This window comes from Ruditapes philippinarum, unplaced genomic scaffold (genome assembly GCF_026571515.1).
Source record: "Ruditapes philippinarum isolate M1 unplaced genomic scaffold, ASM2657151v2 ctg6048_1_1_1_1, whole genome shotgun sequence".
NCBI classification, from domain to species: Eukaryota; Metazoa; Mollusca; class Bivalvia; order Venerida; family Veneridae; genus Ruditapes; species Ruditapes philippinarum.
The window spans coordinates 1-55,210 of NW_026856374.1; the positions used below are offsets into that span (position 1 = coordinate 1).

Genomic DNA, 55,210 nt, shown 5'->3' on the forward strand with positions numbered 1-55,210 from the left:
GGGGTGGACTTTACATGATACATGTATTGCGGGTGGGTGAGATTGGCAAAGGGTTTGGGGTGAACTTTACATGATACATGTATTGTGAGAAGTGAGTTTGACTTGGGAAGAGGGGTGTTAATACACGATATGTGAACCATTAGCAGAGCTGCATTACTGGTACTGGTACTGGTACTGCAGTATGTACTGCAGCGATTTTGAAAGTACTGGTACTGATACTGAATTACTCTTACAAAATTTTGCTACTACTGGTACTGGTGCTGCATTACTGTCTTAAGAAGTGGTACTGCTACTGCATTACTAGGCAGTACTTTTGGTTTTTGTGAAAATAGCATCAATTTTTCTCATAAAATAAAGCTGTGAATTACATTAACTATATTTTATTTTTGTGAAAAAGTAAGTTATCAAATTTAAAGATAATTTGCTGCAATATTCCTTCAAATGGTTACATAGTATTCATCATAAAAAAGCACCAAAGACTTTAAGTAAAAATTAAATTAAGATAAACAGACTCAATAACTCTTTACCCTAAAACACTTTTTAAAATATTTTATTACTTTGTATTTACTAGTAAAAGAGCAAAATAAACACAAATTAATTTCTTCCATTCTAAATAACCCCATTTCAAGTGAAAAAAGTGATATTGTTAGCACCATAAAAAATTTACTTTGGTATAAATTGAACAGAGGTGTGAAGGTGTGAAAGGCAACAAAAGACTGTTGTGTTTTAAATGAAAGATGTTTGCATTGTATTTATACAGTCGACTGGTTACTAAACAATTAGATATGACATGAATATATGTTGTAAATATTGTTTGTAAAAAGTATGTTAAAACTATAAAGTTGTAAAAATGTTATGTTAACTTTAAAGTAAATTATGATTTTATTTCTTTGCCGAATAATATTTGCAATTATTTGTTTGACACTGTATTGATTCTAACTTTGATGAATATATGAAAGTAATGGTACTGATACTTAATTACTTCACCAAAAAAGTACTGGTACTGCAGTACCGAGCTAAAATCTAGTACTGGTACTGCATAATTTGGCAAGTACTGGTACTTAAGTACTACACCCTTAGTACTGATGCAGCTCTGACCGTTAGTGGGTGTGTTCAACATCAGGGGCGGAGTTTATATGACATTTGCATTGTGAGTGGGTGTGTTCACAACTAGGTGTGGAGCTTACAACAGATCGTGGGATAAAGTATATTAAATTATATGTTAATATACTTAGTCATGATCTGAATGTATAATTAATGTTAGAATTTTTTGGACTGTTCATTTCAAAATGAGATTCTTCAGTAATTGTTATATTTACTTATTTTTTTGTCATTAAGTTTGATATTTATTGTTAATGTTTTTTTTTTGTGCCCCCACTATGGGGGGGGGGGACATTTAGATTTACCCTAGTCCGTCCATCCGTCTGTCCGCACTCACAGGACAGTAATTGTGTGGCTAGAAGGATAATAGGTAACTGTTCTTTCTCTTTGATGTCATTCATTCCGTAATGCTTTTATGTGGCTATTTTCTTTTGTGTGAGTAAAAAGAACAAAAGAGAGAACAATAGAGTAGCCACATTATTACTCTCCTGTTAGAACTTCCGGCTGTCCGTCCGTTCTCTTTTTGTGTCACACATAGCTAAAAAAATAATTGACCTAGAGTTATGAAACCTTACAGGAATGTTGATCAGCATGTGAAGTTGTGCACCTGGGTATTTTCATGTGGATGTATTTAGTAGAGTTATTGCCCTTGACTTAGTAAAAATTTCCAATTTTCAACTTGTGTCGCAGGTAACTAAACAAGTATTTGACCTAGAGTCATGAAACCTTACAACAATGTTGCTCAGCATGTGTAGTTGTGCACCTGGTATTTTCGTGTGAATATTTTTTGTAGTTTTAGAGTTATTGCCCTTGACTTAGTAAAAATTTACATTATTCAACTTGTGTTCAACTCAAAAAGTATTTGACCTGTGGGCCTGAAAGTTTACAAGAATGTTGATCAGCATGTGTACTTATGCACCCTTGGGTTTTCTTGTGGATTTATTCAGTATTTGTAGTATTTGCCCTTTACTTAATAAAATATTTTCAGTTTTCAATTTGGGCACATGTAGCCAAAAAAAATTTGACCTAGAGACATAAGATTGACAAATCAGTGGAGTGTAGGGGCACCCCTATCCTATGGACACATTTTTAGTTTGTTTTTGTATTATTTTATATACATATGTATAGTGCAATTTAACTGGGATTGTGATGATTGTTATTATAAGATGATTTGTCTATAAGTTAACCCATATCATGCTAATAATTTTAAATGGACTTGCCCATCTTACAATATGGACTAGTCTATTCTTCATTTTTAGGTAAAATTTCAAAATATTTACTGACTGAAAAGTACAGACCATGATTAGATGGCATGAATATGCCAGCTCATCCTGGGATGTGTAAAATATGTTGCCACTTGCAAGCAAAGGATCAGTGATGTTATTTTTATGTATTTTTGTTAAACATATTTTATTCTCATAAGTATACATATATTTATAACATACATTTTTACATATGTGCATTCAACAATTAAATATTTTTACATACAAGTAAGGAAAATATGAGAACTATTATAATGACTGTGTTGAAATTAACATATGGGTAATGCTCAAACTTTCCTCATCTCATTTCTTGTATCTGAGTATTTCTTGTATGGAGGTAAGTCGTGGTGTTGCTTCATAAATTTGCTCTTAGTCATCCTATTATCTTGTTATATGAACTCCTTTTTACTATGCCTTTCACTCAATAGTGACCAGTGCAAACCATGATCAGATAGAACAGATGTGCTGGCTGATCATCATGTCTGATCCATTGGTAGAATCTGTTGCTGCCTGCAAGGTTAGGGTAGAGTAAATGTCAGGACCTATTTGATTCTTGCATGATTGTTAATCGAAATCAGATGTTTTGCACATGAGATTTTAGTTTTATTTAGAAACAACAGATTAATAGCCTTTGACTTGATCAAATTTAAGGCCCTGTACCAGAAGTAAATATCAGAATATACTGGCTTTGCACCAATGTTAACTAAGATACTAAGACGGTGAGGGAGTTGTGTTCAGTGGATACTGTTGTTATTCTTTGCCTTGTTACGTTTATAAGTTATACCATATGAAATATAAAAAAATGAGTTTTAACCAATAGTCTTTTCAGTCTCTGCAGTTTATTTATTAGCTCACCTGTCACAAAGTGACAGGGTGAGCTTTTGTGATCGCTTTTCGTCCGGCGTCCGTCCGTCCGTCGTCCGTCCGTCGTCCGTCCGTCCGTAAACTTTTGCTTTACATGACATCTCCTCATAAACCACTGAGCCAATTTCATCCAAACTTCACAGGAATGTTCCTTTGGTGGTCACCTTTAAAAATTGTTCAAAGAATTTAATTCCATGCAGAACTCTGGTTGCCATGGCAACCGAAAGAAAAATCTTTAAATATCTTCTTTTAAACAACCCTAAGAGCTAGAGCTTAGATATTTGGCATGAAACATCTTCTAGTGAGTGTCTACCAAGTTTGTTCAAATAAAAGCCCTGGGGTCAAAATTGGCCCCGCCCCAGGGGGTCATTGATTTTCCCTATATGCATATAGTAAAAACTTAAAAAATCTTCTTTTAAAGAACCCAAAGAGCTAGAGCTAAGATATTTGGCATGAAACATCTTCTAGTGAGTGTCTACCAAGTTTGTTCAAATAAAAGCCCTAGGGTCAAAATTGGCCCCGCCCCGGGGGGTCATTGATTTTCCCTATATGCATATAGTAAAAACTTAAAAAATCTTCTTTTAAAGAACCGTAAGAGCTAGAGCTTTGATATTTGGCATGAAACATCTTCTAGTGAATGTCTACCAAGTTTGTTCAAATAAAAGCCCTGGGGTCAAAATTGGCCCCGCCCCAGGGGGTCATTGATTTTCCCTATATGCATATAGTAAAAACTTAAAAAATCTTCTTTTAAAGAACCATAAGAGCTAGAGCTTAGATATTTGGCATGAAACATCTTCTAGTGAATGTCTACCAAGTTTGTTCAAATAAAAGCCCTGGGGTCAAAATTGACCCCGCCCAAGGGGGTCATAGATTTTCCCTATATGCATATAGTAAAAACTTAAAAAATCTTCTTTTAAAGAACCCAAAGAGCTAGAGCTAAGATATTTAGCATGAAACATCTTCTAATGAGTGTCTACCAAGTTTGTTCAAATAAAAGCCCTGGGGTCAAAATTGGCCCCGCCCCGGGGGGTCATTGATTTTCCCTATATGCATATAGTAAAAACTTAAAAAATCTTCTTTTAAAGAACTCAAAGAGCTAGAGCTAAGATATTTAGCATGAAACATGTTCTAATGGGTGTCTACCAAGTATGTTCAAATAAAAGCCCTGGGGTCAAAACTGGCCCCGCCCGGGGGGGGGGGTCATTGATTTTCCTTATAAGTGTATAGCAAAAACTTAAAAATCTTCTTTGAAAAAACCCAAATAGCTAGAGTTTAGATATTAAGCATGAAACATCTTTAAGTAAATATCTACAAAGTTTGTTCAAATAAAAGCCCGGGGTCAAAACTGGCCCTGCCCCAGGGGTGTCATTGTTTTTTACTATATGTGTATAGTAAAAACTTTAAAAATCTTCTTTTAAAAAACCCAATGAGCTAGAACTTAGATGTTTAGCATGAAACATCTTCTTATGGGTGTCTACCAAGTCTGTTCAAATAAACAAATATAAACCCTTGGGTAAAAATTGGCCCGGGGGTGGGGGGGGGGCTATATACAGGTGAGCGACCTCAGGGCCATCATGGCCCTCTTGTTTATTTTCATTAAGCTTTTTATTGTTGATATTCTACAATGTTTTAATTTCAAGTTTGTGATATTTTAGGATAACAAATATAAAAAAGTTAAATGTTCACTTATCTTTGTGTTTATTTTTTCATCTCTATAGAGGAAATACGTAGTCTATAGAATTTGAAAACTTTTTTAATGCCATACCTGTTGGTATTGTTTTCTAATTTACTAAAGAGACTAGTGTCAGCTATGGAATATCGAGTTCATAGATTTTGAATACATGTTGATCAGAATAATGGAACCTCTAAACTACAAACAGAGAACAATTATTTATCACTTATTAGACTTCTTGTGTGAAAATACAATTCCCAGAGCTGAGGTTTTTGGCATGTAGGATTGCCTTGTGGACCTCTGCAAAAATTATGAAAATTAAAGCCCTTGGTTTAAAATTGGCTCCAACCACTGTGCTTATATAGACTTAGATACATGTAGTTAAACACATTAAGATTTTAGTTTATACAGAATTTAATTTACTTTGATTCTATAGGAAGCTTTAAGCTAAATATAGGCACACTTTCGAATCTGTTTCTGTAACCAAACAGTACTTAGCAATGAGTGTAAAGTTTCTTGCTCAAGGAAACAACGACTTGCCCCTGATGGGGTTTGAACTCACAATTAAAGTTCCAGAGATCCTTAGATTACAAGTCTAACATATTTACCACTTGGCAACTCCACCTTTTACCCACACGGCCATTTAGGTTTTGTGTAAAGAACATAGATATTTGGCATGCCTAGCAGACATCTACAAAATTATAAAATATGCAGATCTATTCAGGGTAAAAAAAAGGCACACCATATGTGACTTTATTACTTACTGTTATGATATCAAGATTAGATAACTCTTTACATGTTTAGTTGTACAGTTAATGGGATTACTTCCCTTTACTTGATATTCATTAATGCTATGTTATATATATGATCATGCCTCTCTGATACCTGGGCAATTCACACTTGAGCTCTGGCCCGGCTTTCACTAACGTTCTCAAACTGAGATAAATCTCAACTTACGATTGTCTTAATATGGTTATAATAAATAGTAGAATAGTTTGAATCTAAATGTTATCATCCATACAACATAACACTTACTTCCTCATTGTGACTTTGTCTAGCAATGTTTTTCAGTTAAGCAATTCATGGCCATCACGTCCTTAGCATGTAAGTAATAATTAGATTTATTTATCATCAAATAATCTCAAATGTAATTTTTAACAGAAAAAAAGATTAGGATAAAGACACATGGCCACTTCACCTGCATGATATTTCCAAAGAAAATTAAATTGAAATAATGACAGCATGATAATAAACTCTAAGCTATCATAGAATATTTTCCAAACTACCTGTTTTGATAAGCTTACATGGATAAGCTTACATGTACAGACTCAATCAAATCAAGCAATTTTCATGTAATTTTGTAGTGATTAATGCTTCAGAAGGATCACCCTTCATGATGTTTTTAAAATGCAACATTTGACTCTTAATATGAATTGTGTTCAATGAATTTAAGGTGTCTGGTTTTTTTCCAGTTTGTGTATTTTGGGATCTTAAATATCGTGCATGTTATATGTAGTACGTCGACGATAAAAACATTGATATTGAGCATTTAAGCTTTCTGTCTGTAGTATCTTAGAGCCTCAAATATAGTGGCGTGACACCCAAACATTTAGGCGGTCTTAACCTATGCAGAAGTAGTTATTCTAATTATTTCCGAAATAATGTCAAATTCTACGAATATATTTGATGATGACGATGTTATGATAATCGAGGATGATTCAGACGATGAAGCTTCTAATGACTACACAGCTGGCTCAACATCTGCTGACCAAAAGGTAAAAGAAAAACCGAAAATATAGAATTGTAATATATTTTCGCGACATAAACAAACATCTATTTTAAACAAAGATATAAACATTCTTTGAAATATCATTATTTATAGTAATAAGATAAAAGTTAATTGAAATGAAGCAAACATTGTATCAGTTATTCAAAGGAAAGTAGTGCGGGGCTGATAATTAATTAGAAATAACGGACTGATAAGTGCTCTACAGTTCTAGAAGTCTAGATCTAGACAATACAGTGTGTCTCGGCTAGCCGTATGTGACTCATATACGGCTAGGACTTTTGGCTAGCCATAAGGGCCCGTACGGCTTTCCGATATTTTTATCTTATGTTGACACCAGAAAAAATCACTTAAGGTTTTATGCTGCAGCACGGATTTATATTACAAGGATCGGACACTTTCGTTTAGCTTAAAGTCCCGTCGCGTGCATGCGCGGAATCGGGTAAAGGTTGACAGAATGAGATGGCGGAACGTGCGGAGTACGAAATATGACAGATTTTCACCGGAGTATGTGGTGTTATTGCAGCTTTATGAAAAATTATACACATATGAATGTATTGATACAGTATTATTTTGTGTCGCTAAAGTATTATAATATGAAAATATGCTGATAGAACGCTGCAACGCTTAGTTAAAAAGTACCTAATTTAAAAAATATTCGCCTATTGTTTAGGCATACTCTCTACACTTCGCCGCCCTTTTACTTCAAGCACGAATTATTACCGCGATTCAGAATAAGATAATTATTTTTTACATGGTTTCATGATGGCATTGCAAAAAAAAGTTTCTTGATTGCTAAAAAACTTTTAAAGAAATTCATGTTTGAAATGTGTCTTTATTTCTGTGAATTATTTCCAAATGATTTGTACATTTTTTATTTGATTACCTGTATAATTTATTAGTATAAATAGTAAATATTCTACTAATAAGTGTATTAAATATATTTTCAGATCATTCTAGACAAGCATTCCTATATAGATGAATTCATTAGATTGGCAAGGAAGAAACTTTTATTGGCATAGAGAACACCTGTTTTATAATATTATTTTTTATTTTGAAAAATAATTTTTTCATAGATATCCTAAACAATTCACGTCAAATGATTTATTTATCACATGTTTATTTTCATTATTTTTCAGAGAAATTTAGTTGTATATTTTCAATTTCATTTATAAATGTTAATAAAGAAAATAGATTTACATTGTATTTATATATATCCTCTTCAGAATCATTTTCTTACCACATATGCCATGGACTGTAGTTAAAGACCGCGCATATACAAAATATACATTCAAATTATATTTGTTTTTGAAGATTGAGTGTTGCAATTATCACATGTAACCTTGTAATGAAAGTTTGGAAATAAAGTTTTTTAATTATCACTTACCCCCCTTCAAACGTAATTAAACTTGAAAGAAATTTAAGCGATGTGTAAAAAATAATCAACAGTTACTTTTATTTCGCAAAATACTGACTCAAACTGTAAAGATTTTTATTGTTTTTCTACCGTTACATTAAAAAGTATAATAAATATCTTTCTACAGGCATTCAAATAAAAAGAATAATTAAAATATACGGATTAAAATATACGAGTGACATTAAAAAGGCCGGATTCGAGACAGCCACATGAGAGAACTTAACTGTTACGATGATTGTCTACTTCACTGCACCGACATTTGAAAACAGATTTACAAAAAATAATAATGATACAAATGATGAATGAAATTTAAATATTCTATGAATATGGCAATATTGACAATCTCGGCAATATTTACAACTAAAAAATGAATAAATTTTCTTCACGTGTAAAGGCCGCAATACATAATTACCCGTAAAACAATTGTGCGTTAATAAATTTGACTACATAACCCAATAAATCTTAAATATTTTGCATCTTTGATCATCTTACATCGGCTTCTTTTTTGTTTTGAAACTGAAAATATAATGGTACCGTAATAATAAATTTCAAATACCTGCTTTTTATATAAAAAATGTAAATTTACCGCGGATTTCGTCAAGTTAATTTTTTAACCGTCGTTGCGGACAGATAAGCTGTACCTTTAAAAAATAAATTAGATATTTGAATTAACCAAGTATTTTTCTTCAAAATAAACTTTAAATTTCCAAAATCGGATAATAAATGAAAAAGCTATATGGTATTTTGTAAAGTAGGTATCCGTTGCGAACGGGCAGTTACGCTTCGCGCCGGTAAATTATCGATCGATGTACCTTTATCGGGTGCACGACAAGATATTTAAGCATTTATATAGGGTTAACTGGGAGTGTCCGATCCCTGTAATATAAATCCGTGGCTGCAGAACTAATAATTTGGGGCCATTGGCGTGTGAAAGCAGGAACCCTTGGCAAACCGATTATGTGTTAAAGCATATTATAAGTATTAAGGTCACAATCTTTAGAAGTACCAAACCAAAGGTTATAAAAGCCCTGTTATAAATAGTAAACATGTAGCTTATCTCACCCCCTTGGGGGGTGCATTTAAGAGAAGGCACTGTAGGGCATGAAGAACTTGGTTCATGGATCAGACTTCCCGAAATACGTCGGTCCGACGGACATGTCCGATAAATTTTGAACAGGTCCGACAATTTTTTATTCCGGATCGGTCCGACTGTCCGGCTTTTATCCAAGCCGCATGTATACAAAATGGCGTTGCTAAAGGTGCCAAACCTTGGAAAAAACGAAAATCTACGTAGAGTGCGCAGAACAGCAATAAAAGGATGAAAAGAATAGACCTGAGACAAATTTTAATGAAAAATGGAAGAAGAACCATGAATCATTGGTGTATGACAGGGAGGAAATGAAAATGCGCTGTACGGATTGTGCCGATTTTTACGGCGAAAAAATAAAAAACAAAAAGTGTCTTAGAAATACAACCGCAACCACAAGTTTTTCATTGATTTTGATCAATTTTATTTGGTCCGACAGATTTTGTTTCGGTCCGACAGATTTTCATGGTTTGTCAGACCGAATGTCTGACAGTTTTTTTCAACTTTCGGGAAGTCTGATGGATGACGAAAAATAAAGACCAGGCGAAAAATAAGGACCAGAACTTGGACCTACAGACTGGTCAGGTGTAAAAGCCCGGCCCTTTGCTTGGCACCAAGAGCTCTTTTCAGGGCTACTTTCTTTTTATATATGTCTCAGGTTACTGTATATTAAGGCTCTCATTCGCGGCTGTACAGTGACCTACTATTTGCTCAAATTTCATACCGGTGAATACTCTTTGGAAATTGAATGGAGGCAAATTATAACCACATTGTGGTTCAAAATTAACTCTTTAAGGGCAAGACTAGTGACATGTTCGGGGTCTGTACGCAGCGAAAACTGTTTTTTTTACAGGCGGATCGACCCTCATTAAACTAATAAGAATACATACCTATATACATACATGCAAACATTTAGTTTCAAAATTTTGTTATTGTCTTTGAGACCTCTGTGAATTTTAACATTAATATTACAAGGAAATTTGCGAGTATTAGATACCACAGTCATTCCTATGTTTTCCTTTTAATCTTTTTTGTTTCAGGTTGAGTCAGAAGATGGCATTCAATGTAGAAATCCATGGCATGATAAATGGGGTGGATGTGATTCACAGTTGAAATATCCTTCTCAGATACCAAAAATGGCACAGTTTATATTTCAACTTCTCGGATATGAACCGGCTTCTAGCAAGAATAAGAAACGGGCAAAGTTTTGCGGGACATGTATATCAAGAGCCAATAACCTTACTGTGGATGAATTTAAAGATTTAGAAGCCCAAGCCAAACAGAAATGGGTAAATTTGACAATGTTTCAGAAGTAGTTTTACTGATTTCTTTTTCCTATGATAACTTGCATTTTCTGGCTTTTCTACTTTGGCATCAATTCTAAATTAGACTTTATTATAGTTTATAGAAACATTTGTAACTTTTTTTTGTTATTTTGACAACAGGATTTGTGAATGTTAGCATTGTGTCTTGCATGACCTGTGTTCATAAACCAATAAAAAAGTGCATGTTACATCATGTGTACTTAATTGAATAAGTTATTTTGTAATAATTTGTCAAAGGTGCCATTTTTTTCCGTCCATTTTTATGCATATCAAGGTATCATAGGCTATTTTGCACATCAAGGTGCCCTAGGCTAATTTTGCACATCAAGGTATCATAGGCTAATTTTGCACATCAAGGTGCCATAGGCTATTTTTCATAGGCTAATTTTGCACATCAAGGTGCCATAGGCTACTTTGCACAACAAGGTGCCATAGGCTTATTTTGCACATCAAGGTGCCATAGGCTATTTTGCACAACAAGGTGCCTTATGCTTTGTCTTTTTGAGCATCAAGGGTTGATAGGCTAATTTTGCCAGTCAAGGTGCAATAGGCTTTATTTTCTTTTGTGACTCAAGCCTTTCAAGGTGCTGAGGCTAGATTTGTGCATTGAGGTGCCATAGGCTACTTTCACACGTGAAGGTGCCATGGGTAATTTTTGAAGCTGGCATTCAAGGTGTTAAGTGATTTCTATATCAGAACAATAATGCTTATCATTAAAAGCAAGTGTTGTTAGACTGCATGGAATTGTAAGTTGGTCTTAATTTATCATTCAGGTGGCATGGATAAATGACTTAACATTATCATCTTTATAATAATGCATGGAAGAGCACCTGAGGTCTTCCTCCACCAGTAAAGCTGGAACATCACCATATGACCTATAATGTGTCCGTGTGACGTAAAACCTAAACAAACAAACAAACAAAAATCATCTTTATAATCTGTTAAACAGTAAACTGAATACATAAATATAACAGCTATTCAGCTGTCTCCATTGCTTACGCTTATCTTTTCAAATTTGTATCAATTAAAGTTTCAGTAAAAGAGAGTTTAAAGGTTATTATGTACAGTACTAAAAATTCTCAATATGGTATCTACTGTCAGCTTACCATTATAATGGGCTGGAAAAAACTTTTACAATATAACACACCTGCATCTGAACTGTGCTAGATTTTAAAATGCCTGCTTATTTTATTAGATCATGAAAATCAGGTGTTCCCAATGTAAGGACACTTGTTATAACCAAGTCAGCTATAAATGGTCTTTACTGAAATTACTGTTATATGTCCATATCTTTTGATATAATATTCACGATGAAGTGGGACTTTAAGTAACATATTAATGATAATGTTACACTAATTTACTAACTTTTGCTCTATGTTTTGATTTGGAAGGCATGCTGCTTTAAACTACTGAAGATTTATTTGGAATATTAATATTTTTTTTGTTTTAATGCAAATTAATGGAAGTTTTCTCAAATTGAAGAGAAGACATACAGTGTTTAAAAATTAGGGTATGAAACCAAATTGTTTTTTCTTCTAAATGACAGGTGGAAAGACATGTTTGTCATATTTATTACTTACAAAAATAAATGAAAATATAATTATATGATTTGATAAAAACTTACATAAACATTTACTTGTAGTCATGATCAAGATGTAATTATTATAAATTAATTTTGGACACAGGGCTATGGTGGTATATTTTATGTGTGTTACAGGGGAACCAGTACAATACAGATGCAAATAAAGATTCTGGAAACCAGCAGAAATCTACTGTAGTAATAACTTTTTTTCTTTGATTTATATCTTTTCTTGTTAAAATATGATTTCAAATTGATTTGCTGTTTCTTCATAAGATTAAGAAATCTTGAAAATTTATCATCTGTAATTAGGGATGTCATGTTTAAACTGGTATGGTCGGTTTTAGCTAAAATTTCGGTTCAGAAACTCAATAACCAAGGTTAGTATAAGAAAGATACTGAACATGTTTTGAGTGCAAGACTGGTCAAGTCTTTATATTAATATAAAGGTTTTCTTCAAAACGTTGATAAGCCCTCACACTCTTATGTTACCTTCAAGATTATTTATTGATGTGTTGAAAAATCACTTCAAAGGGAAGGAATCCTCTAAAGAGCATTATTCTAAATACAAGTATATATGTTTTGATTATCTCCCTTTATCTACAATAATATTTGAAGTGACAGGTTAAATCCATGGTACAAATTGAACATCTGTTATCATGTAGATCTATATTTCTAAAACCAATTTTACAATAAACTAATAATAGCAAGAGCTGTAACTTACAGCCTGTAAAAGAATAATAAATACTATCTGCAAGACCTAAGTATAAGTCATATTGCTTAAGTCATGAGTTTCTTTCACCAAATTTATATAGTTGATGGAATTCAGGTACCTGATTAACAGTGAACTTGCATTTTGATTTGACTGTTATTTTATAGCTTTTGATAAATTCTTGCCCTTTGTAAGTGCTTTTAATGTCCCTTTAATTTACTGCATTTAATTTATAACTAGCCTGCATGGCCTTTTAAAGCTTTGCTTAAAATATCTATGGGCTTACACTGCTTAAGCTTTAGATTTGACACAATTATTACTGTATATCAATCTGTGCTAGAGAACTGTGTAGTCAACAGAACAAGTTGTATTGTAAGACGACCAAGTAAATAATCACATGTATCACATATAGGAATTGAAATCTTATTTTTGAAAGCTTTCAAAACTAGCTTAAGGCAGGTCTAACATTTTGCTGGCTAGAGGAAGAGCCTTAATATAATTGTGTATATTTGGTGGCCAGTAAAGAATGATGCGATATATATGATTAAAACAATGTTTTTAAGTGTCTATAGAACTTGAAAATTTAGTTGAATAATTACTATATTAGAACTGATCTTTTTTAGTTTGATATTAAATTGATATGAAAAAAAAGAAAAGAAAAAGAACAAAAAATATTTCATAAAATTTGATGTATATATGAATGTTCAGATGCTTATGTTTGACTTCAAGTCTTGTTGTTGTTAAATCAAATTGAAACCCCTCATACTAATGTCAGGAAAGTGATGTACAAACTTAATAAATATGTCGCCATAAAATACTGTACACTTCAGTGATTTCCGCTGCAACTCAAAATATATTTTTGTAGGTAATCAGAAAAGGAAAAGCAAATTTGTTCTGAATTCTAATAATTATTTCAATATATTATACATATTTGAAACATTGAGATTATAATAAACTAAGTGCCCAATCACAAACTTCACCCTCTGATTGGTTTATTAGACTGAAGATATCTGACTTCAAAATTGAAAATGGCCAATAATTGTTGAAATATATTTTAAAAATGATCAATATGGCTGTTAGTCAGAATTTATATGAAGACTTTAGCCAAAAATTTGAATCAGATTCAATCTTAAATGAAAAAATACAATCATTTCAAACATTGTTTCATATTACTCAGTTGATATTGTAGGACATAGAACTTTGTGTTTATATTGTTGCATGGAATAGAAACTATGTAGATTGGTACTATGTTTTCATGTCCTGTGATTTCATGTAGCTAATTCTTCCCAGTGTTAGATGTAGCCATTGTATTTTTCAGTCTCGTAGGCAGTCCGAAAATTCTCACATTCAGGCACAACTTGAAAAACTGGATAAAATGGACATAAGCGATGATGAGAAGGTATACTATACTAAGTTAATTTAATGTGTTTTTATCCTTTTATAGCCAAGTGGCTGAGTGGTAAAAGGCTTATGTTCGGTTAACTCGCGGTCTTGTTCACCAAAGCTTTCAAGTCACCTAATGACCTTTAAAGTACCATTATAACTTGTGATACAAGTCATGCAAAATCTTATTTGGATTTATTGCTAATATTACATTTAAAATTGTATCCACTAAAATGACAAAACAAGAAAAAAAACCCAAAGAAAGCCAACATACAAATTAAAATATCTTGTGCTTGGTCCAGTATAATTGTAGTACTCTAACACCACCTGACTCCCCCTTCCATGTATATATCATATATTATATTTTCTATATTGTGCAGTGCACTATATAACTTAATTAGTTGCATCGTATAAAGTTAAGCTTATTGTGCATTGGAATTGCATGCCATGTTAGAGTTAAATTTTCTGTTCTTGGATTAATTGTCCCCCGCCTTTTCGAAGAAAAAAGGGGGATATAGAAATAGGCTCCGTCCGTCTTTCAGTCCGTCCGTCCGTCCGTCACACTTTCGTGTCCGTTCAATAACTTTGTCATTTATGGAAGGAATCTGAAATAACTTGGCACAAATGTTTGTCATAATAAGACGATGTGTCATGCGCAACAACCAGACCCCTACCTCCAGGGTCAAGGTCACACTTGCTCATTCAAGGTCAACATTGTCTATTTGAGGGTATATGTCGTGTCCGGTCCATAACTTTTTTATCTTTGAAGGGATTTTGTAAATACTTGCCACAATTGTTTACAATAATGAGAAGATGTGTCATGCGAAACAACCGGTCACCTACCTCCAAGGTCAAGGTCACACTTGGAGGTCAAAGATTAACATAATCTGTTACAGGGTCAAAGATTAACATAATCTGTTACAGGGTATATTTCCTGTCCGGTCCAATACTTTGTCATTTATTGAAGGAATCTGAAATAACTTGGCACAAATGTTTGTTATAATAAGACGATGTGTCATGCGCAACAACCAGACCCCTACCTCCAGGGTCAAGGTCGCACTTGCTCATTCAAGGTCAACATTGTCTATTTGAGGGTATATCTCGTGTCCAGTCTATAACTTTCTTATCTTTGAAGGATTTTTGTAAATACTTGCCACAATTGTTCACAATAATGAGATGATGTTGTCATGCGCAAAATTGGTCACCAACCTCCAAGGTCAAGGTCACACTTGGAGTCAAAGATTAACATAGTCTGTTATAGGGTATATTTTGTGTCCGGTCGACATAACTTTTTCTTATATCAAAGGATTTTGAAAATACTTGGCAACAAATAGTCACTATAATAAGACAATGTGTCAATGCGCAACACCAGCATCCCTTCCTCAAGGTCAAGGTCACATTTTGAGGTCAAAAGTTAACATAGTCTATTAAAGGGTATATATTGTGTCCAATGTAGAACTTATTCATAGTTCAAGGGATTTTGAAATAACTTGGCACAAATAGTCACAATAATAAGACGATATGTCAAGTTCAACACCTGCACCCCTACCTCCAAGGTCAAGGTGACACTTAGAGGTCAAAATAACAGAGTCTGTTATAGGGTATCATATTTTGTGTCCCATCCATAACTTCTTCATAGATCAAGGGATTTTGAAAATACTTGGCACAAAAAGTCACAATGATAAGATGATATGTCATGCGTAAACCAGTGTCCCTACCTCCAAGGTCAAGGTCACACTTAGAGGTCAAAGCTTAACATGATAGATTTTTAAAAATCAGTGTTTTATTTTATTTCTTTAATAAATTTATTGTTGCATTTGCAAATCTAGCATTGATTTTATGCTTCATATAAAACTTCCCCGAGGCAGGGGAGGTTGGTAACTCTGTTACAAATTCTTGTTATCCTAGTTACAACCAGTGTAAAATGATCATTTTGATTTTATAATCAAGCATTTAAGACATTACTTTATTCATTTTGTTCATCATCACAAATTTAAATTTTAGTCACACTCATATGAAATAACTGGAATTTACAAGACTATTTAATATAAAAGTTATTCATGTATTTACAGGCAAAACAAGCCAAGCAGTTACGTATGTTGGCCTTTGTAAATCCAGGCAGATTTATGGATGATTTTGATCCAGAGAGGAGTGCTAGAGAAATGAAGAAAATGAACAGACGTTTATACAAAGAAAAAAAGTAAAAAAGAAAACCATCATTGTCTTATCATTAGGGATTCTGTTTAAATCTAAGCTCTTAATCTTTACTGTTAGAATAACCTTTCTTTGAATTACGTATTTACCATATTTGGCATTGTCCATTTCTTTGAAAGTGTATTAATGTATTTATCTGCGGCCAGTAGTTAACGACATTGTCTATTGGCTATTTTTATCAGTAGAATTGCGAGTAAAGATAACAGGTTGCATTTGTCACTCAGTATTAATCGTATGTTAAATGGTCTGATTTTGGTAGGTTTAACTGTAAATTAAAAAACCTTTAGTGCAGACTTCCTGAAAGTTAAAAAAAAAAGTGTCAGACATTCGGTCTGACAAACCATGAAAATCTGTCGAAACAAAATGAAATAGGTCAGACCGAATGAAATTAATAAAAATCAAAGGAAAACTTGTGATTGTATTTCTAAGACACTTTTCGGTTTTATTTTTTTTTTGCCGTAAAAAATCGGCACAGTCCGTACAGCGCATTTTCATCTCCTCCCTGTCATACACCTACAATTCACGGTCCTGCTTCCATTTTTCATTAAATTTGTCTCAGGTTTATTCTTTTCATCCTTTTACTGCTGTTCTGCGTGGTACTCTGATGTAGATTTTCGTTTTTTCCCAGGTTTGACACCGTTTAAGAGAAGCCATTTTGTATACATGCGAGTTGAATAAAAGCCTGACAGTCGGACCGATCCGGAATAAAAATTCCTCGGACCTAATCAAAATTTATCGCACATGTCTGTCGGACTGACGTATTTCTGGAAGTCTGTTAGTGTCAAACAATGTGTTGAAATATATACCGAGCTGAAGCTAAGATTACAAGCTTTTCATTGGTGTAGTAAATTTTAAAATCAGACATTAAATGGCCCCAAACTAGCGGTTTAAAAACAGCTGAATTTGCATTGTTTAAGCATAAGAGATATCAATTTTACTCGGAGATAAAGGAAACAACTTGTATTTTTAACTCTATATACCTTGGATATTTATGTAGTTTATATAGGTCTTTAGGGTGTATTCAATAATAACTGCATGAAAGAAATACAATTTAATATTTCCTTAACAACACCTGGCACATACACAAAATCAATGCTAATGCATATGAACATATTTTACAATGTTATTTACCCACATTTAAACATGTAAAGGGGTGACATTTATTACAATGAGAAGCGCATGATTATGTTGTTACAATGAACTATAGAAATAAACAATATTCACATGTATATAACCAAACATAGCATTAATATTTAAGTATAAAAGTAAATGAATCATACCAAAACAAATTATTTATACAAAGATTAAACACAAGTCAGTATTTACAAACATACATTTGTAAACGAACAAAATTCATTGATTTAAGTCATATTCAAGTCTATAAAATGCATAGGAATTTCGGGCATTTTATGTTATACCTCCTCAGCGTCCGTCTGTCCATCCGTCTGTTAGCAATTTGGTTTCCAGAGCATAAGGTATAAGGTCAATGTCACTATTACTTAGAAATTGAAAACAGTTTCCGGAGCATAACTTAAGTTCCATTTGGCCCACAATACAGTCAAACGTGTATTAAGCGACCGGGCAAGGGAAACACCAAAAACGGTCGCTGAATGAAACGGTCTCTTAAGACAGCCAGCATGATGTAAAAGTCAAAATTTATAAATGACATCTTTTTTATTCGATGGGATTGTTTTTCAACTTCATTTTTATAATAAGTACGCTCCGATAATCTAAACGGATGCCAAATGTAAAAATAACGTTCTTGATATTTATTGACAAAATAAGTTTTGATCCATTACGTAGTACATGTTGACATTTTTCCAGAATTTTTTTAACTTCACCGTTGTTTTTCATTGTCTCCCAACACGAAAACCCTATTAGTGAAGATGTTTGCTGTTGTGCATTTTTTCCATTTGAAATAAACAAACTACATCTATTTGTTACGATTAATTTAATGGGCTGATCAAGGTTCAAGGTCAATTCAATGCAGTGTAAATGTCAACAAGCGAAGCGTATACACCATCTCAGTATGGGCGGAGCGTTGCATTGTTTATCCGATATTATGGATAATACACGTTCACGCGTATACTTAACTTCATTTGCAAACGCTAATACGGTATGGGAAATAGAGTTTTCACACGTTTATTGTTTGTGTTTTGATTGCTGACACTTGTGACATAACGAGGTGGCGTTCTCTAAAAACACACAATTACTTGACAGGTAAAAGTGGTCGTTTAATGAAAAGATTGATGTCAATTAGGTGACTAATTAGCGGTCGCTGGTCGCATTGAGCAAAAGTCGCTTAATACATTAAAGATATAGAGAGAAAATGATCGGGGGGAATTTAAAGTGGTCGTTTAAGACAAAAGTCGCTTAATACACGTGGTCGCATGGGCAAGTTAGACTGTATTAAAACTTCATAGGAGGATTGCTATTTGAAGGAGGTAATACATGCACTTTATTTAATTCCCATGTCTTACAAATGCTTCATCTTTACTTTCAGGCATATAATGCTCTGCCTAGCGGTGCTCTTGTTTGTTTAGTCAGTATGTATGTTAAGCTATTTCATTTTGTTTTATTTCAGCATCAGAAAGAACCAATTATATGATGATCATGGACTATTATTGTCAACACAGAATGATTTATGTGATTGTTTAGATGTTGAATGTCCTGGCTGTCATTTCCCCTGTCCAAAATGTTCTTCTGAAAAATGTGGAGGTGACTGTAGATGCAACAGGAAGTGGGTGTATGAATACGTCGAAAGTGAAGGTACAGGGAATACTTACAGTTGGCCGCCTGAAGTAAAATAGTCCTGACTCTTATTTTAGAGCATACAATTGGGGCATCAAATGTGCAATAGTGAACACTTTGGAAAAATTTATGGAACTTCATCATGTTTAGTGACAGATCCAGAAATAAACCAGATCTGCTTATTACTTGTAAATGATGGCTTTCTGAAGTCATTCTTAGATGCAAGTTGACTTTTACAGAGTATTCAGGCATAGTACAAAATTTCAGAGAATGATGAAGTTAATTTTTGTCGTATGAATAAGAGCACTCTGTGAATCTGACACATTGAGGAAATGACATACGTATTTTTTAAAAGTGGAAAAATAGTGAATATGTTTCATGAATAAGACGATTAAATCAATGGAGTTAAGTAGGAAATGAATATTGTTCATGAATGAAAATAAAGTTAAACGGGAAATGAGACAATTTTTTTCATTGAAGTTTAGAATGAAAGGAATATTATTCAGGCAAATTTTATTCAGTGAAGTTAAGAAGGAAATGCTTTACAGTAAAGTTAAGAAGGAAATGAAAATTGTTCAAGAATAAGACAAATTTTGTTCAATGAAGTTAAGAAGGAAATGTATATTTTTCATTAATGAGACAAATTTTGTTCAGTGAAGTATCTTTTAAGAAGTAGATGAATATTGTTCATGTATGATACTATGTGCATCTGTATGTGAAATTATTTTATGTACATACTACAAGTATTGTCTTTTTCAGAGTTATATATCAAAACAAAATAGATTATAGCTAATTTTTTAGCTTGACTATTTTTTTTTAAATAGAGGTATTGTTACAGGCATGTCACGTTGCCGCCCACAAAACTTCTACCTTGATCATAACTTTCTAAGTTCTTGGTGTATTGTCTTCATACTTGGCTACAACAACAATTGAGGACAAAGCCTTTTTGTAGACTTAACTAACCTTGACCTTCATTCATAAATGACCCTCAGTGGAGTTCCTTTTAAAGCTTTTTTTGTGACAAGTTATATGCGCGGTGTTTAAAACAGTTGTTTGCAATATAACCATTGTCTGGTGGTTTTGGTCATATAAGCTTACAGTCATTTATACAGCACCATTAAACCGATTTTTTTTATAAACCATACAGTTCATATATTAATCTCAGCTTATTTGAAATATATTAAGCCAATACTTTATCTTTGAATGCTAAGCCAAAAATTACTATTCACAGACACAGTCGGCACAGCTTTCATAAAAAAGATTGATTCGGTCAATTGTCATTTTGACATCATATTTTAAACATCCCAAGCTTATGAATATTTTATGAAATTTAGTCTGCTGTAGCTTTTTTCATATGTCTTCAAAACTAAATGTGCTGTGTAGACGAGATTTGTTCGTATAATGGCAGGATTTGACTAATGTCTAATGTACCGTCAAAGCATCATTTATAATTTAACATTTCATATTGATAAGATATTAAGAAATATGACAAAGTTAGGAGGATATTAAAGGTTGATAAACAACAGCTAGTTTATTCATTTTCCGTGAATGTTCTAATCTTTTTGGAAAGTAATGAACACTATTATTCTAACATTTTCAGATTATTATAGTGATTTTTTTTTGCTTTTGCCTTTAAATTGCTTCTGTCAGGAAATTGAATAAAGCTACACTTTACACAGTGATAGAAATATTATTTAGACGAAAAGCAGTGTCCAAGAGCCATTATTCTACCTTCAATTACTTATTTTTTAAATTATCTCCCTTTATTTTGATTGTCTGAAAAATAGAGAAAAACAGAATCCCTAAAGAAAGCCCAACACGGCAAAATTTGAAATGTTGCACACTCGGTTTGATTGAGCCTGTTCATGGACGGTACTGGAAAGTGCAAATTACCGCCCATGCCACCTAGCACCGGCTTAAGCAGAATTCAACATTTAAATGGTGAAATTTTGATTTTAGAAACATCTGCAGAATGATGTGTTTATACGGCGGTTATCATTGGAACCTTCAATGTGACACAGTAGTGCCATTCCATGATAAGCGGCGTATGGTCCCCATATAAAAGAATGTGTGTGCCCTAAACGAGAAAACAATGGGCGGCGGAGCCTGCATATCACAGGCAAGACATCAAGACAATTTGAAAAGCAGGTAACATATCCTAAAGGTGATTATACAGTGTTCAAGTAGGAATACTGGAACCAACCAAGTTGAAAAAGGCCAAATAGAAGAAACTATAAATACCACTCGGGAATCAAAAATATAACATATTTGATTAAATGTACGGGGAGATTTTTAACAGCCGCCACACGGCACAAATAACACTGAGTGTGACCATAAAATAGAGAAAGACATAATCCTTAAGAAAGCCCAACACGGTAAAATTTAAAATATTGCAGGCTCGGATTGATTAAGCCGGTTTATGGACGGTACTGGGAAGTGCAACCTACCGTTCACGCCCTCTAGCACCGGCTTAAGCAGAATTCAACATTTAAACACGAAAATGGTGAAATTTTGAATTTAGAAACATCCGCAGATGTGTTTATACGACAGTTATCATGACACAATAGTGCGATTCCAAGTATGACTCCTTAAAAACTATAAAATCTCGACGAAACTTCACACAGTTACACTGTGTTAAAAAGTCAACTTTTCTGAATTATCCCCCTTTGTAAAAGTTAATAATACTTGTCCGGAGAATAATTTGAAGGTATTTGATTTACTTTCAAAAATAATTACTAATAGGTACTGACGTGATAGATAGTTCAGTCTTTGAGAACCATAATGTTCTCTTGCTTAATTTTTGAAATATCTTCTTTTGTATTACTTAAAGATATACAATGTTCAGCCTTGAGTAAAATATTTTAATCACAGAAATTTATTTTTCGAACCCACATGGGTGAGGAGTCAATGGCTCAAAGACAATGACCTTAAATACTCGGCCATGTATACCACTGCTCCCAGGTCATTTGTTCACTAACACATTCCTTCTAGCAGAACAAATTCAGAGATTTATTACCATATGTTATCGAAAAAGAAACAATACAATCTAAGATGCCTATCCATAAAACGTATAAAAACTGATATAATTTGTATTATGTCCTGTCTTACATTATTTTGGCGGTATTTATGTACATTACGTCATTTTATGTACACATGTCATTACCCGGAAGAGCGTTTATTCCTATTATAGCTTTAGTTTTTATGGGAAAATGGCAATGTCTTATCGTTTGGTGGGATTTGCGTCATTAAAATCTGCTCATTAAGCTAATGCCACTGAAGTTAGTTTCTTTTATGGTTTCTGAAAGACAGGGAATGTAAATAATTTCTATAAGCTAAAGCTAGTGACATTAATATATATTTTCTAACAAGATTACTATTGGGAGTAGGTTTTGAGATGCAGTGTTTCAGTCGCATTGACACTGTTACGCTTATATATTGACCTTCAACTTTAACTGGTGGATGCAGATCTCGGACGGCTTTCTGTTAAAAAATATGTGACTTCGTTTTTGAACTGAAAGTAAAATTATTTTTCAGAAAATTTGGGAATTCTTTCTTGTCACAGTGGAACATGTAAACATACCATTTAATTTGTTGAGGTATATCAATCTGTTTGGCAGCTTTACATTATGTGCGCTTTGTTCCTTCCAAGACCCGATGTTTCCTATACAGACTTGTATACTAGGTCCGCAAAATTAAACAAATACGTCCCATATACACGTCCGTATTATTATGTAAATAATACGGGCCATCAGTATAAACATGTTTTATCTGACTGAGACTCGATGCCTCTTAACCTGTCAATGAGTTAAAGTTGACTGCGAATTAGATGCACAGTACATTACACATTTGTCTGATTTTTTACTCCGACACCTGTGGGGTTTTACAAAGAAATCGTTCAGAAATAAAGAGAAAGAACCAATCCTATTAACGACTTATGCCCATGTAACCTTAGCAGTCATAAAGTCTCGTAATGAAAAAATTGCAGCAAGTTCCTTGATTGGGTCTCTTCCCTTACTGAAAGATTATTTTTGATTACACAAACAAATACTGACTCTTGGAGAAATAGAAACAAAACAAAGATTTGTCCTTGACCTAAAGTTTTAAACTCAATAACAACAAGAATTTAATTTCAGGTGTATTATAATTACAATGCATTTATTAACTAACATCTTATACTTTATAACTCGGCATTTGTAAATATTTCACATTTTAAGTTTGATATATCTTGTATAGATATCACAGAACTGGGTAAGACCGTTAGAAAGACCTTTGCTTTAATTTTAACTCCCTTAAATGTTTTTTTTGATGACGATGATACTTTTCAAATGGCAATCTGGTGACCATCACTTTGCCAACTTTTGCACTATTCACGCTATTTATCCGTTATAAAATGACATAAGCTGGTTTTATCAGACAGAATGCCTCCTAAATTATCGTTAAGTTAGCTGTTTACAGTATGAAACTGCGACAAAGACGGGATAATTCCACCTTAATTGTTGTTTATAACCATCATAATCTTGCTGACAAGGAATATCTAAGTGTACTGTACATACATTATATTATGTATTACTTGAATAGGCTTACTTATTGTTATTTAACTTACAAGATTATTCGGATTCATTGGGGAAACTTTTTTGGGGCGAATTTTTTGAAAATAGTTTTTTTTAAAGAAAAGGGGACGAGAAATTTCAAATGTTTTATTTTTGTTTAGGGGATTAAAAAATGCCCCTTTCTCCTTTTGCCCTTGGGCATATACTTAAGTGCAAACTTTTAAATTGAAACATGTATTCCCCCAAGAAAATTACAAATTTGGATTTTACTAACGTAGATTATATACAATGTTATAGTTTTAGCTTTTGGGTTTTGTTTAAAATTGAACAAGTATTTTTTAAAAAATATCGGGAAATTTTTTCCCGTTAATATATTTTGTTTTCTGGATTATTTTCCCTTTTTTTCCTTTTGAAAATTTTACATACAATAGTGAAATTTAAAAAATTTAAATATTTTTGTCAGGTTAATCCGATAAATTTTTCTTTGGCTGTCAACGTTTTCGTTATTGCTTTTTTTTTTGTGAATAAAACCAAAATTTTTTGGATTTGTTTAATTAATAAATTAAAGTGATAAATTATTTTTTACTTAACAGATATTTTGGCCTGCGAATTATAAGGTTTATTTAAAAGAAAAGTTTTTTTTCATTTTTTAAAATGGGCCAAAAACATTAATCTTGCGTTCGGGTAAATTACATCAGTAAGAAAGCTTGTAACAGATGATCCGATTTGACCGTCCACATTTACTAGAACTGTATCTTTTTATCTTAATTATGTAATATATGATAATAGGGCCCGTAAGTCTCGTTTACTTTCACTTTCGATTTACCACTTCCGGGTACATCGGCAGACTTATTTACCGTTACGCATATAGGTAACCCGAAGAACTCGAGGGATATAGAAGTTAAATTTGTTTCGGTCCTCTTCAGATTTGAAGGAGTGGATAGCACGGGTCAAAAAATGCAGGTAGGTCAATTATCTGACGGAAAAACCAGGGATTTATAGAGTTGAATAAAACTAGTTTATTTTCGGATAGTGACAATTGTTTCGGATGTTTTGTCAAGGTAGTGAATTCTAGTTGTTTAACTTTTAGTATTGTTTTAAAACTACTGATGTGAGAAATTAATTCAAACCATTTTAACTTATTGAAATAAACAATGGAGAAACACTTTAATTCTAGTGTATATTAAAGTTATACAAAATTCGGACATTGCACAGTAATTCGGATATTTTTTCCCTTCCATTTTATTCTTGTTCCTTTTTCAATTATATATACATGTTAATATGGTACCTATCAAATTATGATTGAATTAAAAAATATAATATTTGGTTAAACCATTTCAGATGTATAGACAAGGAGGTATATGACAAGTATGGAATATACAGTTGTTCAATATGGACTATTAATCAACTGTTTGCACTGCCTATAATGATCCTGAAATATCTATACATCAAAGGTAAATACATGTAAAATAATTGATTAATTTTTAGTTGAGATCGTAAAGATAAACAATTATCAAAATATATTAATAACTTTTGGATTTCACTGCATGATAATTGATAAGTAAATAAAACATTAAAAATAGTCATGTTTCACATTCAAGAAGATCAATATTTTTTACTGTTATATATTATGTGTTGTTGTTTATCTTTAATGTTGATTTACTGCAAATATGAAATTTTTCTGTCAATCATGACCAGCTTATTAAATGTAATGTAAATATCATTTCTAGTGTCTTACACTAGCTTGTAACAACATATTTATTGATTTTTCATTCTGCAGATAAAAAGGGAAAAGATGAAGGAGGATTTGTCCATGAAGACCTTTATTGCAACTACCATCTTCCAGTTCCTTAATTTGAGAATGATATCAGAGAACACAAAGTTACAGTAAAATATTAGTTTAATATAAGCCACTGAGAATAGTCAAATGTACTTTCCTGAAGAAGATGAATGACATCCAGCACAAAAATATTAATGTATAAAGAGTATGATTTTATGGTGTTTGACACTATGATCTTGTTAACATGTTAATGTCACAATGATAGAAACAGAGTAAAATATCCACATTTCATTGCAGTTTTAAGTATTAAAACTAGATACTCTATATATACCAAAGCTGATAACACACCAGAGATAAGGTTTTTCATGGAATCACAGTATAGTCATATGCCATTATGGACATTAAATGACTATGAAGTAAAGATTAGCAAAAATATTATATATCATCTACTACTAATATTGTGAGGTAATCATTGATAAGCTCACAAATTTGCATTCAAAGCTTTTGATATCAAGCTGAACATTTTTCAATTAGAATATGATTTATAACTCTATGATAATTTGTTCATGTTAATTTTCAAAGTCTTTACATTTGTAAAAGGAAATATTCTTCTTCTTGTATCAGTAGACATTCACAGTGTAAAGTTACATTGTCCAAATAACTAATAATAATTCCAAGTGCTTTCCTGAAGTTTTTCTTCCACTGGAAAATCAGTGTGATAATATGCTAAGCAGTGCACTATAAATTGTGTAAAAATAAAAGTTTATTAAACTGATGAACTGTTTTTTGTTTCTACTATTTGGCATATATTTATAGCAGTGCTTAATCATAAAAGTTCATCTGCAAAATAAGTGTCACTGTGTACTTTAATTCTCTAACAGCAATGGCTAGATTGCTTGAATATGCAAGCATTGACTATATTAAATACTATGCATGTCATTTGAATTTTGTCTGTCCTGAAATCGAAACAGACACTATCTAAATAATATTGATGAAAAGTTCTTGACAGCTCTTCAATGACTACATTTACACATTTGTACATGGACAGAAGTTAAAAGCATTGTGTGGTGTATTTTTTTTTTTTTTTTTTTTTTTTTTTTTTTGAAACATTGACAATTTTGAAACAGTTCCAATGGGTATATTAATGTATCAGTGATGTAATTGTTTTGTAACAAGTGCAAACCCTAAGTTTTGCATGTATTGTATAGATAATTCACTTTTGGTCAAATGTCAACAGGTTCAATACATTATAAAACAGGTAATTTGAAACCCAAAGAAGTATATGGTATGTAATAACTACCCCTCTGATACTAAAATCTTCAAGGAATGCAGAATTGCAAGTCTTCTCCAATTAAGAGATAGACTTGGGCTTACAAGGGCTAGCAAGCTAGTGTTTTGCTACAGAATACTCAACACAGATGAATTGCATTAATATTGTTTACTCTGGTATTACTACCTGCCATGTACAATGCAAATCATGGCTTTTCTAAGAGCAGTGAAAGGCTATAACTGGAAGAAATTTTACACATCTTGCCTCAGAAACAAGTTTTTCTTTGAGATGATTTTTATGATATTTAAATAATGGTTAAAGATTACATTACTTTTACAATTGCAGTGATCATGGTGATAATATGAAATGAAACTCAATCAAGAAACATTTTAATGCTGAACATTAATCTTTTTACCATTCCTGTTACTTTACAAGTCTATTTATAACAAATTTATCTTAACTGTTTTGAAACTACATGATGCCTGGTTGAAACTGTTTTGGGCAGCCATTTGCAGAAGATAAATTATCTTTGAATAATTAAGTTAATACAAAGTTACAAATGAAAGGTTATTTATTTCTAACAAGACAGTATTATTTAACAAAGACAGGTTATTTATTTCTTACAAAGACAGATATTTTGTTTAACATTTTTACACTGACATATATCTTTGAAGTGTCTTCAACCTTAGTTTTTATTAGAATACAAACATTCAGTCAGACAGTTTACACAAGACATGGAGCTTTAAGAAGCTTTAATTCAGTCAAAATCTGTAATGGACTGCCATGTCTCTACCACTATGTACTCCAAGACTGTGTATGGACATTTCTTTCAACTATGCCTGGTGGTATCACTATTTGATTTCTAATCTGATGGTGAACACTCCAAAATAAGTCAAGAGCCATGACAAGTACTCAAGATCCAACCATGAAATCACATACCTGTATATAAAGAAAATTTATCATGAGTTGAAAGCAATAATAATTGGTCAGCTATAAATTTCAATCATTTTCATATTGTCATGAATAGAAAATAATGTTGAAAAGGAAGAAACACTTCTTGGTGTCCTAGTTTTTGTAGATTTGCTTTGACAACTGATCTTTAAAAAATGTGATAGTGCATGACTAAGTTCTTTTAACCATTTACTGAACATGATTTAACTAAAAAATATGACCCACTTACTTGAGAAAAATACTTTAAACAGTATTTAACATGAATTAACTACATATGCCAAACTGTTTGTTTATTTAGCTACACTGTAATTATTTACAAAAACGAGAACATTATATGTTATACAATAATATTTATTTTTCATTAATGTAGTTTTAGTAGCTTTAAGTATATATTTCTTACCAAAACGATTTTACAGCAGAACATGCATGTGTATTTACATCGGATACCAGTTGACGTCTTTCATCTCACCACTTTCCTTGACAGTCTAAATATCTACAAGAGCAAAATATTTCATTGAATTTTATGACAATTTAAATTGGTTATATACAGCTTGACTGTTTGTGCTTTATAAAGATAATAATTATAAATAAATAATATTTTCAGTTGGAAGAAAATATATTCAACTAAAACACACTGATAATCATATTGAAACGTTTATCCGAAATATGCGCTGTCCGAAATTTCTAAACATTATATACTTCTGAGAGATAATCAGGTAGCGCTATAGAAAATTGATAAAATCAAATTCACCAGTTGGTGTCAGATGCGAATGATGTTGTATCAAAAAAACAAATTTATTAGATTTACATGGAAATGAAAATATTACAACATTTATTGGGATAAACTGAATTTGAAATGACACACCCACCTGAAGATTATACGAAGTTGTCTTTCATTGATACTTGTTCACAAGATGAGACCATTTGCATTTCGTTACAAAACAAAAAACTCTGCCAATTTCCACATATCATTTGCTTTTCCGTGTAAGTTTTACTTTCCCACCGGCATACAAGTATTACCCAATATAGATAAGCAATGTTGTTGATATTTGTTTGTACCCGGAAGTGCAAAATATCGTGAAATCTCGCAAGTCACATGACGAGACTTACATACCCTATTAGAACTAACTGTACTTATTTGTATTTTTCGTGACTATCTATATATTGGGAGATACGTTGTGTAACAACGAGATCATTTGCAAAGAATGACCAAGTATCTTATTAAATAATATCTAAACAAGATAATAATTTCATTATTACCTCGTATTCATTGAGAAATCTGTCGGCCACTAAATCATACTTTTCTTCTTCAGTTATATGCTTCAGCTTTCAGTTTGAGTCTACATCTAGGTGATTACATGTTTTATTATACGTAATGCCAGGGAATTCAAATGCTTACGCAAATATGTATTTCACTACGGGTCATTACATCTATTTAGAAGACGAATAAAAAGTAATAAACGTAAATTCTAGAATTGAGTTTATTTATAAGTTTATTTTGTATTTGACGGAATATTATAAATAATTTACGTCAGCTAAAATAAATATATTACAGAAATGATTAAAATTTTGTTTATAACAGACATGTGAGAGTTCAAACTTGTATCTTTGCCGGACAAAAACCATTTGCCTTACAATGTTCAATGCTAGAGAGCTTGGACACAATAGCATGCACTTTCCAGTACCGTTCGTGAACAGGCTCAATCAAACCGAGTCGGCATATTCAACTATGCCGTTTTTTGTTCTTAAGGAATTTCAAATTTCTATCTTCTAAAAAAAGTGAAAAGATTTCGAATGTATTGAATTATGTGAATTCAGTTGATAAAATGTGCCTTTTTCGTGACTAATCAGTTTATGATTTACCATGTGACATTTGTCGGCCAACATTATAGAGCCTGGTCAGACTACACATATCTGCTGACGGAAAGACTAATCTCTTTTAGTTTCATCTGTGTACAAAAGGATTGTTTTTTATATATCGGTTTGGAATGAAATGAAATGGAAATTGCTAAATTACATTCGATTAATGCATTCTAGCTGTTTTATTATAAGTGCCAATATAGTTTGATAAATGAAAGGAAAATAGATACATGTGACTCATCTTGTTTCTTCGAAATGATAATAGTTTTCTAGGGGATCATGAGACAGTGACAGTGAACGATAAACAATAAAATATCTCGTTAACCGTTACAACGACACTTCACTTGCAATCGCATGATGAAATAACGTCTAAAATTAATTAAGTGTATTAATTTATTTTTGATAATTGTAAACGACTCACAAAACCGTTCAGTATGCAAACTGATGTTGCAGTTGACACATGCAATTACCTTGAATATATTACTATAGATTCATTTGCACTCAAGTCAAACAAAGTTTGTACAAATTAATTGGCAAACAGGTGAAACAAGTTGACAGATATTGCTTTCTACTACGTTTATATCTAATTTAAAGCAACATTTTCATCATATAAATTGACATGTACTCATAAACGTATTCGATTTGTTAAAACATGCTATAAAAGTTGTACTTGTAAAAACACCGTTTTTTCCATTTAACAGTTGCTTTTTACAATTCGAGTGTTTACAACGGAAAATACAATTGATTAACATATTAATAAGAACACACTGACATAAGAGCCATTGATGAGTCTTTTAAAAGTTTTGTCCTTAGGCATCGTTTGTGTGAAAATATAGTTGGGACTTTCAACTTACACAAGAAAACCATCCGTTTCGTCAATTTTGCTATAACGAACCAACTTGAAAAAAATTGTAAAACAAATTAGGGTATTTCTTGTTAACAAAACACTATCAAGATGATAAATTAGTCAGCCAACAGTATTGAGCCTGGCCATAATTGAATATCACCTGGAATCGCTGTGTATATGTTGAGTTTCACTTTAAAACAAACATATGATGAAAAGCAATGGTTCCAAATGATACAAGTGTAAATACATGCTAAATTCTAAATTCGTTGATTGATTTTGAAGATCACAAGAAAACTGGTGCATTCCAAATAAAACAGTCACTATGCTGTTTCTTTAGCCATGCTCTGCTCTGATGATGTATGCTTTAAACAAACATCTTCTACCAACAATCTGGTAAAAGTATGTGATGGATTTTGTTAAAACAAAACAATATCAAGACCCTTGTCATATTGGACATCATCCGGAATCGCTGCTGATATTTTGAGTGGCGCTGTAAATCTAAAAATATGATAAAAAAATTGGCCACACACAATTAAAGTCTAAATATCTACATAATTCTAATTTTGGCTCATTTTAAAAGACCATAAGAAAACTGGTTCCTCGGAAATACTGGTACAGCACAAAATGAGTAATATTGATCCAATCTTCCGTACCAGTATATAAACAATTCTTTGGTCCTATTAGATAATCTTTCATTTCCGGAAAAATGAAAAAGTATCAAGGAACAAACACAGTAAAAATACATTGAACCTTTTTATATGACGGTTTGTAAAAAAGCAAAAAAGCAACATAGAATTACTTGACAGTATCAAGACATCAATTAACATGTAATTTTGCATTTTTGCATTAAACAATCGCTAGTTTAAAATCTCGTTATCAACAACATTCTATACAATACAATACAATACAATACAACATTCTTTTATTTAGTCAAGGTTACATTTGTAACAACAGACATTACAATAATCAAGTAAATAAATACATGTGTGGGTATCAAATAGAAAACAATTACATGTTTTACGTCAAATATGATAGATAATCGAGCGAAAAATATTACATGTAATACAACTAGAAACATTTTTTTTAACATAAAATTAAGTATGGGGACAGCGATAATTAACTGTCTAATTTCTATAGGAGATAAAGTGAAGCACGTGGAAAAGCGTGTAAAAAACTTGTTTACGTCATTCATTACTGTTACTATGGAAATGTCATTTGACTGTCTGAGTAAAATACTATTTTCAAAAAGTAAAACTAACGTGTAAATGAGTTCATGATGTGCGCTATAAATATGCTAGATTTTTTAGGATTTCGCTGTTACTACTTTTAAGAAGTCCTTGGTATTTAATGATATTTGGATAACTGTGAAAATAGTTTGGAATAAGCTGCTTTCTTTTTTCGATGAAATAATTACAAACCATTAAATAATGGAATTCATCATTTAAGTCATTTTGGCATAGTGGACACTTTCTATTAACATATGGGATATTAGACCAACGGCCAGTTTCAACAGGGAATTTATGATTTGCAGTCCTAAACTTGAGAATAGGTAAGTATAAGTGTTTTGGCAATGATGTCAAATAGTCTTCACGCTCAAACTGAAATTTAAACAAGGTATGTTCGAAGAATTTTGATTTAGGAATATTTCACTGTGACCGGTTAGATCAAGGGTAGTTTTAACATAATCAAGCCATTTGAATGTGTAATCACTATTTAACATAAATTTGTAGATAAAATTTGAGTATTTATATTGTTGACCTGGCGCTAAATTTTTCCAAAATTTAATAAAACGTGTTTGATAACAATTTCAAGCGGATATCTACCTAATTCGCCATAGAGCATGTACGCAGGAGTACTTTTTTCTGCAGTTTGTTATTTTACGCAAAAATTCAATATGTACTTTTTCGATGTCTTGAGTATTTTCTATTCCCCATATTTGAGGCATGAAAATAATAAAATTGGAACAATGGTGTTATCAAATAGTTTGAGTTTGTAAATCAAGAGGTAAACAAAGATTTGTTAATTCGTTTGTACAAAAGGTGCATTGCTTTTCTAGCTTGTGTAATCAAAAGATCTCTTGCTTTCTTAAATTTCCCATTATGACTAAACATTACGCCTAAGTATTTATAACTATCGATTATTTGCAGAGCATTTCCATTAAGCGTAAATGACATATTGCGTACCCCACGTGTATTAGAACCAAAGATAATAACTTTGGTTTTGCTAGTATTAATTTTTAATTCCCATCTTTGACAATAATCGTTAAAATCATTTAAACCTTTTTGGAATTCTTGCGGGGTTTTTGAAATAAGAACCGTGTCATCTGCAAAAAGTAACGCTAATATACTTAAAATATTATCAATATTGTCAATTTGGCATTCTAGAGAAATTCCGTCATTACATTTAGATTCCAGAAAATCGAGTAAATCATTAAGAAAAAGTGAGAACAAGAGAGGGGAAAGATTTTCCCCTTGTCTCACGCCACAGTCGCACGAAAACATGGAGGAAACTTCCCCATTTGATTGAACACATGACTTAATGACATGACATAGACACTTAGAAATACCGTGGGTCGGAATTTTATCATTTAATCTATACATATACATATATACTAAATTGCTATAAAATGAAATGAATCGACATGATAAATAATATCATTCAAATGAAATGAATTATTTGACAGTTTACTTTATATTGCTATTTTTCTAAGCAATATTTCTCCCTTCTTAACATAAGATTGATTTATCATTCCTATGTACAGAAATCAGCATTTAATTTAAGTATGACCAAACGCCATTACTACAAGGAGTTTAACTAGATCATTCACGTTATTAAGATACATTGTAGAAACAAAACAATAGTCTCTCAATCATGCTTTCACGTCTTGTCTCTTGGTTGGATGTTTTGCGAGAAAAAAATAGATATGTTGTATCAGAATGGTTGATTATATGTAAACAGTGTCTTAACAAAGTTATAGAAACATTTGCTATTATTTGTTATTTATTATTATTTTACCTTTTCCACGAAGTATAATTATTCTATGTTCTACCATTTTATTTAACAGTACCCACAATAATATGAATATTTATAAACTCCTAAAATACTACTTAAGTCATCAGATATTTCTTTATATTTATTTACTTTGTTTGCATTTCGATAGTCAGTTAATAAATTGTTATCATCAGATTATGCGAAACAAAATGCAGAGAAAATAGCAAATGAGTCTTGACCATGATTTTAAAAAAAGGAATTGAAATTGTACATTTTTATTCGTATTACACTTATATCTATACACAGATTAACATTGTTGAAATTGAAATGAAAATCAAAAGAAAATATTTGAAATAAAAATCAAACGAACATCATGAATAATATGTGAAAAATAGCTCTGTGACTTATTTTCAGAGTGTTTTTTTTTATCGAACATAAAAATGTAGATCTATACAAAATTTAAAAGAAAATTAAATATATTCTTGAATGACAAGGCTAGATATATTTATTCATTCATTTGACTGACACTCGTATGAACGTGGAAACATACAGTCAGCCATTTTGAAAAATCGTTTCGTGTATGTCTTTGAAAATTTAATTTCATTTTGCTTTTATATATCAAAGGTTCTTGAGTTTTGTAAACAAAACTTGAACGTTCTGAGAAAAAGTACTTAATTAGAAATATATTTTTTTCAGAAAGGCGGTAATTGCAAACAAGTACTATATCTTTTGAATAATTCCGTACATTAATTGATTTAGTGACCATATTAATTTACTATTATACGAAGAAGATGCTTAATTGAAAACTGTTTTTGGTGACAGATATATTGTCCTATTTAATGTAATCAATCATTTATATTGACATAAATTGTTCAACAATTTGCACTAAATGTTGTCATAAACCATAATTATCAAAATGTAATGTTTTGAAAGTTATTTTCATACTGCACAGATATAATTACATAAAATATATTGCTTTATAATTCAATATTCAGATCGAAGTTGCCATTTGTGCATGTAATTAGCTTTTAAATTAACAAATCGTTAATTGAAGAAAATAACTACACCAACTAAACACGACAAAATGTTTTAAAGCAGGTGATATAAAACAATAAAATTTGTCTTGTAAAAGCTTCACGTTTTATTTATGGTATTATTTGTCTTTTGTATTTGTATACAGTCTTCTTTTGATTAATAAGAATTATTTCTAAAGCATCATGTTTTCTTATTATTCATATAATAAAAATATTGATAATGTAAAATTGTTTTAGCCGTTTGAGCAAAAAGTTGCTATAGCTACGTTCCACAAAAACATGCGAACTATTTCAAAATAATATTGAAATGTAAAGAACGACGTGAACTTAAGACGAAACAAGAAGAAATTCAGTCATAATGTTCATGTCACATTAAAATGCACTATTAGTATTGTGAATATTATACGACTTTTATTCTACATTGCGTAGTTTCCGTTTTCAGAGGGATACTCAATTTGATATGACGTTCTGATTAAAGCTAGAATTTTGTCTGCTTAATATGTATTATTCATATAATTTATCAGTCATAAAATGACATGAGCTTGTTTTATGAGTAAATATGTCTCGTATTGTATCATTAGTCCGTCCATTAACAGGATGTAAACGCGACAAGAACCAGAGTTTTAATACAGAAACAGTTTATATATTTTTCTGCTCTGGTCGTTTTATTTACAATAAATAATGTCAGTCTTCTGATATAAAGAACACATAAGCAAATCATCTTGATCACATTATTCACTATTTTGCTTTGAGAATGTGACTTTGCAATTAACATATACAACGAAATATGTCAATTAAAATGATGAATAGACTATTATATATGATAATATATATTACATAAAATTATTTACAACATAACAATTATAATTTCCATTCCTTTATAAGACTTTTTTTAAGGAGCAGGTCATACCGATTACAGTCAATAACTAACTTGTTCTACAACAAGCCTGAAATTCATTACCTGATCGTGAGTCATTTGTATTTGTTGTGAATTTAAAATGGTCGAGTAAAGTCACGTTAAAAGTTGAAATAAAAATTAGATACTAAAGTGTATAAACCTTTCTTTGGACACATCCTACTTATTACGCAATGTTTACCGTTAGGATATTACACGGGCATCGTCAAAGATGGTCAAATTGAACAATATATAAAATTTCACGTATTTATCTTCATTCGTTTTATTTTTTCCTCCGAAGCCAGGTGTAAGGGAAAGGAAAGTAGCCAGGATAATTAATTCGCCATGTTCGTTATTTATTGCTACTTCCTATTGCAAGGTTTACTACAAATTTGGTAAACGCACCTGTTTGGTAACCGCACTCATTACTGACATATATTTATCTGATGAAACTGGCAAAGAGACAAAAAAAAAATATCAAAGGAATTCATAGACTTTTACAGTAATCAATTATTTGTATAATGCTCTATCTTCCATAACATTACATTTTATATTTTAAAGGCACATTAAGCCTTCGAAATGCTATCATTTTTATTTCTCAAAAACATTTTATTTCAGGTATTTTGCTACAGTTTCCAAAATACTACTCATAAGCCTTTCAATGATTTATATTTTACTTTATTTGCTCTAGGCAATTTGTATAATTATAGTGATTAAGTATTTTGTATGGAAGTTAAAGTTACATTTTGCTACCTTTATGACAGATCAACGCATGTTTAGTGCTATTTTCGTCAGCTGTTAAAGATGTAACATAGTTACTCTAATTTCATCATTAAGCATTACAGTATTAAACGCAATTTTGACTTTTCTAAAGAATTAGAAAATTATTGATTTCTTAAGCATAATGTGCCTTTAAAAAGAGTCAAGGAAAATACAAAAAAATTATCAATATTTTGTGTTCAATTCTTAATTGCTTGTGCCACACAATACAACTGATTTGCTGCTCCTTGTAAGCAAATATTATTTCATATACAAATCACGTTGGACAAATCAAAATTTCAAATAAAGTATCAAGTAAAAAGACGTAATCTGCTCGATGGTCGAAAACACGAAAATTTCATTGATTATGATGTTTTTATACAACGAAAAAATTAAGTTATCCAAATATAATCAGTCACCGGTATATCTTAAATCATTTTTTGATTAAATTTTATATAATCCTTTTATGCAGTTAATTTAAAACATTTTTTTTAATTTTCCCAGCAGCTGTATGAACTGCTTAAGTGGTTAAATAAATCAGACATAAAGTGAAACGTTTATAAAAGCAGATAAAACGATTTATACTGCAGATTGTAAACAAAGATTCACTAGGGCATATTTCCGGAAAACTTTTCAAATAATATACAAGATCAGGCTAAGACAAATTCCGACATTTGTAATACAAATTTGAATTAAGTCGTAGAAGATAATATCATCATCTATTTTTGCAAAAGCTGAGTACATTTAGTGTTTTTTCTTGCATAGTTAAATCCTATTATTGTATTGTGTCTTGTCCAAAGGAAAAAGTAGGAAATAGTAGGTCTGAAAGAAAACTAATAAGGAATAAATATGATTTACTGACCAATGAATTATACATTTTATTATGTCTTGTAATAAGAGAGACCTAATTGAGTGTTTTTATCATACGACAATACATTGAGGCTGGAATTTTGTCCACTAAAATACATGACATGGTCAAAGAATCCTGAATAAATTCAATGCCAATATTCGTTTAAAGTACGGCATAATTATGAATTGCTTGATTTTAATTAATTTCATTTCATAGGTTGGTGTTATTGGTCTTTATAAATTCGCACCAACTCATGACCTGCATATATAAATTAAATGCACTCATTATTATCAACCATTGAGTGCTGTTTCCTTCTAATTATGATCATAATAAAACACAAAATATCAACTTCCATTAAAACATTCATAAATAGGATCGTTCCATTTCATATGATTTGTAAAATAAAGCATAATATAATTCACTTTCGGTGTTGTATTCAAGTAATACATTTAAGTGAATCTCCTCGTAACACTAGTTTGAAGGAAACAAAACTTGTAAAAACAAAAAGAAAACTGTTGAAACAAAAACTGCTGATAAATAAATATTAAAATATTTCAGACATGCATGTTCCTGAAACTTTTTGATACGATATCATTATGATTCAAGGAATACATACATATGCAATAAAGGTAAGAAAGAAATTTCTGTCAAGTCAGTGTGTCTCCAGATCGATCAAGTGATTTCGCTTAACCTTTTTGAAACATTATTGTAGTTCGCTACAGTATACAGCAACAATTTAGGGGACATATATGATTTAACCTTGGCTTAGTACGTATTCGTATCTTATATCATTTCAGTAAGGGAAAACTTTTGTGGTTATATGAGATCATGTTGGTGATTTAGTGATAATAATGATAATGATAACGATGATGATGATGATGACGATGATGTTGATGCAATTAAAATTATTCTATATAATAAGTACTATTTTCTTTAATCAACAATTATTTGGGAAAATCTACAATGGAATTTTATTGTTAAACTGTCAAATTATTTTTCAGTATATCATCTACCCAATCAGTGAAGTGAAGGCTCCAACATAGGAACGCACTATAATAATTTGAGATTCACGGCAATTAAATAGACACAGACAAGAAACTTGTGTATCCGACGAAAGATAGGCTTTCAAATGCAAATTATTTAATCAAGTTAGGTACAAAGATAATTCAAAAGAAACAAGACATTTTAATGATTGATTTCCTTTTAAGTTGGAAAACTCCATTTTGAAAGGCAATTTAGACAATGTCATACTTAAATCAGCGGATACACTTAATTTTAATAATAACTGTAGTTTACGTACATGCAAATATACTTGTTGCGCTTCCGACTAGATCTTTTATGTATATTGCATTACCAATTTTATATGTCAGCAAGTTTAGTATATCTATTAATAAGAAATGAACAGATGATGATATTAATCCATCAACAAAGCGAAAGTACAAGTTCCTGATAATAAGCAATAAGTCACATGACTTCCTTAATTGATATTCGTTTTAGTAATCACCATGGGAAAAAGGATAAACATTTTTGTTTATATATCTTGGTAAGCGATATGGCAACATTTTTTTATCATTAAACATTTATATTATTTAGCGTTATTAAAATCTAGAGGTCGATGCATACCAAACTGTCCGTTTGTGCATGCATTTGTGCATTAAAAAATATCTATGGTATATTTTTACCATGTGATGTTTAAATTAATTATTTTGCATGTTCTTCTTTTAGAAACAAGTATTGCATGATATGAGTTATGAGTTTTCTTTATAACTATACTATAGGCGATAAACAAAAAGTTTGTACGGTCCATCATTAATTCGGTATATTTGCCATTTTTGTTGATTGAATTAAGGTTTAAACAATTTAACAAATTTTTACCAGAAATTATCACATGCTTTCGTTACAAATTCAAAATACATTTGGATCATTAAAATTCAGTAAAAGTTTAAACATCACTATCAAATAGTTATGCATATTTGCATAAACACAAGGACACATAGGAAAAAACAACAGTAAATATTAATATGATAATCTAATATTTAAAAAGAATCAGAGAATCGACTTCGGGGAAAATGATAACTTTATTTGTAGCAATACAGTTATATAAAATAAATGGGATCCATTTTTCTTTAAAAAGATCTTTATCTCGTGTAATGGTGCTTTGAATGTTATAAGTTAATGTTATAAGTTATTGATCAGACCTTCCAGCAATAACAAAAACTCTATACATCAGTTAGATTGATGAAGCCAAAAAATACTCTTCACAGACTCAGTCGGCACAGCTTTCATAAAAAAGATTGATTCGGTCAATTGTCATTTTGTCGTCAAATTTTAAAGGAAAATATAAGAAACTGTGGTAGTTAACATCCCCAGCTTATGAATATTTTATGAAATTTAGTCTGCTGTAGCTATTTTGATATGTCTTCAAAACTTAATGTGCTGTGTAGACGAGATTTGTTTTTATAATGGCAGGATTTGGTTTATAATTTGTAATGTCTGGTAAAGCATGCATTATTATTTCACATTCAATTTGATAAGATATTTAGAAATATGACAAGATTAGAAGGATATTCAAGGTTGTTAAACATCCAGTTTATTCATTAACCGTGATATAAACGCTATGTTCTAATCTATTTGGAAAGTAAAGAAAACTATTATAACTTAACCTTTGAAGATTGTGTTTTGCTTTTTGCCCCTCAATTACTTCTATCTTTGGAAAACAATTGGAAAAGGCGTTGAAGGAAATTGATTAAAACTGCACTTCACACATTGATAAAAATTTTATTGAGACGAAGACCGGTGTCCAAAAATCATGATTCTTCCTTAAATTACTATTCTTTTAAATTATCTGCCCTTATGATGCTTGTCTGAAATATGACTCCTAAAAAACTATAATATCTCAACGAAACTTCACACGGCTAAATTAAACAATGCGAGTAAGCACAGTGTTAAAGGGGCATTTCTTTTTGAATCAGCACCCTTTAAAAAGTTAATAATACTTGTCCGGAGAATAACTTGATAAGTATTGAAGGCATTTGATTTGATTTCAAAATAAGTAGGTTCTGACTGATTAACACATTGATAGAGAGTACAGTGTCAAAGAACCATAATAATCCCTAGCTTAATTTTTGAAATATCTTTTTGTTTGCATTACTGAATATACAATGCTCATCCTTGAGTAAAATATTTTAATCACAGAAATTTATTTATTCATGAGGGATCAATGATTAAAGGACAATGACCTTAACTACTTGGTAATGCTGCCCCTGCCCCTGGTCATAGGTTCACTATGACATTCATTCTAGCAGAACAAATTCAATTCAGAGATTTATCACCATATCTAATAAACAATACAATCTAAGATGCCTATCCATAAAACGTATAAAAACTGATATCATTTGTATTATGTCCTGTGTTACGTTATTTTGGCGGTATTGATGAACATTACGTCATTTTATGTAGACATGTCATTACTCGGAAGAGCTTTTATTCCTATTATAGCTTTAGATTTTATGAAAAAATGGCAATGCCTTATTGTTTGGTGTAATTTTGCATCAGTAAATTCAGCTCATTACGTTAATGTGACTGAAGTAAGATTATTTTATGGTTTCTAAATGGCTTGAAGTGTAAATAATATCGGCAATAACATCGACTTTCTAATAAGATTACTTTTGGGAGTGTGTTTTAGCCGCATACACACTGTTTATTAAGGTACTTTAACAAGCGGATGCAGATCTCATGCGCCCCTCTATTTTTAGACTTCATTTTTGAAGTGAAAGTAAGTTATATTTAGAAAAAGTGGGAACTCTCTCGTGTCAATGTGGAACACGTAAACATTAATTTGTTGCTGCTTTGCATTATGTACACTTTTATTTCTTCAAAGACCCGATGTTTCCAATGCGGACTATAGTCTGTCCCATCAAATTTGAACATTCCATTTTTTATTTAATATAATAGTAAAATCATTTAATTTAATGTCATGTTAACCCTGACGTCAATATCTCTAGGCATGTTTTTCATTTTTTTCATAAAGTCACGAATGTTGTCAAAATGCTAAAATTATATTTTTTCCCGTTGTAACCTGACGTGACGTCAATTTCAAAATGGCGGCGCCCATATAGACGTCATTTAGGGTTCGTCTCACAATTAGCGTGAAATATACTCGGTAATTATAAAAAAATATTATCCTTATTCACTTACTGGTCAATAGCTAAAGGTTATCATTAAAATGAAAAATGACAACAAAGTTGGAGTCAAAAAGGCAATTTTACTAGCAAACCACTATTTAAAATAATCAAAAGCATTTGAAGTGAAAATATCAGTAAGGTTTATAAATTCTAAGATTTAATTAGTTACCATGATATAATGTCGTATTTCATATTTTTTTAAGAAAGTGATTTGATTATAGCTTTTCAATCAAGTGCGTATCTTGAATACCGCAACGCGTCGTAGGGGAGCGGGAATACCAGCTAGAAGACTATAAAAATGGTTCTTGGTTTAAACATATTTTATTCTATATATTTACATTATGATGAACAATATTTACACAATACATTTGGGATTGGGCAGAAAGCTATGAAAGCTTATGAGTGTCCTGTCCCAGTTTAAACAATTTACATATATACAGTTCATGGCATTATCATGCACAAAATTCATTTAGTTGAAAATATATCAAAGACATTTTCAAAAAAAAATATGTATTTGCAATTAATAAATACTTTAATATATGGTCATGAGGAAAAAAAGCAAAAGAAAAATGAAACAAAATGGAGGTGAAAAAATAAATTATTATATGACAGAGATTAATTTAGTTAGAAGTCGCCGTTTAATTTTCACCTAGGAATGTGCAATCGAAAAGACACTGTTTATTAACGGAGACAAAAGAATGTAATAAGAATCTTAATTGATAGTTTATAAAAGTACAATTATGTAATTACGAAAAAAACAACAACAAAAAACTACCAGCTAATATTGACAAAAAAAAAAAAAAAAAAAAAAAAATTGAGAAAGAAAAGAAGTGGTGGATGAACAATAATAAAGCAACAGGAGTAAACAAAGATGCATTATATAGTAACTATGTATGTTTAGATGAACAAGCGTAAGTAAGACTTGGGGTACGCGCTAAAAGCGCTTCGTTTCTCGGATGTATTTTTGAACAGCTGTAAAGATAGATACATTAGACTCGTAAGATAAAGAAGTGTTTCCAGTAAGAATGACATTTAAAGAAGGATTACAAAATTGGGAAATAGCCGTTATTAATTCTGGTCGAAGGTTAGTATATTTAGGGCATTCCAAGAAATAGTGATAAGCATTTTCTCTCGGACCACATTCGCAAAATGGAGATTCGATAATATTCTTTTCAAATAGATCGGCAGAAAGCGAACTGCAGTGAGTGCGTAATCTTGTGTGAAAAATTTGAAGTTTGCGATCACCAGAAAGAAAATAAGCAGGCACACACTTGGCAAATCATTATTAAGAAGGCGCTTAAAAGAAGCTAAGGTTGGGCATTTTGCGTTTGAGGTGGAAGAGAATTTGAAATCTCTGATAACAGAAGGCAAGAATGATTATAGTAATAATCTGTATTTTGTGTGAATATTCTGTGTGTCGTTTGAGTTCGGAGTGGGTACCGATGCTCACTACCAACAGACGGAGGGACAAGGTCAGAGAGGTATTTTGAGGGGTAAGACTTTTTTTCATTTTAAAGAAAAGAATCAATTTATGTTTGTAACGGCCTTTTTTCCAAGGATTCCCACCCAACTTCTTTCATGAGTTTATCAATAGACACAAGTTTAGTTGTTCCGGTGATTATTCTAGCTGCTTTCTTGGTGGAATTTGTTCGAGCTCTTTTTTATCATTTTGATTACAATTGTCAAATAATACATCTCCATATTCTATAATCGGTCTAATAAATGATAGGTATATGATTTGTAGTGAGTTCCTGTCGAGTTGAAATTTTTAGTTTTTTCATGACATTTATTCTTTTCCAAGCTTTATTTTTAATGTATTCAATATGTTGTTGACCAACGTAAATCATGAGTAAAAGTTATACCAATAAGTGTTTGTGATTACGTACTTCTTTTATTTGTGTGTTTTTGCATAAAAATAGGAGGGATGATTTATAAGTCTGTTTGCTTTTACGCGATAATTTAATAATGATTCTGTTTTAAGGGATTGAATTTTACCAACCACCTTTCGGCCCAAGAAGTTATGTTGTTTGCAAATCTGTGTTTAGGATAGTGGAAGCAGTGATAGGGTCTTCTACAACAATAAAGAGATTTGTATCGTCAGTGAAAAGGTCTCTTATATTTGCATTAATATCGAATAACAATATCATTAATATAAAACAAGAAACAACAGTGGCCCAAGAATAGACCCTTGCGGCACACCAGCGTTTATATAACTAAAAGATGATTTACAACCAGGGAGAACGACTCTCTGTCTTCTGTTCTTGAGATAAGAAGAAAACCAAGAAGAAAGACGACCAGATATGCCGATCGAATTTAATTTTAAAAAATAAGTCCTTTGTGCAGACTCGATCAAACGCTTTTACTTATATCACAAAAGACAGTTCTGACTTCTTTACCAGAAAATCAATGGCCTGTTGCAAAATATTATATAAATATGTTAATTGGTTGACAGTGGAGTCTCCGGAACAAAACCAGATTGAAGAGATGTGATAATGTTGTTAGATCTCAGAAAATTAAACGTGTTTTAAATATAATTCTTTCAAAGACTTTGTTGACTGTACTAATTAGGGATATGGGTCTGTAATTATTAACTAAAGAAGGGTCACCCGATTTAAAGAGAGGAGAAACATTAGCTTCCTTCCATGCATCTGGAACTTGAGCAATCTGAATAAAATAGTTAAAAAGAGCACTTAAAGGACCACTGAGTTCATGGGAGAAGTTCGCGAAAGGATTCGATTGTTTGATATTGTCAGGACCAGCGGCTTTTCCCAAAGGAAAGAGATTTTAGTACCAATTCCACTTCGCCCGGTGTTATACTTATATCATCCAGATGGTTAGTAACGTTAGGTAAATCGGGGAGACGGGGAGCTTCACTTTCATTCAATCATGCGTGTCTGTGTGACAAAAAAGTCGTTTCATTAAAATTGGCCTTTTCAATGTTGTCAGATATGATAATGTTTCATCAGAGGTAAGTGGTGTATTCGACAGGGTAAGGAAGGTTTGATAAATGATTTAAAGAAGAGACCAACCAACTTTTTGAATTTTGACCTTTTCCTGCTGTAATTTTTGGGCTTAAATTGTCGATATGCTGTTTCTTTGCTACGTACGAATTTTTGATATTATGTGATTTCTCAGGGTTCGAAAAACCGGGCCCAGTAATAAGGTGAATCAGTTTGTTTTTTGCTTTACGATACAGTCTTTTTCGTTTTCTAATAAGTAATCTTAAGTCGTTTTCTCGGATCAATACTTTTCTATTTGGGATACATTGCTTCGAGATATTGATTATGTTGCTGGTTATGTTATTAGTATAGTTCGTTTATATCTTCATTCTTCAAGTGAATCCCAATCACTTTTACAGAGGCCAAGTGTCTTAAGAAATCGTAATTACCTTTTATCAAATATCCAAACATTTCGATAAAAAGAAAGTCGCTTAGGTCTTTTCAAATTTAGTAAGATCAAGTATATTAGGACCAGTGAGTGACCTGACATCCTGCTGGAGAAAAGGATCGCCACTCCGCTAGTATGAACTGAGATAGGTTGTTAGAAGTAAATATAAGGTCACATTAATTGACGAAGAAGATTCCGTAAGTGTGTAGGGTGAGTCAATAATCTGATGCAAATGACAACCTGGCAACATATATTTCTCTAATTGTTCTTAGAAGAAGTACTATTTAGGTTAAAGTCACCCATCATTAAGATATTATCTATACCTGTATCAATAGCCCAGATGCATAGAGTACTAAAATCAAGGCATGATGGGGCATTGGTTCTATGTTTGGGGGTCTAGTAGAAAACTCCGAATAAATATGTTTGTTTGAAAAGACAATTTCTATCCAAATGCGATTCAGTTCCGTTAATTTCAAGATCATCGCTGTCTTTTGTAGTGGATCATAGTCCTTACATAAAGTATAACATGCACGCCTCGTGGTTTCGGCACGAATCTTTCCTTTCGGGATTAGCAAAAGAGTGGAGAATAGAGATCAGAAGTTAAAATATGTGGGCCAAGCAAGTTTTCTGAAAAGCAGAGAATATCAAAATCCTTAAGCTCGGAGTATAAATATATCAAGTTTTAAGGGCAATGCTCTGGACGGTTGTAATGAACAAAAGAAGGTTTCGGGAAAAGATCAATAAAAGTCATTATCAGAGGAAGCCGATGTATCTGAAGACCGCACTGGATAACGCGGTCCTGGTGTTTTTATGAACATTCACCCGAAAGTAGACCATTATAGTATGAATATTCTAGACTTAAACAAGCAGAAAAGCATACAGATGGAACAGACTAAAATGGACGAAAAGATAAAGTTGGGAAGTTGCTGTTTCTTAACCTAGGGTGGATGTTTGCGACGAGTAAGTGGTAGAGATATATTTTTGAAAGTTAAATCATGAGCGGGAGATAGCCTTAACCTAATGCATATTGGAATATAGCTTTGAGAAAGTGAATGTGAATAATAGTGATTGTAGAAGTAGAATTAAACATGAAGCGTATGCGAACTCTCTCTCTGTAGTTGGCGGTGGTTGTCTTTTGTTTATGTTATTTGGACACAAAAAAAGAAATTTATCAGTGAGCCAATATACAACAGAGAGAAGGTATAGGAATCACGAAATGCTATAATCAAGCATCTTATTGAATACTCAAGACAATGTTATGTTCATCCTTAAGAAACAAAGAAGGGTAGAGAAGAGCAAAAATAAAATGAAAAACCATGTATATTGCGAGTTAATTGGAAATTATTTTTGTCATAATAAAAAAAATAACAAAAATCTAAAAAAGGGAAAAAAAATTAAAACATAACTTTTTGGGTTTGGAAGGATAGTTTCTTTGGTTCTTCGCTAATAAATGTTTTTTGAAATTCTATAGTTGTTGAATTCTGTCCATTAGTGTCATCACGTCTTTTTCAAAAATTAAAAATTACCACGTCGAGGGGATAAAAAAAATTGTTACCCTTCTTTTTTGGGGGGTGTTGGCCTAAAACCCGTGGGTTTAACTTTCAAAGAAAACCCAACAAAAAATAATTACTGAAAATTGCAAAAAAATTTTAAAAACTGTTTCACTATACGTTCAGCATTGGTTTGTTTTTCCCACAGGTCTACTTTAACTAACCCCGTCGCTAACGGGGAACACAACTCGCGTTGGGGGAAAAATGTAAATTATAAGAATATAATATCATTTTTAGTTTAAGCAATCAAGAGGCCTATCATTTTAAAAAGCTCGTAAAACATGTTTAACTTTCCGTCTCGCAATTAAAAATGCCAAAATAGGCAGTGATTGATATTTTAAAAGGAAAAAAGTTTGAATTGGAGTTTCAATAAGGACAATAAGGGGTTTTTTTTGTAGACAAAAATTTACATGTGTTTTAGTGTTCATTGCGTGTTCTAAAAAATTAAAAAAACTTCATGGAGCATAGCGACGGGGAAAATGTTTTTAATTCTAAGAACAGAAAAAGAGAACACAAAAATATTAGGTAAGCTTTTTTGGGCCCCTTGATTACGTCACTACCCGGGTACTATGAAGCATATAAAAAAATAGAAGGCGACTATAACGGTTTTTAATAAGTATCGATTTTTTTCTTCTATAAAAATTAAACACACAGTTTTTATAAATACAGGTTTCATTGGATGAAAAAAAAAGCTGGACAAAAAATAATTTTTTGTTTATATGAAGGGTAGTCGAGTCAAAGAGAAACATCGAGTGACGTTCCAATAATTTTACCCTTCCAAAAATTTGAAAATATTAGTTTTTTTACAAAAAAAATAGATCTAAAATCTGGGCATATTTTCGCGGAGAAAAATCCAGTTTTGTTTTTTTGTGAAAAGAGAAGATTTACAGAAGTCTTGAATAACGAAAATACGTGGGGGAAAACTTTTTTCTGAGAAAATTTTTAAAAAAATTTCAAAACATAAAATCAAAACAAATTTTATTTAGTTAATAAAAAAGAAGTATTGTACGTAAGATTATGTCATTTTAAGTGTTTAAATTATTTTTATTGTTAAAAAATCTATAAAAATTTTATATTTTTAAATATATGAATGAACGTGGGGTTGAAAAATTTTGGTTTAAAAAATTTTTTTAAATGCCATCAAAACAAAATTTTTCTCAACGCTTAAAAATTATTTTTAGGGTTTCATAGCCAACCCCCCTCTGTCAATGCCGCAACTTAATATCCATAAAAAGCGCGAGGGATTTTTTTACGTCATATATTTTGTCAATTGTTGTTGGCGTAATAAATTTTTTTTTTTGTGGGAAACCTAAGCATTGTGAGTAACAAATAAAAATTTATGGGGTTTCTTGAATTATGGATTTGGAACATGCTGAATTATGAGGTTTTTTATTTACATATTTCATTTTAACCCCAAAAAACTCCACAAATTGAAAAAGTTTTATAATAGACGGGTTATCAGTTTTTAAAAAATTTGGGTCATCAAAAATGTAGGAGTCATGACTCGTCATTAAGGATTTTTTAAATCAAAAAAATGGGGTCTACGGAACTGGATAGAAATGGGGAAAAGAAGGAATCTTCATATGCGAATTTGTTGGACGTTTTAAAGTCATCGGATTTTATTAAGCTTAAAAATAAGTGCAATTTCTAGATCTACTCCATGTGACTCGGTGTTCTGTTGCTTATTTTTTTATTTTTAAAGTTTTCCATCATGCATTGTGCACAACTAAACCCTTAATCTTGTAGATCCAGCTTTTTTAAAAAATCTTTTAAAAGACCCGAGAAACCCCATGTATATTTAGAAAAAATGACAGTGCTTTCTCCCCTTTATCTTCAAAAATTTAAAAGTACTTCGGGGAATGGCTAGGGAAAAAAAACAACAGAATTTTCCATAGAGAATCAAAAAATTCTTTCACAAGAAAAGTAGACACTTTAGAGTAAAAAACCTGAAAAAACTCGAGGGTGGGGCTTGTTTTTGTTTCAAAAAAAGATTTACTTTTTATTCAACGCCGTTTTGTTAAATCATACCAGGCAAAAGTTCATTTCCATTTTCAATGGGACAGACTTTAGTGCACTTGGTCCTTAAAATTTGTCAAATACGTCCCATATACAAGTCCGTATTATTATGTAAATTATACGGAACCTTATAATCCTGCAAATCTGTGTTTTCCGCATGAAATTAATAAAAATTTTTTATTTAGGCCAATGCCCCGTAACCGGGCAATGAGTGAATGGGACTGCGAATGGATGAACAGTAAACATTTTTAATATTTGGCTCCTTTTTTTAAAAAAATTCGTAAATAATTAGAAAAAAGAACCCCGTCGCGTTAACCAAAATTTTCCCCTCACGCGGGCATCTATGGGGATTTCCTTGGGCTATAGTTTTGTGCTTTATATTGCCATAAAAGGATCTTTAATTTTGCAGGATCAATTCGCAAAATTTTCAGACCAAAAAAGTAGTGGGTTATACTTTAAAGAAGAAAGTGTTTTTTTGCCCATATAAGCAAGAAAAGAAAATTTTAACCTTTAAAGTTTTAAAAACCCCTTTTTACCCCATGGATTGAAAAATTTTGGCCCCTCAAAAGCTTTTTTCATTTTTCACAAAAATAAAGGCCCACTTTAAAATCAAAAAATTTAACCGAAAAAAAAAATCGAAGATAATATTTTGTAAAAAAAAAACCCAAATCGCAATTTATCAAAACCCTTTAACCCCCAATTCCCAGCAAATTTTGTTTTTATATTAAAAAAATTTTGTATATGTTATACCTTTTTACATTAACTTTTGGGAAAATAAAAAAGCTTAAAACTGAATTATGGAGGAATAGAAAAAAAAGAAAGTGATTTTTTGGGTGCCCCTTTGACCCAAAAACTTTTAAGCCCAGTAAAACAAAAACAAAATTTTATCGTATCGATTTTTTCGGGGAATAGCCCAAAAATTATCACATAAAATTTTATAAACAAAAAATCAACTTGCATATATATAAAAAACACACAAATAAATTTCACAGAAATAATTTTTAAGATTTAATTTTAAAAAGTATGTTCTAGTAACCCTAGGATTGCCCCTTAAAACCAAAAGCTTATTTTTCCCAAAGGGATCCATTTTTTTGTAAAAAAACACTAACTTACAATTTAATTTAAAAAGGGGGGTTATAAAGGGAAATTAAAATTTGAAAAATTTTTCAATAAATCAAGACACAAATTTTTCCCAATTTTAAAAATAAAAATACATTTTAAAACCCAAAAAAAAATGAAAATTTAAAATTTCCTTTAAACTAAAACATTTTTTAAGTACCAAAACATGGGTTTTCCCAAAAACCCTTTTCATAAGTTTCACATCAATTTAATAATAAATAAAATATACTTTTTTATCATTTTCATTACTTAAAAAAAGTTTTTTTCTTTTGTTTTAAATGTTTAATATTTTTCAAGTTTATCTTTAAATTTTTCTTGGGGAAAAAATTTTCCCCTCCTTTTAATTTGGCCCTTTTTAGAAAAAAAGTTTTTTTTTAAATAAAAAATCATTTTTAGGTTTAAAAAAAAATTAAAAAATTACTGGGGTTTTTAAAATTATTTCACAAACTTTAAAAAATTCCCTTTTAAAAAAGAAGGACTTTTTTGGGAAAAAAACTTTTTTGAATGGGGTTTAGGTCTTAAAATGTTAAAACCTATCATTGACATTTAATTAAATTTTAAAATTTGGCAAGAACCTTTTTTTTGTCACTGAATCCTTTTTGGGGGTAGTCTTTTATAAAGCGCACAACCTTATTTTGAGCACTTGAAGTTTGTGGTTCAGTGACTTACTCCCGTTTTCCCTTTGGTTTCCCAAAAAGAAAGAAAAAAATAATCAAAGGGGACCCCCAGCAAAAAGGGGGACATAAAATGGTTTTTTTTATTTCTTCCCTAAACAATTTTTGTAACGGTATAGGAAAAAAGTAATCTTTTCCCTTCACCCCTTTTAAAGGGAATTTCCCTTTCAATTTTTTCTCCGAAAGGTAACCCAAACGATATTTTAAACCCAAAATATTTTAAATTTTTGACGAAGACTTTTGTTTTATCATTACCCTGGGAAAAGGAAAATTTTTGGGGGTTTATTAATTTCGATTTGAACCAAATAGGGATACATTCCCGTCTTTCCCAGGTGTAGAGAAATTTATTATCTACTAACCCAAACTGGGGCATTTTTCCCAAAACCCCCTTTTCCCAAATTTTTTTGGGGTATAATTTTTTGGTTCCCCTTTTGCGAAAATAATTTTTGTGCTAAAATTTTGCATTAAAATTTAAATTGCAACAGAATTTGATACTTGTTACCATTTTCATTAACGTAGCAGAGAAATAAAAAGGGGGACCCAAAATACTGCCCCCGAGGGACCCCCCCCACGTTTAAAAGGAATTTAATCAAAAAAAAACTTTACCAATTTTCTTAAATTTTCTATACCTTCCGCCTTTAAAACCCAAAAAAAGATTTGACACCTAATATATCTTAATTTTTCAACAAAAATATCCCTTTATTACGGTATCAAAAAGCCTTTTTTTTTAAGGTCCATCATAACCCTAAACCCGTGAGAAACCCCCTTTTGGGGCTTTTTTGTTTCCCAATTTGTTTAAGTAGGTTTAAAAAAAGGGCCATTTTGTCAGGGAAAAGAGGGTTTCCGAAAAACCCGGACTGGTGTTTTGTAAAATTTGGGTATTTTTTCTTTTGAAAAGCTCAAAATTGTACATAACCCCGGCCCTTCTAGGGAAACTTGGGGGTACAATACATAAAATACTAACTGGCCTTAATTCCCCACAAACTGCTTTTTTATTCTTTTTTTTGTAGAGGTTTTTCTTAGCAATTTTAAAAATCATCTGGGACAAAACCCCCTCTTGTTATTGAAAATTCACAATTAATTATAGGGAATTTTTAATTTTCATCAGCACCATCCTTTAAAAAATTTTGCAGGGGTACCCCTCTTAACCCCGTGCTTTTGCTATAAAAAAAAGGGCCTTTCTAAATTTTTTAAATACAAACTCCTCACTTACATGATGAAGGGGGAAAACCCTTTTTGTTAAGTTTTTTTTAAAAATTCCCTTTTTTTGTATCGGATGCCCACACCCCAAATTTTTTAAAATTTTTTCTGCCCGGGGGTTTCTTTTACTAAAAAAGATTGCCAATATTTTAAAAGGGAAATTAAATTTAAAATGAACCCTTTCAACTCTACCCAAAGGGTCGTGATAAAATTTTTACCATCAACGACAAAACAATATTCGGACTTTCTTTTTTATTTTTTTACGTAAAACCCAAGGGGTTTGGGTATTCTGGGCCCTAGTTTCTTTTTTTGGTCGTTCTTATTATCAATATTTTCCCTTTTTAAGTATTTTAGAATTTTTCCAATTTTTTAGATTTGTTGACTTCATTTCGAATTTATTTTAACAAAATTTTTGTTTAGGGAAATTTTTAAAAGACTTTTTTTATACCCAAAATTTCCTTTTCAAAAATGCCTTTTTTTCTCGCCTATGTAAACAGATTAGAATTTTTGAATCTTTTCCCAAAGGGTTTTAGTTTATTTTTTTAAATTTTTAATTTCCTTAAATGGAGCAACTTATCTAAAAATTTTGAAAATTTTTTGAAAATTATTCCATGGGGTTATTAACATTTAAAGAAGAAAAGCAAGAAATCCCCCTCTGTTTGAAATCAATCCCCCGATTTCCCAATTTTTTTTAGATAATTTTTAAAACGAAACGGGATATTAACATATTTATGGGCAATTAACTGGATTCTTAACAATCTTTTTTGTACAAAAAGTTTTAAAAAAATTTAATCGCTTAACCCAAAAAGGAATAAAACCCCCGATGAGACACTCGTTCTTTATTTAAGGCCCGGGGAATGTGATCTTTTAAGACTAGAACCGGTTTGAAATAATTCGGGTCGCTGATTTTATAAATTTGTGAAGATTGATAAACTCAAAAAGCTGCAGTATTTTTCTGAATATAACAGATTTTTATCAAAAAAAATAAAATTTATAATTCCCCAAATTTTATATATTTTATTTTTGAAAAAGTTTAAAATAAAAATTTATTTTAAGAAACTTTTTTGAAATCGGGTTTTTTTTGGGTTTATATAATTGGGTTCCCCCCCAATTTAAAAAAAGGTTTTTTTCCGGGCAAAAAATCTTTAACAAAATACATTTTATTTTGTTGTGTTTTACAAATCATATCTTACATTAAAAAAATTTTCATTTTTAAAAGTACATACATACCCCCCCCCCATTTCTTTTTGCGATCATTTTTTAGTACAGGGATAATTTTGAAGTCAAATTTTACCCCTCCCTACACACTAGAGGGCTAACCAAGAACCCGATATCGAAAAAAAAAGCCCGCATTTCAGGGTTTTTGCTATTTGTTTTCAGTTCGGACATTTCGGAAATTTTGGATCTTTACGTTTAAATGATAAAATTTTAGGAAACCTTTGGGTTTCGAAAAACACTTGAATACATTATCCTTTGGGCGGCCCCTCTGTGATGGGTTTCTTCCCCTAACTGTCTGTGCTTTATGTCATCCAACAAAATTTCGTCTTTTGAAGAACCCAGTCCGGAAAAGCAGAAACCCCTCACAATTTAAAAAAAGAACCAAAATTTAAATTTAAACCCCTGTAATGGTTTTGGGGGAAAAAATTAAAAAAGGCGGGTCCCACCTAGAAAAACTTAATGTGCCATCCCAACGCAACCCAATTTTTTCGCCCCTAACCCGTCAAAGTTGTTCCGTGCATTTTCCCCCTTTTTTATGATTTTTGCAGGGTTGTGGGTTTGGTCCTGGGTTTGCCAATATCACCTGCCAGCGGCCCAAAAGAATCTTCACCGAGCTGCCCAAATTTACCCCAAGTAAAAGTTCGCCTTGGAGGTATTTAAAGATTTTAAGGGGAATTTTTATGATAATAAGAGATTTTTTCGCTTTTTAAATATAATTACCCAAAATAAAACCCTTTTTTTTGGGATTTTTCTTCTACCCCGTGATTTTTTGCTCAGTTAAATTGTTAATTTTGGGGGCCAAAATTAACCCAAATAAAGAATCCGCCGGGGCCCTTTTAATCCAAAATCTTTTTAAAACCTTTTTACCCGTTGTGATTTTTTTTGGTTTAAACCCAATTTATGTTGAAACGCCAAAGTACCCCAAAGAAGAGTATTATTAAAATCTTCATCGAATTCATATTCGTTCCTTGTTCAATTTTCTGGGCTTCGAATTTTCTGTAAAGATCCGCTCGATAACATCGATAAATTTTCATCTTCAGGGCTTGTATTCTTCTGCCCCTTTTTTTTAAAAATATATAAATTTTTTGACCCCAAAAATATTTTTTTTACTTTTAATTTAAAAATAATTTGTTGATTTTTTTTTCCCGGAGCCCTTCAAAAATTTTTAAATTTTTTTTGCCGGGGTGACGTCCCCCCCAAAAATTTATGATGCTGCATTATCATTAAAATTTATTTATTGACGGAATAAAAAGTTTACACAATTTTTTTCCGTAAAATCCCAAAAAAATGTTATTTTTAAATTAAAAAAAGGGAAAAACCCTAAACCCTTTTTTATACAAGGGGTAAAAATTTTCAGAGGTAGGAAGAAACCCCTAGAAAAGGGCTTGGCTATTACGTTTATTTTACCTTGGGAAACAAATACACCCCAACCCTGGGAAATTTAAAACAAATTTAAAAATCAAAAAGGGTTAAATTTTACTCTTCAAAATGTTTTTTTTTTATGACCCATGATAATTTTAAAATGGAAATTTGGGAAACCCATCATTTTTTCCAACTTTTTGCTTTTTTTTGACGCTGGGTTAAACCCGTCAATAAAATGCCCAAAAACCCTGATTTTGTAATTTCCCAGCCCCGGAAACCCCCGTAAGAATTGCTGTTTTAACAATGTAAAAACTGCGGCAATGACGGCTTATTCCACCGAACTTTTTTTTTAAATTACCCCCAAATTTTTGTGCTTACTAGGTTTTGTTGTGCACTGGGGCAACATTATACTTTATATTTTTGGGGAATGGGCCCTTTACTAATTCCTTTTTAAAATTTTCAAGTTATTCGGATTCCAGGCAATTTTTCCCTGGGCTAAATTTTTTCTGAAAAAACCGGGTTCTTTTTGTTAAAAGTAAATGACAGATTCCCTTTGAAAGGTTTTTCTGTTTGTGGATATAAGTGCCGTCCCTTTTCTTTTAAACCCCCTAGACTTAAACTTTTTAAAAAACACATCTATTTGTCATAGATCAATACATGATCTTATTTATTTCCCAAAACAATTTTGTAAAAAGGGACCCATTTGTGTAAAATGGAAAAAAATGTACGGTTTAAAAACCATTATTTTATTTTGGCGTGTTGCCAGGGAATTTTAAGGGGTTTTTTTCCTGTGTGACCATTTTACCTCTGTCACAAAATCCCATCAATATTTTATTACGTTTTGTACAAATGTCCTCCCCATATTTCTTTTTTTTGTTGGGGAAAATAAACCCAAAAGGTTTTTGGGGCAGTTTTTTAAGTAATATTTTTAAAAGATAAATTACTTTTAAATTTTGGGATGATGGGGTGGCGAATTGCAAATTTTTTAAAGGGGTTTTTTCAAAATTATAAAGTCATGTTTTTTAATTTGCCATTTTAACATTAATTTTTGTTTTTGGGGGTAAATTCCCTCAGGGAAAAAAGCTTCTTACAGGGGATCCGATTTTACAGAAACCACATTTCTAGAATTCTATATTTTTTTGATCATAAATATGGAATAAACATTGTTAAACCCAAAGGCCCTTATTGTTTTTTTTTTGTGAATTCATATATAGGCAAGAAAAACGTAAAGTCTTACCCCCTTGTAAAATACTAGTCATATTCAAAAAAATGACCAAAAAACTCACCCCCAAAAAATTTTCTAAATAAGAAACATAACATTTAATTTCCTCGATTTTATTGAGAAGCATCTACTTTAAAAAATTAATTTTAGCTCGTGTTTTATTTTTGCTTCAGTTTGAGTCTAGATCAGGAGTAGATGTTTTATTATACGCAATGCCTTGTTTGTAATGCCTTGCTTACGCAAATAAGTATTTCACTACCGTACCGGATCATTATGTCCATTAGAAGACATAGAATTTAGAAACAAATGTAAAATTGTGCTTAAGGCTTTGTTTTTTT

The 55,210-nt window shown here is 31.5% G+C and overlaps 1 protein-coding gene and 2 long non-coding RNA genes across 5 annotated transcripts; 2 read left to right on the forward strand and 1 right to left on the reverse strand.

The window, feature by feature from the left end:
- Nucleotides 1-6,491: 6,491 nt before the first annotated feature.
- Nucleotides 6,492-19,953, forward strand: LOC132746316 (ARL14 effector protein-like). 3 transcript variants are annotated; one of them, XM_060735429.1, is made up of 6 exons: nucleotides 6,492-6,674; nucleotides 10,230-10,478; nucleotides 12,232-12,291; nucleotides 14,124-14,204; nucleotides 16,261-16,388; nucleotides 18,987-19,953. In XM_060735429.1, the coding sequence occupies exons 1-6, from the start codon at nucleotides 6,561-6,563 to the stop codon at nucleotides 19,210-19,212; spliced, it is 858 nt and encodes a 285-aa protein (XP_060591412.1). In that variant the 5' UTR covers nucleotides 6,492-6,560; the 3' UTR covers nucleotides 19,213-19,953. The 3 variants fall into 3 exon arrangements, with proteins under 3 accessions (XP_060591412.1, XP_060591413.1, XP_060591414.1); XM_060735430.1 differs by lacking the exon at nucleotides 12,232-12,291; XM_060735431.1 differs by lacking the exons at nucleotides 12,232-12,291; nucleotides 14,124-14,204.
- A 4,547-nt stretch (nucleotides 19,954-24,500) lies between these two features.
- Nucleotides 24,501-26,262, forward strand: LOC132746317 (uncharacterized). The gene is made up of 3 exons (XR_009627975.1): nucleotides 24,501-24,666; nucleotides 25,045-25,157; nucleotides 25,484-26,262. It is a non-coding gene; the product is annotated as an uncharacterized LOC132746317 (long non-coding RNA).
- Nucleotides 26,263-27,355: 1,093 nt separating this feature from the next.
- Nucleotides 27,356-28,827, reverse strand: LOC132746318 (uncharacterized). The gene is made up of 3 exons (XR_009627976.1): nucleotides 28,574-28,827; nucleotides 28,105-28,197; nucleotides 27,356-27,692 (listed from the first exon to the last, which is right to left on the reverse strand). It is a non-coding gene; the product is annotated as an uncharacterized LOC132746318 (long non-coding RNA).
- Nucleotides 28,828-55,210: the final 26,383 nt, after the last annotated feature.

Coding starts and splice junctions, on each gene's coding strand:
- LOC132746316 (XM_060735429.1), top strand. CDS start 6,561: ATGTCAAATTCTACGAATATATTTGATGATGACGATGTTATGATAATC. Junction 12,292..14,123: donor ACCAGCAGAAATCTACTGTA/GTAATAACTTTT, acceptor TGTATTTTTCAG/TCTCGTAGGCAGTCCGAAAA. Junction 14,205..16,260: donor ACATAAGCGATGATGAGAAG/GTATACTATACT, acceptor ATGTATTTACAG/GCAAAACAAGCCAAGCAGTT.